This window comes from Myotis nattereri (assembly GCF_964212035.1).
Source record: "Myotis nattereri genome assembly, chromosome: 4".
NCBI classification, from domain to species: Eukaryota; Metazoa; Chordata; class Mammalia; order Chiroptera; family Vespertilionidae; genus Myotis; species Myotis nattereri.
The window spans coordinates 6910669-6971616 of NC_138079.1; the positions used below are offsets into that span (position 1 = coordinate 6910669).

At 46.4% G+C, this 60948-nt stretch overlaps 1 long non-coding RNA gene across 1 annotated transcript; it reads left to right on the plus strand.

Moving 5' to 3' along the window:
* The first annotated feature begins 39059 nt into the window (after nucleotides 1-39059).
* Nucleotides 39060-45122, plus strand: LOC308518308. The gene is made up of 3 exons (XR_013995936.1): nucleotides 39060-39081; nucleotides 43296-43413; nucleotides 44987-45122. It is a non-coding gene; the product is annotated as an uncharacterized lncRNA (long non-coding RNA).
* The last annotated feature ends 15826 nt before the right edge of the window (nucleotides 45123-60948 follow it).

The window sequence follows — 60948 nt, forward strand, 5'->3', positions numbered from 1 at the left end:
AACCACCATCAACAACAAACAAAAAATCCCACCAACTTGACTCATTCGTGCTCATTGAGAAGGCCATTGGAAATTCCAGGCTTCATTGCTTACGGCTATGCTCTGTTATTTAGAATTTGCTTTGAAATGGTTGATTGTTATACTGAGGATGAGTCCGCATTTCCCTTTAAAGGCAAGAATCATGCATGTACAGCACAATAGCATAGCTAACATTCATATCATATGTGCTACATGGCAGTGACAGCACAGACTCCCAAGGCTGGCATCATGGAGTCCTAGAATCGTAGCACCGGAAGGGACCTTAGGGATAGCTGTCTAACCCTGTGTGGCCTAGTGAAGGTAAGTCACTTGCCTAAGGTCGTGCATCTAGTGAGTGGCAGATTCAGCACGAAGACCCAACCAGTCTTCTGACCCCTGGCCTAGTGCTCTGTCCAGTAGACTTACCACCTCTATGACCATGGTGTAGGCCGAGACTTCTGTTTTCATTGACCATCCGTTTTTCCTTTGCGTTTGGTCTTGCTTGTATGTTTAGAGGTAATGAACCCCCAGCCAATTGCCTAAGGCGGTGCTGTGCCTGGAGAAACAAATGACCTGGGAAAGGTGGCCCGGGCTGCCTCCTCGCACCTTGATTAGCTCCAGCCTGCAGGGTCTGTGAGAAGCCCCGTCTCCCCAGCCCGAGACCTGCGGGTGACAGACAGGCTCTCCAGGCTGAGAAGAGTACATTGTTCGGATCAGAATGCCCATCTGGAGCATCTCCACAGCATGCTCTTAAGCGCATCCTCCCAGGAGGCACTCCTGAAGGGGAAGTTGAGGGGAAATTGTGTCATAAGACAGTATCAGTGGCTTAGTTAATCACCTGGCTTGCCTCTCATTGTTAGGCATAACCTTGAGGGATTAATTTACTATGGCGACGTTCCCGAACATTTTAAAAAAGCACAGGTACAGTCAGACCTCATAAAACACTGCCTTTGAAGAATTGATCCTTTAGAGCCAAGGTTAGTGAACTTTTTCTGTTAAGGGCCAGATAGCAAATATTTTACTTATTTGTATTTTTATTTATTGGGTCTGTATTGCAGCTACTCAGCCCTACAAAAGTAGTCATAGGCAATGTGGAAATAAATGTGCGTCACTGTGTTTCAATAAAACTTTATTTACAAAACAGGCTGACGGTCAAAGATTGCTGGAACCCAGTATTTAAATATATATACATTTTCTTTTAGTTAAGAGATAGCAGTGCAAGATTTATTTGACAATGTTTGGATGTAGGGGCAAAGCTCTCTTCCTTTTTAATATGGGCCCACTGATTGGAATTCTTGGTCATCCTTCAAGCATAAACTCAAGCAACAGGGCATTATGTGAGTACAGGAAGCAGCTAGATTTTCCAGTCTTTCAGAGTTGCAGTAATTGTTGGTTAGGGATTCCTTTATTGAGTTATTGCAAAGCAGTAAACCTAGCTTTTACAGAAACAACTTTTCTTACTCTATTTGTGTTTTATTTATTTGTAAAATGAAAGGTCATGTGGTTACAATAGCATCATGGAACAATACAACTGACTCTTGGTAAGCACAGCACTCAGCTGGGGGTGTGGGGTAGTGGTGCCCAAGGACCACCCAGAGTGGATCTCTGCCAGCCGCTAGCCTTCCCAGGGCCCTGGCCGCCTTCAGCATCCATACGCTATACAGAGGGAGCGAGGCTGGTGAGTAGTTCAGGACATAAAAAAGTCAACTTTCTTTTGCTCAGAGTACTTTGAAAAGTTTGGTTTTGATTCATTAAATAGGTCTTGCCCTCTTGCTCACACTCATATTTTGCACAGGTAATTTCTTCACAGTACACAAGCTCCTCCCAAACTTTGGTGAAATTGTCAACTAATGTTTGCCTTGGTGGTGTTCAAAACAATGAAACTCTTTTCACTGAGTAACCTTCGATTGTCCATAAAAGCTGTATCTTCTGAAATGACACATGTAAGTAAAAAACAGTGATTAATCATTTCAGAATTTTTAAAACTTAAACATTCAGACAGCTTTACATGCCAAATATTATTTCAAGTTGCTTAGAAATGATACACTTCTATTTCTCTTCACGTCCACTTGCGGTGCATCTTACCCCATCACCATGGTGTAGATAAAGACACTGAGGCAGAAAGAAGTTAAGTGGCTGTGCTGGGATTTGAACCAGGGGCTGGAGCTTTTCTTCTTGACCCTGTCTTTCTGCCTTTCTGGGCTGAGGTTGCCCACCACGAGTGGGTTAGAGACTTGACCCAAGTGAGCCCTCTGACACTGAAATCTTTTCCATCGTCTAGTTCACTCCAATAAGCACAAGCGATAGGTTCTCAGCACAGTGATCATGAGATAGCCTGGGGATGTAAGGTGAGCACAACTCCTCAAATCACCCGGCTCCTCCAGGAAGACACCTTGGTGGCCATGGTAGACATCCAGCCAGAGTGAGGTCCTGCCAGGGCATGAGAAGCCCTCAGTAAGAGCTGGCCACGCCTCTTTAATCCTCAGCCCTGTACCGGAAGCTCCAGCAGATTTATCGATATGGACATAGCATTGCCATTAGGAAGCCAGATCGCTGGGCTGACCACCCGAGGGCAGGATCTTGTGCCCCAGCACCATTTCCTGTACTTTATACAGATTATAAAACGGTGAGCAGACATCACTCCCGAATAGTGAATCTGTGCCTATGAAATGATAATCAGTGTGTGAACACGCCCAAACAGTCAAGTCTGATCTAAACAGACCAAGGAGGGGTTGCACACCATTTCAAGAGCCTACTGAAGATCTTGAAAAGTCAGGACCCTGCTGATGTGTTGAGCTGCCTTCAGACAAGAGATAGCTCGGAGGGCAGTGATAGAAATATAGGAGATTGACAGGTCATGAGGACAATAGCTCCTATTTGCGTGGTGCATCAGAGTTTGCAGAACTCTTATCTTTATCATTAGAGCTGCTACTGGTGATAGACTTGGGAGTCAGATAGCTGTTTTGCAGTCCTGCCTCCTGGATTTGTGACCTTGGCCACGTTCCTTCATCTTTCTGACCCTCAATTTTTCATCATGTGTAAAATTGGGATAAATCGTTTCCCTTTTGGAGTTTTATGAGTTAAGTCCTTCATTGCTCACGATGTGCCTGGCACAGAGCCCAGTCTGCAGTAGGTTCCATGAAGATCTTTGCACGTGCAAGCAGGCTCACTCACAGGATTGGCAAAACCAGACCCCGGGCCTCCTGACTCTTGCAGGAGTAGTCTCTGCACTTTATCATTGTCCAGAGGCGGGCACACTTCTGTTTAATGGCCTGTCAGGCAAAGGCACCGTCCAATCAGAATGGACAACCAACCCATCAGAAATAAATGGATCCGTGGTCTGAGCTGAGACACGGAAGTGAATATCACTCATGCCCTGAGTGGGAGCAGTGACAAATGAATGTGCTTTTGCTAATCACTTATTTATGATTACAGATTCATTTATTCCTTCAGCACTTGTTTAGTTAGCAAGTACCATATGCCAGGTATTGCACCAACTGCTGGGAATAAAGTGAATAAGAAATGTAATAATTTCTCTAAAACTCATTAACGCTTTGAAAAATTCCAAAGACATAATGATTCCTGTTGAAAACAGAAATTACTTAGTTTCTAATTGAACTATATTAGATTTAAATCATCTGATTACAGATTACAGCACTAATTATAATGCTGAAAGGTACACTATGAACTGTTTTTTTGGTATAGTTTTTTAAGACAGGTCTTTATTAATGTATTTTTATATAACTGAAAATTCAGTGCTCAGGTTAGATGGTCTGCAGATTTTCACAGTAACTGTTAAAAAGGGCCTACGTATATATGAGACTGTTTTATTGTATCACCCAATTTTCTTGACATCCAGCACTTTTAATATGATCAGTAAAATAGCTGTAACTTCTGGGGTTGTGAAAAAAATGTGGTCATTTTTAAAACTGGAAACTGGAATAAAAGATATTGCTGGGGAAGGAAGGAACTTCACTTTGATATTATCTATTATGCACATTATTATTCTCAGCTTCTGGTCAAATAGAAGGCCCTCATTTCACAATTGTACTTCACCAAGAAAAATTAAATAATTTCATAAAACTTTACCAAAGGGTCCATATTTAAGGTATGAGAGTGGGGTTTTGAGTTTCTGAGACTTTGATCCACAAGTTGAGAAAATATAGGGCATCTATTAGTTCTTGAAGTAAAGTGATTTTTTTTCCAGTTACATAATGAAGCTTAGGATGACCTAAATGCTAATATTTCTTCTGGTAAGGCACTCTCAGATTATAAGAAGGAGAAAGATGACAGTTATTCACTTTATTTTCCTTACAAGTTACGTAATTCACTTTTCTAGACAGTATGTAACCACATTGTTGAGTGACCCCTCCTCTGGTTGTGTAGACGAGAGGCGTTACTTCTTCAGTGCTGGGGCAATTGTGAGTGGTAGGAAGGTCGCTGGATTAGAAGGCAGAACCGAGTGCGAGCCATCCCTCCATATGTCCTACAGTTGGATCCATAACAATGGATGGTGGTCAGGGATTGTGATCCCTATGCGGGCAGAGGGATAGGAGGGCTTGTTTCGGTGGTGTGGGGTAGAACCTCTTCAAACTCATGTCTCAAAACAAACCAGCCTTTCTGAGACCCACTCTTCTTCTCAGTTGCCTTTCTCTTCTACCATCTCCCTTCCAGTTTTCAAGCTCGAATCTCTGGAGTCATGTTTGATTCCTTTTTTCTTCTCTTTTATTTGCTGATTCTTCTTCCCTGGCATTCACTCTTTCTCACTTTCACGTTCCATTTTCTAGGTCTTATTTCCAACTCTTTTTACTAGAGGCCTGCACTAGACTCCTAACCTGCCTTCAGTCTCTCTGCCTGTTTCCACCTGTATTAGTCAGGGTAGGCCAGGTTATGCTGCAGTAAGAAACAATTAGAATCTCAGTGGCTTAAGATGAAATTTACTTGTAGTTTATAATCATCATAGATTACAGGAGGCTGATAGCCGCAGCATCTTCACTCGGTGACCTACGCTCTACGATTTAGAATTTCGACGGTTCCTGATGGCAAGGGCTAGAGGGCCTGGAGGATCTGACATTGACAAATAATATTCTGTACCAGAAATGACACATTGATTTTCACTCATAGTCATTTGCCAGAACTAGTCACATGGCAGAAATGAGAAATTCTCTTGTGCGCTTGGAATAAGAGGAGAAATGGATATTGGGGAGATTAGAGGGCTTTACTATTTTATCTGACAATGAAGGTCATGATTCTACCAAGAAAATCAGAATTCTCCAAGGAAGGCCATTGGTAGTCTCTTCAAAGCACTCCTTTATTTAAAACCTTTCCATAGTACCCCACTCATAGTATCACATACCCTAGATTTCAAAGGTCTCTCACATTTATTGAATAGCCAATATTTATCAAACACTTACTATGCCAGATACCCTGCTAGGTCCTTTATATTCATTATCTTTCCTATATCTTACAACAATTATTCAAGGTAGGCATTATTATCTCCATGTGACAGATGAAGAAACTGGGGATTAAAGAATGTCCTACTTTGGGTTCCTCCAAAATCAGACCCTGTAGCAAGGACTCGGGTGCCAGGAAGAGCAGTGAGGAAAGGGGGTTGTGATAACAGTGAGAGAGGAATGTGAACAATGTGATAATGAGTGGGCTACCATTGTGGGCAGCGAGGGCTCTCATTCCGGCTGCAGACCATCTGAGAGATTGGATACAGCAGAGCTCTATACTTCAGGCCAAGGGACTGGGCTAGTTTTCTACCAGCTTCTGAATGCTTGATTGAGGGTTGCTCTTAAGACGTTAACTACCAACTGTTTTGCCCTGCCCTGCCAACAAGCCAGGCACACACTGTCAACCATAGAAGCCCCTTCGGCAAAGGGGTATAAGCCGTCAGTTTTCTAGAACAGTGCCGATCACCTGATGGGCTGTGAGCATTGGCAGTGTCTGCTACACAGAGGTGAAGTTACTTGCCCAAGGATACAGTGAATAAGATTTAAACCCAAACACTTTTAATTCCCAAACCCACTGTCTGTCCACACCGAAAGCTTACTGCTTACTAACAATGAACACACATCTGTGCTCCAGCCAGAATGCATCTCTGACCCCTCTCCGATCCATCCTTTCCTCTTCTCCTCCATCCCTTTGTGCATGCCATTCCTTCTGCCGGGAGTTTTCTTTGCTCGGTGCCTCTTATTTAACTTCTATCCAGGTTCTGTGCTCAGTTCAAATACCGCCTTCTCCATGAAGCCTTCTTTGATTATCAGAAACGCTGCCTCTTGCGACTAGACCCCACAGTGGTCAGCTACGTCGCTGTCTGGGCCCGCATGGCAAGGATGCGTGTTTGGGACTTTCTCCAGGTTAGACTGTAGGTTGCTGGAGGGCATGGGCCATTTTTTATTCAGTTTCTTCTAATGGTGGTGAAATAGACAAACATAACCGTGTAGGTGCACACATATCCATATGCATGTTTATGACACTTTCAGGCCTCGCTGGCTGACCTTGCCAAGGGCCACACTGAAGTCTGGATTTCAGGAAGAGGTGTTTTTTTCTGTTTTTATGCTGCTGTCTCCCCTTCAGCTTCTCTGCTTCCCCAACTTCTGGCATCTGTGTTGCCACTTGTACCTTCCATCCTTGAGGAGGGACAGGAGACGGGACTGACTGATGAAGGCAGGGGGCTTTCCTGCCGTGCGCAGTGGTCCCCTCCACGTGTCTGGTCTGGGAGATGTGTACCTGCCACTGTTCCCACTAGAAATGCAAGTGGAATCATGATGGTTTGCCCCATTCGGATGACATGACCAGAAGAACGCAATTAACCTTAAGGTGACACCCCAAACCATGTGCCAAGGATTGCTAAAGACCAGGAGGTGACAGGAACCTTTGATTTGTTTGTTTCCCAACAAAGTACTTCTGCCTGAGTTGCCTCCCAGTAGCTGGGAAAAGCGGCGTGGACTGAAGATGAAATTCTATGTGGCACTGCCTCGCTTTCAAATGGACAGTCATGTTCCTGAAGAATGGCTATCAGTGCACGCCGCGTCCATCCTAAGAAAACAGCAGAATGGGGGCGTTGCTTTTCGCACCCCATGAGGTTACCTAACAGGGTCCCCTGAACCCCTCCTTTAGGAATGCCGCTCAGTGTGAAAATGCTGAAGAGTGGCCACAGGTGTTCATTCATCCTAAGCAGACAGGTGACCCTTCTGGTCTGTTTCTCCCCATGAGTGTAGAAACAGGTTATATTATTAGTCAAATCCTTTCTGGAAAAAAAAAAACAAAACACCCAGACAAAACAAAACACAAAAAACAAAAACCCTATCAAATTACTTGCCTTAACAATATCCTGCACAGCAAATTCTTACGTCAGTGACGTAGTGGATGGGGAAGAAAGCATATCTTTTATCTGTTTTAAGTGAGTTGTCTTTCAATTTCATTGACTGCCCCTTAGTTCTTATATGACTAAGAGTTTATTTGAAGAATGGCAGCCATGGATGGACCTGGAGAGCATTATTATGCTAGTGAAACAAGCCGGTCAGAGAAAGACAAGTAGCATATGATCTCACTGAGATGTGGAATCTAATGAACAAAATAAACTTGACAAAATAGAAACAGACTCATGGATACAGAGAACAGACTGGCAGCTGTCAGACAGGAAGGAGGTTGGGGTGTGTGTAAAAAAGGTGAAGGATTTAAGCAAAGAACACTCATAGACACAGACAATGTCTATGTCTAAAATATGGTGATTACCAGTGGAAAAGGGGGTGGGGAGAGGTTGAAGAGGGTAAAGGGGGATAAATGGTGACGGAAGGAGACTTGACGTAGGGTGGTGAACACCATACAGTGTGCAGATGATGTACTATAGACTTGTACCCCTGACACCTATATAATTTATTAACCAGTGTCCCCCCCAATAAATGCATTAGCAATTCGCTTCTGATCCCTGGAAGAGATTTGTTCAGTTCTGATAAATTTATCTTAAAGAGGAGTTAAATCTTTTCTAAGTGTGGGTTTGTTGAGATCAGTTCTAAAATTATAAAACTTTGCTCTAAGAAACAAGTTTATCTTCTCTTTAAAAAAAAGAAAGAATAGCTTTGTGGTATTTCATGTTTGTCTCCAGTCTCTAAATAGAGAGTCTACAAGGTAAACAGTGACAAAATCAGCTGCCTGGTTGTGAGTCTCTTGCAAGTACAGGCAACCTAAAAGTTTGCTTTTGTCTTCCAGCTTCTGAAATCCATTCCATTTATCCATCACTCATGTGCCCCCATTTGCTATTCGTCACTAACCCAGTCAATGAATTCATAATTATCCTGAATAAAAACCACATAAAGATCCCAGATGTACTAAGAGGATAGTACACACATGTACACATGTAAGTATACTTTGCAAAGATACATGCGATACATGTTGTATTATGTGAGTTTTGTATATACATGTGGAAGGGATTGGCCCGGACTGGGCGGGTGGGCAGTGATTAATCAAGGAGAACTTTCTGGAGGAGTCAAATTCTGTGTCATTGTTAGGAGGAAAGATCATAATGCTATATAGTAAGTCATATAAACATTTATTATTCTTATACCTGGTGAGACAGTGATATTGCTATGGAGAACCATTAACAATTTTTTTTAAAAAAAAAAAATCAGTTCCTGCTCTCTATGCCCCTCCCTGTGGAACATGCAGCCGAGTTGCTCTCCTGCAAAGCGGCTCCGTTGTAAATCTGCTTTGCTGTTTTCTGTTTGTTTTTTGGTTGCTGCTTTTACTTTCGCCTTGAGCCTCCGATCACACATGTTTTTCATTTCCACTCAGAGGAGTTTGGACTGTTATTGACTGAGAACTTCTAGTCTAATAAGGCCTTTTATTTTTAACCTTTTAATTGGCCCCAGGTTTCAAACTCTGAAGGCCTTTGGCTTTCCAATCTGGCCTGTAGGCCACTGTCCTCATGTGTGCTGTGGTGGGAAGAACAGGGGCTTTGAATATGAAGACCTTGGTGTGAGTCAGCTGCGTGACCCTAAGCAAGACCTTCAACCTCTCTGAACTTCTGTTTCCTTGCTTGCAAAATAAATAAGGATAGCAATGCTTACTTCCCACAGAATTACAGTAAGGATTAAATTCAGTCATATGCATTTATGTATTGTAATTGTGTTGTTTTTTTGGTGATCAACGTTATAATTATACTGACGCTGTATGGAGACTTGGCTGCCAAGAATTTCTCCTTTAAGGTCTTCCTCAATTCCTGAAACACTTCCATTGGGAACCGTTAGCCACACAGAAAACATATTTGTCCTTAGCAGTGGCTCTTTACCACTCCCCCCAGGTGAATTCATATGCAGCTCCTCAAAATAGAAACGGTAGCGTTGTAGGCTTTACAGGGTTATTTCCTAAGGTCAGTGCCATATGTCAACATTGCACAAGGAGGGAACATTATTGTTGAAGACTTTATTATTGTTATTACTAGAGGCCCGGTGAACGAATTCGTGCACAGGTGGGGTCCCTTGGCCTGGCCAGCCATCAGGGCTGATGGAGGAGCGGGGCAGGCCAGCCGGGGGAGGGACCATGGGAGGTTGGCCGACTGCAGGAGGTTGGCTGGCACAGGAGGTTGGCTGTGAGAGTGCACTGACCACCAGGGGTCAGCTCCTGCATTGAGCGTCTGCCCCCTGGTGGTCAGTGCATGTCACAGCAACTGGTCGACCAGTTGTTTGGTTGCTTAGGCTTTTATATATATACTAGGGGCCTGGTGCATGAAATTCGTGCACTGGGTGTGTGTGGGGGGGTGCCCGTCAGCCCAGCCTGTCCCCTCTCACATACTGGGAGCCCTCAGGCGTTGACCCCCATCACCCTCCAATCGCAGGATCGGCCCCTTGCCCAGGCCTGACGCCTCCGCCAGAGGTGTCAGGCTTGGACAGGGGACCCCCATCTCCTCCCGATCACTGGCTCTGGCCCCCGCCCAGGCCTGAGGCATCTGGCCCAGGAATCATGCCTGGGCAGGGGACCCCCATCTCCCTCTGATCGCTTGCTCCACCCCCCGCTCAAGCCTGACGCCGCTGACCCAGGCTTCAGGCCTGGGCAAGGGGACCATCATATCCCCCCAATCCCCGGCTCCGCCCCCCACCCAGGCCTGATGCCTCGGCCAGAGGAGTTGACCCTCATCACCCTCCGATCACCAATCACCGGATCGGCCGCTTGACCAGGCCTGAGGCCTCCGGCAGAGGTGTCAGGCCTGGGCAGGGGACCCCCAGCTCCCCGCGGTTGCAGGCTCCGCCCCTGCCCAGGCCTAACGCCTCTGGCCTAGGCGTCTGGCCCGGGCAGCGGGGACCCGCAGCGGCAGCAGCCCAGCGATTGTGGGCTTCGCTTTAGGCCCAGGCAAGGGACCCCTAGCTCCTGGGACTGCCAGCTTCGACCATGCCCAGCTCCCATCGCTGGCTCCACCCCTACTTCCTGCTATCACTGGCCAGGGCGGAAAAGGCGCCTGATTCTCCGATCATGGCTGGGGGGCAGGGCAAAGGTGGCCCCAGGGCTGCCTTTGCCCTGCCCCCCAGCTCTTAGCTCCCCCCTGGGTTTCCGATCACTGTCAGTGGCAGGGGGCTTCTTCCTGCTTTCCCTTTCGCCTCCCTGCATTGTGCCTACATATGCAAATTAGCCGCCATCTTGTTGGCAGTTAACTGCCAATCTTAGTTGGCAGTTAATTTGCATATAGCCCTGATTAGCCAATGAAAAGGGTAGCGTCGTACGCCAATTACCATTTTTCTCTTTTATTAGTGTAGACTAGAGGCCCGGTGCACAAAAATTTGTGCACTCGGGGGGGAGTGGGGGGGTCCCTCAGCCCGGCCTGTGCCCTCTCGCAGTCTAGGACCCCTCGGGAGATAACAACCTGCTGGCTTAGGCCTGCTCCCGTGTGGCAGAGGGCAGGCCCAATCCCTAGGTGCAGCCCCTGGTCGGGCTCAGAGCAGGGCCGATTGGGGGGCTGAGGCACCGCCCCCTGTCACACTCAAGGCAGGGTCGATGGGGAGGTTGTGGTGCCACCCCCGTCATGCACAGAGCAGGGCCAATCAGGGGGTTGGGGCGCTGCCCCCTGTCACTCACAGAGCAGGGCCCATCAGGGGGGTTGGGGCTCCATACCCTGTCACGCACAGAGCAGGGCCAATCAGGGGGTTGGGGAGCTCCCCCCTGTCACTCACAGAGTAGGGCCGATAGGGGAGTTGGGGCACCGCCCCCTGTCACACACAGAGCAGAGCGGATCGGGGGTTGGGGCGCCACATCCTGTCACACTCAGGGCAGGGCCGATGAGGAGGTTATGGCTCTACCCCGTCACACACAGAGCAGGGCCCGTGGGGGGAGGGGGGTTCGGGCGCTGCCCTCTATCACCCACAGAGCAGGGCCGATCAGGGGGTTGGGGCGCCACACCCTGTCACACACAGAGCCACAGGGTGATCAGGGGGTTGGGGAGATCCCCCCTATCAGGCACAGAGCAGGGTTGATCTGGGAGTTGGGGCACCTTCCCTGTCACAAACAGAGCAGGGCGGATAGGGAGGTTGTGGCCCCACCCCCTGTCACACACAGAGCCGCAGGGTGATCAGGGGGTTTGGGCGCTGCCCCCTGTCATTCTGATCCCGGTGCGGGGAGGCCTCTTGGCTCTGCTGATCCCGGTGCTGGGAGGCATATTACCCTTTTACTATATAGGATAGAGGCCTGGTGCACGGGTGGGGGCAGGCTGGTTTGCCTTGAAGGGTGTTCTGGATCAGGGTGAGGGTCCCGCTTGGGTGCCTGGCCAGCCTGGGTGAGGGGCTGATGGCTGTTTGCAGCTGGTCACATCCCCTTCAGGGTGGGGGCCCCACTGGGGTGCCTGGCCAGTCTGGGTGAGGGGCTGAGGGCTGTTTTTAGGCTGGCGGGTGACTGAGGCTCCCAACTGCTCCTTTTTTTCTTTTCTTTTTTTTATTCTGGGCCAGCTTTAGCTCTGAGGTCTCCACTGCTGAAAGCAGGTATCTGGTTTGTTTGGGTTCTATAATCGAAACACTGTTTCAACTCCAGCTCTGAGATCCCGGCGGGCTGAAAGCAGGTTTCTGGGGTTTTGTTTAGCTTCTATATTTGTAACAATGTTTCAAACTGCAAGCTCAGAGGCCGGCAGCGGCAGGTGGGGAAAGTTGGAGTCCTCCGTCACTGAAGTAAGCAAGCCTCATGTTCGCTTCAAGCTGCCTGGCTGCCGGCCGCCATCTTGGCTGGCAGTTAGTTTGCATATCCTGCTGATTAGCCAATGGGAAGGGTAGCAGAGGTACGGCTAATTACCATGTTTCTCTTTTATTAGATAGGATATATTAGGCATAGAGCATAGTGTAAATAGTGTGTATGCTTTGATGTCTACACATGTGACTCATCAGGGAGCTATTTGTAGGAAAAGGATTTCTGTTTAAATACTGAAATCACACTCTGTGGGGTTGACAGTCACCCTGGGCATTGAGAGCTATTAGGAAGAAGTAGATTCAACACTCCCACATCACACTCACTCTAGGTGCTCAATCATTAAGCACCCTTTATGTTGACGTTTCTTTCTCTTTTCCTTCTTACTCTTGTTGGCAAACCACTGTCACACTCAGTGGCTTGTAAGAGCTCTCATTTATTCTCACTCATGTTTCTGCCAGTTGGCTGGGTCAGATTATCCAGGATGGACTCAGCTGGGCAGTGCTGTTCAAGGTGCAGGTTCTTCTGGGCTTGACTCTTTGTTATGGGTCAAGTTCAGGTCTGCTCCATATATGTCTTTCCTGGGACCCAGGCTGCAGGGGCTGTCATGGAAATGACACAGGAGACAAGGCCAGGTGCACAAGAACATGTTACGCTCCTTATTGTTTCATCTCTGCTAACAGCTAACATCTCATTGGTCAATGCCAGTATTATTGCTAAGCTTAAAGACGAGATGAGGAAGGATAGCTATATCTATATCTACATTGACACCTACATCTACCTCTACATCTTTATCTTTATCGTCATCTTTTTTTTTTTAATCCTCACTCAAGGATATTTTTTCCATTGATTTTTAGAGAGTGGAAGGGAGGGGGAGAGAGAGAGAAACATTGATGTGAGGAGAGAGAACTATTGGTTGGTTGCCTCCCGCATGAGCCCAGACAAGGGCCAGGTACATGTCCTTGACCAGGAATCAAACCCATGACCCTACTGTCCAAAGGCTGATGCTCTAACCACTGAGCAAAATCATCCAGGGCATATCTTTATCTTTTATCTTTGTCTTTATCTTTTTTTGTCTTTATCATCTATCATCTCTTTCCCTGCTCACCATGAAACCAAATCATATGGCCAAGCCCAATGTCAAAGGGGCTGAGAAGCATACTCCTTCCATATGGGGTGGGGAGGTTAAGTATTTTTGTTCAATGATCTAATCGACCCCTAATACATAAATTGAGTTCCTATGAGTGAAATACCTATGTGTGGCGCAACTCCCCCCCATAAGCATAGACGCAGTGCCCCTCGCCACAGGCCACCCGGAAGTGACACAGAGAGGACGATGGTCACAGGATGATGCTTCCATCCAGAATCGTTCCCACTATTAAAAAAGATGAGAGGCTGTAGGTGATACCGGCTTGCCTTGTATCTAGCTATAATCAGACCATTGCTCTCCCTTTCCAGAAAGTATATCTATCATGGTTTGTTTTAAAAAACAAACAGGTCTTCAGCTCGGAACTTCAGGGATGCTTAGTAATGAGTTGCTGTGATAAAGCGCACGCTGGTGGCAGCATGCCGTGACCGAGAACCACAGCTGATTCCAGGAACCACTGACCAGTGTGTCTGCTCAGCTGACTACAAAGTGAAGTTCATGGAGCATTGTAGTGACCTGGGTGTTTTGGTTTTTTTATTGACATTTCATCAGTTTGGGCTCAGAAAGGAAAGAATGTTTGTAGCAGTAATCAAGACAGAGAGAGGCTCATGTCAGATCTTTGAATAAATGGGTGTTTTAATACAATACATTGAAAATGTTAAAGTCTGACTGATGAAAGAGGTGAAGATGGAAAACTGCCTAAAGGAGGCTGCCCAAATAAGCTATCTCTTCTCTTTTTCTAGGTGAATGTTAGAAGAGCCCCAGTTTTTCACCAAATGGAAAAGTTTAGAAAATAATCAATTACAAATAGAAATTCTGCTAATTTTTTTTTTTAATTTAGGCTGGAACTGAGAGGGGAATCCTTTGAACTTTACAACTGAGATGTACCTTCATCCAGACCCCAAACAATAAGTAAGATTATGGCGATGGTTATCAGGCAAGTAGGAAAGCCACCTTCCCTGTTTCTAAGAGAAAAATGCTCAGGGAAAGCGGTATCTATTCCACTGCTAAGCAAACTGCCCTTTTCTACTGATGGTGTGTTAAAAGGCCATGACTCTATATTATCTACTTTGCAAAGGCAAGTATCCCAGGGCAGGTAGTACAAGTAGCAGTCCTGAAATGTAGAGGAATGCTTGCTATAGATTCAGGGCTAGAGCTATTTAGACTGCAATATGCAATCCCAAGCAAGCCCCATGACACTTTGAAGGGGTTTAACAGTTGACTTTTGGTTACACCCAGCACTACTGGCCATGCAGTGCTTTTCAAATGATGTGTCGGTAAGAAATAGTGTCCATGAGTATTGGGAGGGTAGGATAGAAAGAAGAGTTGCTTCTATCCAGTCTCTATGGGAGAAGCCCAGGCAGAAAGATGAAAAGACACTCCCGTAGCTCTTAGTGTCTTAAACCGAGCTAAAGAATTGTTGTACAGGAGGCAAGTGTCAATTTTTGATGATGATAATGATGATGATGATGATGTTGATGATGATGAAAGAGCTGACTTACTGAATATGTGCCCTGGTAAGCTGAATACTCTGGATAAACATAAGTCGGTTTAACGCTGACGCCCATTCCCTTTCATCTGGACTCAGCAGCCTCCCAGTGCCCTCAGCTGCCTCTAACTGAAGGAGAATGGCCTCTTCCGTACAGAAGAATTACAATGAATAAATGTCAAAGGGTTAAAGGAAATAGAAAATCACCATTAGTCAAATGCTGCGATAATAACTAATACAGGCAAGATCCATCAATGGATGCTAAAATTAGTGGGTGAAAGTTTAAGGAGAAGCAGGATAATTCATAGTAACATGTTATGTTCTCACCGAAGGATATTTGTTAATGACAAAGCAGAAAATTTTAACTTTACAGTAGAAAAAGTTGGCAGACACTACCTCATCCACGTGACCAAGGTTAACCTCACCAGTAATAAGACATATTGACATTCTGTATCCCTTAGAGAGACGCATCACTTCTGTGCTATTCTTGTCCAAAATGTGTAATCTCGATCTAATCATGAAAACAGCCAAATGGAGGGATATTCTATAAAACAACTGACCAGTACTTTTCAAAAGTGTTAAAGTCATGAGAGAGAAGGAAAGATTTAGGAATTGTTGTAGATTGGAGGATATTAAGAAGACATAACAGTTTAATGCAATATGGGATCCTGAATTGGATTCTAAAATAGAATAAGGATATTTGTGGGAAAATTGGATATTTGTGGCAAAATTGGAATAAGGACTATAGTTTACTTAATAGTATTGAAGAATGTTATTTGCGTAGATTTTATCATTGTGCTAGGGTTATGCAAGGTGTTGATATTGGGGAAAGTTTGGGAAAGGGTATACAGGAACTCTACTATTTTGCAAATTTCCTGTAAGTATGAAATTATTTGAAAATAAAAAGTTTAGCAAAATAAAGGTATAGTTTAAATTCCAATAGTCTAGGGATTTTGTTCTATCATTAGGGTCACCATTTTATCAAATAAAGACCGTGATCATCTATTCTTTACCTACCGAGAAATATAGAAAGCCCTAGAATTTTAAAAATTTCTAATCTCGTGCCAATGAATTTCAAATTATACAATTCTGTTTAGCATTAAACTGTCAGTTGGATATATTCTTTGTTCTGATGCTGCCCCTGGATTATGGACTTTTTCTATAGACTAGGCCAGTGGTCGGCAAACTGCGGTCCCTTGAGAATGGCTCTTCCACAAAATACCATGTGCAGGCGCGCACGTACAGTGTGATTGAAACTTCGTGGCCACACTCAAGGGGCCAGAGAGCCGCATGTGGCTCGAGAGCTGCAGTTTGCCAACCACTGGACTAGGCTAATGAACAAGAAATCAAATCAGAAATGGAATTTCAGAACAATTCTGTCCTAACCAAGTTTGCTGGCCTCCCTGAGCCTGTCCTGACTCTGTAGTAATGACCTGGTCTCTAAAGTCACCTTCTCAGGAGAAAAGGCAGCAGGAGCCTTTCATTAGTAAGTGTGATTAGCACCAAAGGATGGAGCGTGTTGTTCCTGGGCTCACTATCCAAATAGCAGCAGGAGGTGCTTCCATTATTTCTGGGCTCTGAAAACCTCCCAGCAAAGATTCAGAGCTATTTCTGGGTCCTCCCAGCTGCTCCCCATCGGGGTCCAAGGACAATGTTTTCCCAGTGCCTTTCAGCCAGGATCCAGCGCCATTCAGCCCAAATCCACATCATCCACATGGAGTGTAGACAGCAGCCTGGGGAGAGTGGAGTCTAGAAAACTGAAATCCTTGAGGGCTAAGGAAGACTCGGGCAGAAAACATGTCCACCCTTGACAAGACAGGTAACAAGGAGCTGTGAGGGAAGGACACAGGGCCAGGGATGGAACTTGCAACCCAGGTATGATGCAACCTTTGACTAGGAATCGAACCTAAAGCTCTAATCACTGAGCAGCACCAGCCTGGGCTTGAATATTCTTTTATAGTAACACTGTGGCTGCTGTGTTGAGACTGGACTATTGGAAGTTAAAAATAGAAACGGGAAACCAATGGGGAGGTCATTTCTGTAATCCAGGGGAGAGAGAAGGCCGTGACTCAGTCCAGGGTGTAGCAGTGGGAAGGGCTTGAGTTGGGGCTACATTTCAAAGATAAGGCCAATGGGATTTCCTGGTACATGGATGTGGGGTGTGAGTCAAAGGGAGGAGGCAAGGATAATGCCACGATTGTAGCCTGGGCAGCTAGAAGGAAGGACTTCCTGTCAGTTCAGATGCAGGAGACTGGGCTGAAGCAGGTTTGATGGCTGTGGGAGGAGCAGAGTGTGCGATGTGTTACATTTGAGATGGTTGCTAGACACCCAGGTGTCAGGAAAGCAATTGAATACGAGTCTGGAGCCCAGAAGAGAGGCCGTGGGCAAAATGCTGGTATTTACTAGTAAAGCCAAAGGTGGATGAGACCGGCAGGGGAGGGAGTGTAAGTACTAAAACCTTAAGAAGTCAAAGCAAAGGAGGAACAAATGGAAGGTTCTGAGAGGGAGTGAGGTAAACCCAGGAAGACCCCAAGAGAGCATGGTGTGCTGGAAGCAAAGCGAAGACAGGGTGGCAGGAGGACAGAGGGCAACTGGCGAATGCTACTGATAGATCAAGTGAGGTGGGGGCAGAGAACCGGCCGCTGGATTTCGCAGAGAGCATTGGTGACTTAGAGAAAGACATTTCAGTGACAGGGTGAGGCTGAAAACCTGCCCCAGATGGGTAAGGGGAAATGCGGGGAGAGGTGACAGAGAATTTTGATGGCTCTTTGGGGGAGTGTTGCTGCAGAGGGGAGAAAAGAAACAGGTGGTATTTTCCAGGAAAAGGAGAAGCAGGAGAACTTTTTCTAAGATGGGAAAATAGCAGGAGGTTGAAATGATGAATAGCTCAGGTCCTTTTAGGAGTGTTATGACATCTTCCTGTGCGAGGGGTCACATAGAAAACCCAATAAAATGCTGCTGCTGGTGTCAGGTGGGGGTTGGAAGAGGTAGAGTGGAACAAGATAAAAATGACATGGGAAGGAAAAGAGAGATATTTGAGGCTCGACACATCTTAAGTTCTGTGAATCTGGGGAGAACTGGTTATCAGCCAGGCCAAGATCAACCCAGCGCCTTGTACCAGGTAAGTTGTCCAGCGCCTGCTCTACAGTGGGCATCAATCTTCCTCTTTTCTGACAGCCCAAGGGCCCAGTTTAATCCTGTGATAGAGAGTCCAGCCTCAACTAGACATGTGGACCTCATAAAATAGACGGGGGGTCTTTAGATGTTAGTGATGGACTTGGCATAGACCTGAGAGTCAGGCTAGTTGACGTTCACATTTCAGTGTCTTGGGCAATGCTGTGCGAACTTGGGCAAGTCTCGGAGCCTCCATTTCCTTATCGACATCATGGGAACTGTAATAATGACTACCTTAGAGGGTTGTTATAAAAAATGCAATGAAAGAAGAGATATAAATGTTGATATACCTAAAAAAAGAAGCCAGTAAACTAGTTCCCTGCACCCTTCTAAAAATATAAAATAATTTTATTTGCATCTTAGGTTCGTTTTCCCCCAACAATTTAGAGGCACTTCTTCAAACTCTTCACATTTCAGACTCTATTTCTTTAAGAAACTTGTTTTTAAGTGTCTGAGAATAAAAAAAAGGACCTGGAAAGCAAGCCTTTTATCTCCATGTTCAAATAACTGTCACATTGGACAACATAGATTTTTCTAAAGCTTCCCTAAAACCTGGTAAGAGACAAGACTTAGTTATCTTAGCTCCGGGGTAATTTTCTGAACAGGTTGTACGTGCTTGAAATGAGGAGTTCATGAGCAATCTCTACTCTTGCTACTCCCTAGCTGTCCTCATGCCCCAAGAGCACCAGTTTCAACTGTGAGCTCATTCTAGACTCTTGGACTCCCAGGGCTTAGCAGGTGTCATCCAACTTGGTGTGTACAGCTGCTCGTAAAGAGAGATCAGGCAGGTTTGTCATTCCCATTTTACAGAGGAGGTAAGAAAAGCACTTGCAGGTTGTGGAATTGCAGAAAACACACCCCTTGTCCCTGGGATTTATCCAGAACATTTCTAGATCTTTAAAGGATTTCTCAAAGAAAAAAAACATTTCCCTAGTCAACTGTGGCATTCTCATTAGTCCTCCATCAGTGAGGAATGAAGGGGGAAGGCAGCTGAGCAGTCGCCTAAGGAGTACTAAGATATCCCAGGGAAGTAAAAGATATCCCACTGGAAATACAAGATGAAGGCAATTGTAGTTACCAGAATGCTTCTCAGAGAGAGTTCTTTATGATTAGAAGACATGTTTTGGTAAAGATACTTTGGGACGGGGTGGATGAGATAAAACCATTAAGGGGAATTCTTGTTAACAAAAGAGCCCCTAAAATTCCCTAGGGAGATGGATCCAGGTATCTTCAGGTCTTCTAAGTTTTGCTGAGTGAGCTATGCAAACCTGGGCCAGAGCTGAATTGCTGGGCAATACAGCTAAAGCTGAAGCCTATGTATTGATCATCCTTCTTCATGGTTCCCCGGGCAGTGCGCAGCGGTATGAGAACCACACTGAAAGATGTGTACAAAGGATGCTGAGACCTCCAGTCTTCCTTCCTCATCTCCCATATTGTTGGCAGACAGACTCCCCCTTTCAGGTCAGATATTGGAGGATCCCTCTCTGGGATTTGACCAGCCCAAGAGGAATGGCTTAACAATATCGGCATTAAAAACTCTTCCAACAGCGACAGTAAAGTTCACAGTCAGGGAGTCCCACTAACACCCACAAGTTTACAATGAGCTTTTTATTCCTCAGTATCTAAATGGGAGCAGATAATCACAGCTCCTCAGGCATCTAAAGAATGTCTAACATGAAAGATTGAAACCAAAATTATACAACAGAAAGGCACACTTGGAAGAAATAGGGACTATGAGAAGGAAAACTATGTAAAAGAAACACATCAAAAAAGTACTCACTCAGATTCTTAGAGATAAGATATTGCCTCCATTGCAGGATTGTATATAAAAGGAAATACTAACTGGGGGGAGGGGGGGAGATAAAAAATAGAGCTCTGAGATTGTGCTAATATGATGCCAGAAATTAAAAATTCATTATAAAGATTAAAAAGAAAGTTGGAGAAATCATTGGGAAAGTAGAGCAAAGAGAAGGCAAAAAGGAAAGGAAAGATGAGAAAATTAATGCCCAGTCCAGGACACTCAATGTCCAAATAACAAGCATTCTACACAGGAAGAACAGGGAGGGGGGACCCCAGCAGAGGCAGCATTCACTCAACAGATACTGGGTGGGTGGCCGTCCTGGTGTCAGGAGACTGAGCAGTAATCGGAACAGTCGGACTTGCAGAGAGCTTTGGTGTTGGCTAGCTCATCGCGGCATCATCCCTAGAACGGAAGTAGAAATAAACCTACGAAATTATTATTTGGTTTGTAAAAGTCGAGCCTAGTGAACAGAAATCTTTTTTGAATCACCACAATTTTTATAAAAAGACAGCATCACTTTGAAGGGCCACCACATTATTAGTCAATCCACAAATCTAAGTTCAACATAAAGTCTGTTGGGAATATCTTTACCGAGACAATGGACCCAGCAGAACCCATTTGAGGCCTGATGGCTACCTAGTTTAGGCTGAAGTCCTGATTGTTGGTGGCCTGGCCGCTAGGCTCACAGGGAAGCTATGGCCAGTCCCCAATGCTGGCTTTTAAAGCTCCATATTCAGGGCCGTCTCATGGAATTGCATTGCTGCTGTTGTCGCTATTCTATAATTTATATTCATTTTTGCTCTTGCATAACTCTATTTATTCTGCTTACATATGCACTGAAGCTACACTGCTGAGTTTACAGTATTTCTCAGACCCGTAAGGAAAGTCACCTTGGGCTGGTCTGTTCCCGGGAGCCCTGCCGCCCTGTGGGTGTTCACGCTCAGTGTTGGCACCAGAGTGCACAAGCCAAGGGTGCAGCTGATGGTGTGGGAAGGCTTCTCTCTCAGCCTTGACCCCTGGTTGCACTTGCCTCATCCCTCTCACTCCTCTGATACAACAGGAAAAGGGGACAGACACACTGTCCACTATCAGAGAGTAAATTCAGTTCTTTGCAGGGGCAGGTCAAGTCCAATCTGCCTTTCCCTTTAATGAATGATATCCCGACACTACACAGTAACACCAGTGCCTCTGCACCCCACAACACAACCCCCAGTGCACTGTCAGCCTGACAGGGAGTGGCTCAGGGAGCCACAACGAGGAATTCGCAGGAGCCAATACTGTGAGAGCCTCGAGGGTGCCACAGGCGTGAGGACCACAGGCACGGACACCAGCTGGGACATCTTCCCTGGAACAAGAGCTCATTCCAGGTGTTTTAGCAGATCTGGGAGACCTGGCCATGTGCTTCTCCAGCTCTTACTCCTCCAAGTCTCTGAGCTACAAGTGTAATCTCACCGTTTAGCTAAGTCCGCTTGGCTCGGAGGTTGCTCTCTGCCGAGTAGCAGAGTGGCCAAGAGCTGTGGCTTCTGGGGCCAGACAGTGGAGCCCAGCTCCCGCTGTCACTTACAAGCTGCACAGTTTGTGCCACAGTTTCCTCATCTGTGAAATGGGAATGATAATAGCATCTCCTCCATGTGCGTATCGGGAGGATTAAATGAGTTACACGCATTATGTACCGAGTTAAATCGCCCAGACCCGAGTGAAACGTAAGGGCTCAAAACGTCTGTTATAATTATTCTTTATTTCCATGTGAGGATGCTGCACACCCCCCACCTCCTTCTTCATACTTTCTCCCCTTCTCTAGGAATTTCTTTGTTGCAGTGTTATAAATTAACCACTAAAAAGAGGAAAACAATTTTTTCCTAACGTCTTACATAAAATGTCAAATGTTTCCTAATGTGTTACATAAACTTAAGGCCATCACCATCTACCCTTCTGGCCTGAATTTGCAGACACTGTTCAAACAAAGCGCAAGGTTGCAAATGTAGTGACGTTGACTTAAGATTTCAATCTCAGAGGCATTTTGTCTGACGTGCCCCCATTTAAACCCAGTTTGGCCAATAAACTCTTTCCTTCTCACCAAGAACTGTTGACACGTGAGACCTACTGCAGAATGATCACCTCAGGTGTCATTCTGTGCCAGAAAGCTGTGATGGGAGGCTCCTTCCAGAGGTGGCCAGATGTGGGTCCGCTCACTTTCCCACTGCCCCCACCCCACCTGGCCCCTTGCCTTTCTCTCTCCTACTTGGAACTAGGGATTTGTCACTAATGTCATTTTGTATGCAGCATCCATCTGTATTTTGTTTTTTTAAATTTTTTTCTGTTTTAATAGAAGCAAGAATGGAAATAAAGACATCTACAAAACATCGCAATGCATTTACACCCTCCTCTCACTAAGCTCCTTATCAAATCATGACCTTGGAGCAAAGTTAGCAAGCCTGGAATTGCAGATGCTGAGGAAGGAAAGCCAAAAAGGAGGAGGAATAGAAGGAAGGGATGACTTGGATGTTCAACGCATACTTTCTTAACTGAGATAAGGGGGCCGCAGAGGGAAAAGGAGGAAAGTATGGGAACTGTATGTACTAGTTAACCTGGCAGTTTGCCCAGTGGTGAGGAAGGGGTGGGGGGCAGAGTCGGCATGCCTGAGTTCACAGACAAGCTCCTTTCTTGCTAGTCCTGTAACTATAGTCACTTAACATTCTCAAAGCCTCACTGTTCTCATCAGTCAAATGGTCTCCCTGGGTTGTTGCAAGAGTTAAATGTCATAATCACTGTAGACTTACAACACTGGCTTCGGAGCCTGTCTGTCTTGGTTCAAATCTTGGCTCCATCACAGACTCACCGGCTGTGTGATTTTGGAAAAGTCGCTCTATCTCTGTGCCTCAGATTCTTATCTGTAAAATAGAGATGATAGTAACACCTAACGACAGGATGATACTAGGCATATGGGATCAGTCAGAGCGTCCCTAGCATCTAGATTTGTTAGATGTTATTCCGCCTTTAGCTGTAGGTGCTTCTGCCTGGATTTTGTAAAGTACCCAGGCTGACACCTGACTCCGTCAATCCTCGGTTATTATTATCAATTACTAAGATGCTCACTTATCTCTCATAAAAGTATATGCTCTTTATAGAAGATTTAAACATCTGGGAAAGTAGAAAGGAAAAGTAATCATTTTGAGCCAACTTCAATAAACTTTTGCTGATTTTGGGGGGGGGTTTGCTTGGTATAACTTTGTATTGTATGTACATGCATTCTGTAGACTGCCTTGTTTCCATAACACCCTAACAGAAGCCTCTCCCCATATTATAAACATCATTTTAAAAATTTCAATGATAAGCCATCGGTTACATATACATTATACACTATACACTATAATTTACTTAAACATTCTTGCCTGAATTCATGTTTGTTGTTTTTAAATATTTTATTGATTTTTTTTAGAGAGAGAGAGAGACATTGATATGAGAGAATGCTGCATACAAAATGATGTATATCCTCCTCCTCACCCCACACCAGGGATCGAACCCACAACTTGGGCATGGGATGATGCTCCAACCAACTGAGCCACACCGGCCAGGGCTCATGTTGTTTTTAATTTTAGGGTATATTGAGATGAACATGCTTGTGCATAAGACTTTTTCTCCCATATCTGAGATTATTTCCTTTGAATACATTGTGAGAAGTACAAGTATCAGGTCATAGTAGTACACACTGAGTGGCCAGATTATTATGACCACCCCATCAGTACTTCGTTGGGCCACCTTTTGCCTTCAATACTGCAGCGATTCTTCTTGGCAATGACTCCATGAGATGTTGAAAGGTGATGCGAGGAATCTGACACCATGCCTGATGAATAGCACTGTCCAGTTCTGTGAGATTTGACGGTTGTGGAACCAGCTGCCTGATGGCTCTTTCAGCTTTGTCCCACAAATGCTCAATTGGCTTGAGATCTGGTGATTGTGGGGGCCACGTAAGCAAGGTGAAGCCTCCCTCATGTTCTTGAAACCACTCCTGCACAATACGAGCACCGTGGCATGGCGCATTGTCTTGTTGGAAGAAGCCATCTCCATTGGGATACGCCATCGACATGATAGGATGAACTTGATCAGCAATGATACTTAGGTATGTTGTGCTATTCAGGCGTTTATAATGGTCTGGCCCTCTAGCAACTTCAGCGTGGAATTATAGCTGATTTGCCTACAAACGTCAGGTGGACATAATAATCTGGCCACTCAGTGTATATTTAAGAGCCTTCATACATTACCCAATTACTTTCCAAAAGCATTCATCAAGTAAAACTACAATCAAAATATATAAAAACACATCCTTTGTAGAACTGGGTTTTGATATTTTTAAAACCTTATTTCAACTTATAGATAAGCAATGACCCTGAGGGTTACAGTAAGTTGTACTTTAATATTCATGTGTTTTGAGTATTTTTCTGTATGTGGGTTTTTAAACTATCTTTTCTAGTCTGTCCATGCCCTTTGTCCATTTTTCTCTATAAACTGTAAAATGTTCCTGTTGAATTTTGTATGAGTTCTTTATATATTAAATGATTCCATTTTTTTCCTGTCTATAAATATTTGTCCCCTGCTATCTTTTATCTTCTGTTGTTGTTTTGACAGGAAGAAATGTTTTGTTTTTAATTTGTTAGGTAACCTGTTTATTTTGCATGTGATTTGTTCTATTAACAAAAACTTAAAAGTAAACATGCTGGGGTGATGGGAGTGAAAGGGGGAGAGTATTCTCGTTTTATGGTTCATAAATGTAAATTTCTCTAATTCTGTAATCCACCCAGAGTTAAGTTATGTTGGTGTGTGGTATGAACTAAGGCTTGAAATTGATTTTCTCTTCTAATTTGCTAACCAACTGTTCTGTCATCTGTGGAATAATTCTTCCATTCCCCATTGATCCCAGATACCTCTCTAATCATAAATTAAGTTTTTTTTATACATTCTAGGGCTATCTGTTCTTTCCTATTGATCTGCCTGTTCATTCCTATGCCAATACCATGGTGTTTTAATTATAGTTAAAGGATATTTTAAGTCCGCTATTTCAAGAGAGAGGCCCAGCAGAGCCAGAAAAATTATGTGAATGTGAGGATATGGGCAATAAGATACTTACAAATGCCTAATAGTCTTCTTTTCCTTGCCCATCCTTGGGCCCTGAACTGGTCACAGCGTGATTGGCATTTGTGGAAAGGAGATACTCGGTGATGTAGACATGCCCCTAAGAGGCCTCCCAGGCGTTAGCTCCCCTGGACAGAGCTTAGGTGGGTACCACTGTCTTTTGCCTGTGCCTCTGCTTTCTCTGTGTTCCACACGAATCCCCACTCCCCCACCAAGGAATCGCATCTTTCCGCACACCTTGACGGGTTGGTGATGTTCATCTATGATGTTGGCATCTTGAGCTCAGGTGGGGCCATGTGATTAGCTCTGCTCAATGAAGGTGCGTGGTAGTGACATGTGCCCCTACTGGGAAGAAGCTTGAAGAACCAGTACACGGTGCACCAGGCGCCATTAGCCTGAGCCCCGCAGTGGGGACAACATGGAGGAGAGGTGGAGCCTCAGCAATTTTGCAGAATGGATGACAAATGAATCCTTATTGTTGTAAGCCATTGTGTTTGGGGGTCCTTTATTACAGAGACATGACCTAGCCTACCCTGGCTGAGAGCAAGTGTCAGAATATGTCACTATTGATCTGACATGAGCATGGGCTGATGGACATGCACCCCGGCCAGGACACCATGGGGGTGCACCCGGCATGATTGCTAGCCTGGTACTTCAGTCAGGTCTTATCACCCCATCTCTTTAAGGTGACTTTGCATATCTCAAATCTCATTTACTGGGTGTTGATTTTCTAACTTCGATTTTATAGTCCTTAGTGATTCCAGCCCCTCTTCTGTTACCAAGGACATGCTTCGCTGTGCTGGGCAGTAGACAACTTCATATTTTATTGTTTCCACTGTGTTTATCTTCTCTCCCCATTGAGATCATAAGTCCTGGTAGTCATGGTCAATGTTGCTGCTATTTCTGTCCCTTCACAGACTATAAGGCTGCCCTGGGCCTGCCTGCCTTCATCTGAGAATATGCACTATGTACATTTTATATTTTCCAAGCCTGTGTGTGAGGTGCTCCCACTGTGCTTTGTTACTTAATCCTAAGACCTTATTGCTCCTAACTGAACAGACCTGCACAGGTGACCAGGGACAAGAAGCATCAGAGGGGCAGAAGGATTTTGGTGTCCTCCCCACCAAGAGAGGAGATGGGAAAGTCTAATGATCACAAGGCTTGGTTTCTGTAGTCCAGCCGCCCTGGATTCCTAGCTCCACTTATGAGGTATGTGATAGGGGCAACCTATTGGATCTCTCTCAGCCTCAGTGTACTCATCTGTAAAATGGGGTTCTTTGTAGAGGTTAGATGAGAAGATGTGTGTAAAGTGCTTAAGCACATAAATAATTAGTTATTCTTATTTGTCTTTATTACTAGGTTAGCCCAGATGTCTCTGGGGTTCCCTTGTTCCTAGCTGGTTGATTAAATTTGGCACGAAGTTCCCTGCATTATTCCCCAAGGCTTTGGAGTTGTCCTTAGTTCATGGTCTGCCTCCATCACATTGGAAAAGCTACTTAACTCCTCTCTTTCTCAGAGTTCTCACCCCTGAAACAGGACAATATTAGAATCTACCTTACAGAGTCGTTGTGAGGATTGGTGAATCAATACATCCAAAGCCCCTAGAACAATCCCTGACATATAATGAGAAGTCAATAAGTTTTCACTGTTGTTATCCTCCGTTTCCACATTTTGTAAGTTTGGCAATTTTTATTGAATATTAGTCATCCATTCTCTCCATCTTGCAGGCTCAATTCCATTACCTCCTGCTGCCTTTCAAAGCCCATGTTCCCAGTTCTTGCCCCTCACTAACCCCTGAGCCTCCTTGAGGCATAAGGTCCAATTCAGCGGCTCCTGCTGTTTCTCTTCTGGGGAGTAGCCTTGCCAGGTCAGTTTGCCCCAATCCTAAATCTGGGAAAATAAAATTTCCCCATTTTCTCATGTTGCCATTTAAGATGCAACTAAGGAAGGGCGGAGGGCAAGGCAAGACTTGCTGTCTTGGTCCAAGGGCAGAATAAAGGGATATGCAGTTGATAGGACTTTTGCCAGCAATTTACTGTCCCATGGAGCAAATCTGCTCCCACTCACCACAGTCCCAACCGTTCTTCCATCATATGATCCTGGAAGTAATTGAAAACATCTGTTTTGGGTGGAATTTCTACTGCTGGTCTGAAACCCTGGCTATTCCATTTTCTATCAGGTTGAACATGTTAATAACTGTTGTCCCTCAGTCTCCTCATTTAAGGGGGTATGATATCACCTACCTTGCAGATCTGTTGAAAGAATTAAAAGGAGTAACTTACAGCCCTAGCTGGTTTGGCTCAGTGGATAGAGTGCCGACCTGCAGACCAAAGGGTCCTGGGTTTGATTCCAGTCAAGGTTACATACTTTGGTTGCAGGCTCTTCCCCAGCCCGGGTCCTGGTTGGGGCACATGCAGGTGGCATCCAATCGATGTGTTTCTCTCACATCGCTGTTTCTCCCTGTCTTTCCCTCTCTTTTCCCCTCTCCCTAAAAATCGATGGAAAAATATCCTCGGGTGAGAATTAAAAAAATAAATAAAAAAGAGTAACTTACACAATGGTGGGCCAGTTGTGTGTAGCCAAGAGTTACAGATATCGGGAATGTGGGCAAGGATCACCTTGTTAATCCATGAGTGAGTAAGAAGACAATGGCCTGGGGTGGGAATTCCATCCCTTCTCCAAGCCTCCCCTGGCCTGCGGGTGTACGGGTTCCAGGAAGAGGAAGCTCTTTCCTATTTGCCCAAACAGGTCCTATGGTCTTGGGGCGGATGGAATGAACTCTGTCAAATGCTGACGACCACCAGGCTTTGAGATGATGGTCAATAAATTACAGCCATTATCACCCGTAGCCAATCCATATGCCCAGACTATGAGCCTACTGTTCTTAAAGTTCCCAGCATTGTGAGAGATGGAGGTGGTTGGTTGTTTCCATTTTTAAATGACTGCTCACCTCTGTTCCCTGAAGGGTAAGAAACCTTAAGCCTTTGGTGGTTTAAAAGAAGCTTGCGCAGCTTGTTGACCATGAAGCTTCATGTGCTACTAACTCAATGCTTTGCCAGGAAGGAGCCACAGGTAAAGGTTTGGCAAAATGCTTCTTGCTGCCATCCTGCAAATTGCAGAGCCCAGATTCTGGCCCAGCACCAGGGGGAAGCTGCTCCTAAGTCAGGTGTAGCATAGGCACTCCGCCCAGATGTGCTACCTTAGGTGCGGGGTGGGGGTGGGGGGGGCAGGTTGGCAGGAGGAAACGAGAGAAACCCAGCCCGAGAGGACAAGAAAGAGCGAGAGCTGCCCTCAGCAGCGAGTTACTGAGAGATGCCATCAGCGGGAGTGAGGGATGCAATGGGCCTTCTGGGGCTGATTTTCAGGCTGGGGACGGGTGAGTTCCAGCCAGGAGACAGCCTTGCCCTGTCAGAGGAACCCTGCCCTAGAGAACAAGGCTCTCCTGCTGGGATTATGATGAAAAGATTACATTTTTCTTCAGTGGTTTTATTGGGAGATTCATTTCAGATTTATAGAAGAATTGTCGCAATCGCATAGTTTCCGGTAACTCAGCTTCCCCTCATGTTAGCACCCTACATTGCCATGGTACACTTGTCCAAACCACGGCATTAATATTGGTACATGCCATTAACTAAAGGACAGTCCTTCCTCAAATTTTATCAGTCTCTCCACGAATGTCTTTTTTTCTATTTCAGTATCTAATCCAGGGAAGCACATTGCAATTTTTTGGTCCTACCTCCTTAGTCTCGGCCTGAGGCAGATTCTGTCTTTGTCTTTCATGTCCTTGGCACTTTTGAAGAATATTGGTCAGTTATTTTGTAGAGTGTCATTCAATTTGAGTTTGTCTAATATTTTCTAACTAGGGGCCTAATGCACGAAAATTCATGCAACAGTAGGCCTTCCTTCCCCCAACTGCTGGCACCGGCTTCCCTCCGGCACCCAGGACCCGGCTGGCTTCCCTCCGGCTCTGGCTTCGTCAGGAAGGATGTCCAGAATGATGTCCAAAAGACATCAGGTCTAATTAGCATATTACCCTTTTATTAGTATAGATCAGTGGTCGGCAAACTGCGGCTCGGCAAACTGCGGCTCGCGAGCCACATGCAGCTCTTTGGCCCCTTGAGTGTGGCTCTTCCACAAAATACCGACTTCTGGGCATGGGCCACGAAGTTTCAATTGCACTGTATGTGCGCGCCCGCACGTGGTATTTTGTGGAAGAGCCACACTGAAGGGGCCAAGGAGCCGCATGTGGCTCGCGAGCCGCAGTTTGCCTGCCGACCACTAAGATAGATGATTAGACTGCGGCTGTGTATTTAGGCAGGAACACCGGACGGGTGAAGTGTCCTTCCCGTCTCATCAAATCAGGGGATGAACAACATCAACATGGCTCCCCATTGGTGATGTCAACCTTGCTCATTGGTTAAAGCGGTGGATGGCAGGCTTCTCCACTAACGCTACCATTTCTCCCTTTCATGCTTGATTATTAGAAGTGAGTCACTAAATCCAGCCCACACTCAAGTGAGGGAACTTAAGTGCCATCTCCTAGGGCAGCGATTTTCAACCTTTTTCATTTCATGGCTCACATAATTACTAAAATTCTGCGGCACACCAACAAATGGTATATTTCTTGCCACTCTGACAAAAAAAATAGGTATAATTTTGATTCATTCACACTGGACAGCTATTGTTGTGTTGACTGTTGTCATTTTTTATTTGACAATCTAAGGGAAAAGAGGTCAGTGTTCCTGACAAAATAGTCAGGTATTGCATGTTTTAAAAATTCTTGCAGCACACGGGTTGAAAATCGCTGTTCTAAAGAAAGAAAATAAAATAATTTGTGGACATGAAAATCATCACAATAATTAGTAAATATTTTTGATGAAATACTTTGAGGCTATGCAGACATTCTCTGTATTAAAGCTTCCCCCACTGGAGCTTTTATTGACCCATGGATTTTGTCTGCGACAACGATCACGATCACTGTGGTGTTCTCATAGTGATTCTCTCTGCACACAAGGACCCTCACTGTGGTCACATCTGTGGGCTATTGGACAGCATGGAGAGCTGCATTAGGACAGAAGAGAGAGGGGGGAATTAAAGATGTTTCCAGGTTTGGGACCACGGGGAATATGGGAGAGGAGGGGATTTGGAGACCGAGGCTGATGGTTTCCATCTGGAACGTTTGGAGTTTGAAGTGTGTGAGCCATCAAGGCTGAGAGGAACAGTTAGATATCTGTGTAGAACTTACGTGAAAAGGTACATTTTGTTGGTGCCTGGGGATGCTCAGAAAGGGGTATGTGGGGAGTTCAAAAGGACATCCACACAATCACTTGTGTAGAAACTCTCAATTGATCCAATAAGCTAACGAACTATGAGATGCGATGTTTTCTCTCCTTCTATCCTGACAAATGTATTTTCATCATTATCTGGAAGACCACGTTCAAATTTGGATTTCTTGGACTCCTTGAAGTTCCACTTAAAAAGAGGCAACATGAAGGCAATTGGCCCCTGAGCCCTGGCTTGGTGCATCCCTTGGTCTGCCCTTCGCTGAAGGGTGCTCCTAGGTGTGGATGTGGACACCTCAGCCGCATGCTCTGCCTGTCACCATCCTGGCAAACTGCAATCCATTGGCCACCCCTGCCCCTGAGGTGGCACGCTCCAGCAGCATGGTCACACTCAGAAGGACAGACCCAGGGAAGTCCAGGAAATGGGCTCAGGACTCTCTGGGTAGGGAATCTGGAGCCTCGGGTATTCAGGGAATGGTCTGCAGGTATTGGGGAGGGGAGGTCCCAGATTCTCAGCAGGCATGTCCTCTTGGTCTGGGATACCACACTCTGGCCATGGGGAGTGGTTAGCCTGAAGTGGTGGGTTACATTCTGCAGTTATACTTTGGAGTGTTGGTGGATTACTCTGGAATGGTGGACCACTCTCTGGAATTACATAGGGGAGTGGTGGATTTCAAAGGGAAGCACAATTGTGATGCGAATGTACCCCCTGCTCCCCAAAAATGCAGCTGGCAGGGCTCTGGAAAACACTTCGTGCTGCTCCTCAGTGTCTGAGAATTTCTGGAATCCCGGGGTACTTGGAACAAACACTGGCCTGTGTCTTAAAGTCACATTTTTTACTCCCGCCTTGAAGGTATCACCTTGGAATTGGCCCTAGTGGCAGATCTGTGGTTACATATTCATAGCGCTACTTTAGTAATAATGGTTGGAGCGAACTTCAAAAAGATGGAAATAAGGTTTTTTTTCCTATTCAGAATTTCCTGACTATTTTTAGTTAGTCTGGGCACTTTCCAGTGCATCAGTGAATATAACTTGGTTCATTCCGTGAAAATCAAATAACTAAAAAGCTAGCAATGTATTTCTGTCACAGATGATATTTTTACTTGCATTTTGAAGTGCTTTTATGAATTGGATCACAAAACTAATTGAATCAGAGATGAATTTTGCTCAGGAAGTTGAAGTATTTTATGAAATAAAATTACCATAAGAAATTGGCCTAATTATTCAGAGTTTACTGGTGTAAAAACCTAATACAGTTTTGAAAGCCCTCCAAAGAAGAGAGCCCAGGAATACAGCTCCCTCCTGGCAAAGAAACTTTCTCTATCTCTTAAGAAGTATAGCTTTAGCGTACAAGAACACAGCTTCGGGATATATTGTATAAATGCATCATACTGGTTTTAAAGGCTACAACTCTTTAAAACTAGCTTTCCATTGTATAATATACTGCTCTGTCCTTGCAACCATTGTTGGTTAAATACGAGTGCTGTTCTGCATCTAACTGCTTAAACCGTGTTCAGTTCACATGCCAGTGGTCTACTACTTTGATTTTTTGAATACCGAGGAAGCACTGGTATCCCAGAAGACCTCAATGCTAGAACCATTATCAGAACTTATTTATTTATTTATTTTTTGCTTCATTCAGACTTTTTGGAAAATGCAACTGGGGCTTGGCTTGTCCAAAGATTAGACTTTTCTCCTGGAGGCTCAGAAATTGTAGCGATGTGAGAAGAGTTAGTTTCACACTCATCATTCACTTGGGTAGCTGGAAAAGATTTGAGGAAATACTTTGGCTCACCCCATTATGACCACAAAGATGTCTTCTAAGCTGACATCAGCCATGTTGGCAAGACTTGCCTGCTGGTGTTTTCTGGCCTTCTGGTCCTCTCTCCTTCCCTGCCTGGACTCTGTCTTGGGTGTGTGTGTGTGGGGGGGGGGGAGGGGGGGAGTAAGGGGGGTGTTGGGCGGGAGGCACCTGCTGGCTTACTCTTGCCTTTAGCCTACCCTGTTCTATACATAGGCCAATAATTGTACCATCTGTGTGTAAGCAGCGTACTTGGTCTGCAAATACAGCTTCAGAGCGCCCCCAGCTGGAGACGTGCCCTGCCCTCAAGGACATTGCAAACCAATACACCCGGAGAAAAATGCAGTGCTCCCTAAGCAAATGTGCCTTCAGAGTAGGCCTATGTGCTTCCTCCCAACCAGAGGGCCATTCACGCACCCCTCCTACTCACAAGTGTGAAAACCACCCGTCCTCGCGCCGCAACAACCTTAGTGTTGCATTCAACTGCTCTGCAGGAAAAAAGGTTTCATTTGGTTTACTAACACATATTCCCCAGAGGGTGTGCAGGCTGGAGAGGCCGCGGGAAGGAAACTATCTCTTAGGATCCAGAAAGGTCAGAGAAACCAGCAGGGAAGTCTTGACCAATGGGCAACAGGTTCCACTGTGCATACAGCTCTGAACCTTGGTCGTGTTGCTCTAGGCACGGGTTGAAGAGGATTCTGAGTGAATAGGAGAGGATGGGTACCATGTGATGTTTCATGTTGAGGGTGAGAGGTTTCTGGAAGCCATGGTGGAGGGTGATGTTGTTTATCAGGACGCCGATTACCGGAGAGGCTCAGGTTGAAGAGAAAGATGATGAATTCAGTTTTGACGTGTTGACTTGGAGGGCCCAGGTGACATCTGGGTCCACTTGGCAGTTGGGTACCTAGGCCTGCCACTCTGAAAGAGAAGGCTGGGCTGCAGAAATAGATTGGGGAGCCACCAGCATGCATGTGGTAGCGACTGGCAGGGATGAGAGCACCCAAGGAGAGGGCATAGTGGGAACTGAGGAGAGGAGGTTGGGCAGAACCACCCAGAACACCAGCCTTAATGAGTGGGGAGAAGAAGAGCATCTCTATCTTGTTTCTCACTGTCTCTGCCTTTTGTCCCGTGGATACGATCTTGCATCACTGCACAAGGGTTATCTGTTCTCTACATCCTTGTCACAGTTATCTCCTGTCTTTTTTTTATAATAACCATTCCAACAGGTGTGAGGTGTTGTGGCTTTTGATTTGCATTTCCCTGATGATTAGTGATGTTGAGCACCTTTTCATATGCCTGTTGGCTATTTGTATGTTTTCTTTGGAAAAATGTCTATTCAGATCCTTTGCCCATTTTTAAATTGGATGATTAGTACTTTGCTGTTGAGTTGTCTGAGTCCCTTTTACATTTTGGGTAATAATCCCTTATCAGGTATATGGTTTGCAAATATTTCTCCAATTTTTATTGCTTTTAAACTGATCTGGAAATCAAAATAATAATAAATATAGCATCATATATATGTTAGTTATTTTGGGAAAAAATAAAGTCTTCCAGTTGGTATGTGGGGACATAGGAGTAAGTCTATGTGAAGGCAGCATCTCAGAGCACTGGGCTTCCCCACCAGCTCTAGTTTATAATCTTCATGAAGACATGAAGCCAGGATCCTGGTCATATGCCCCTCATTCCTGCCCTGGATGTTGTGAGACCTGGCTGAGCCATTCACTTCATGTCTTATTGGCCCTGTGGCCATGATTCTCTAGCTCCCACTATGAAGAATCCAAGGGGACAAAGTTGTGTGACATTTAGAATCAGGCTGTCCTAAGGAGCAAGGATTTAAAACTGAAAATATATCCTATATTATAAAAGGCTAATATGCAAATCGACCAAACAGTGAAACGACTGTTTGCTAAGATGTGCACTGACCACCAGGGGGCAGATGCTCAACACAGGAGCTGCCCCTGATTGTCAGTGCGCTCCCACAGGGGGAACACCACTCAGCCAGAAGCCGGGCTCAAGGCTGGCAAGCGCAGTGACAGTGGCAGGAGCCTCTCCCGCCTCCACGGCAGCGCTAAGGATGTCTGACTGATGGCTTAGGCCCGCTCCCCCTGGGGAGCAGAGCGGGCCTAAGCCATCAGTCAGACATCCCCTGAGGGCTCCTGAACTGCGAGAGGGTGCCAGCTGGGCTGAGGGACCCCCCCACCCCCACCCCCCGAGTGCACAAATCTCGTGCATCAGGCCTCTAGTATTATACATTTAGTGTGCATAATAAATCCAGTAATAAATAGGATAAAAATAACAATATGCATACATAAGTATTTTAAAAATTGCATGTGACTAAAAGGAAGTATACTCTACTCAATTATTAATGAATGGTGAAATTATTATTTCTGTATTTTCTAAATTTTGGCAATCTGCATATATTGTTTTTATGGACATCCCACATATTATGTGTAAGCATAAAATTATTTAAGGTAAATGTATAGTAAAACACTTGATATTTTCTAACCCCCATTTTGCACTTAACCATATTTTGAAACTTTCTGCAATGGGAATATACTGGCTACATAAAGACATGTCTATATACCACATGTATAAAACATCTGTATGCTACTGAGTTAAAAAAATTTTATTATCTTGCTTAAATACATTTCAAGCTCCTAGAGCATCAGTTCTCAGCCTGTGGGTCGCAACCCCTATGGGGGTCGAATGACCTTTTCACAGGGGTCGCCTAAGACCATCGGAAAACACATATATAATTACCTATTGTTTTGTGATTAATCACTATGCTTTAATTATGTTCAATTTGTAACAATGAACATGCATCCTGCATATCAGATATTTTACATTACGATTAATAACTGTGGCAAAATTACAGTTATGAAGTAGCAACGAAAATAATTTTATGGCTGGGGGTCACCACAACATGAGGAACTGTATGAAAGGGTCGCGGCATTAGGAAGGTTGAGAACCACTGTCCTAGAGTCAAGTGAGAGCATTTGAATGTCCTGCTGCTGGTCCCTAGGGAATGAGCAGTTACAGCAGGGACTGAGGGCAAGAGCCGGGCTGACTTCCTTCCCTTTCAGTGCCAGGTTGGCAGGGGACAGCAGTGAAGTCAGACCAGAGACACGGCTGCATTGCCCGCTGTCCACCCATAGGTGGCCTCTCTTCCATCCTGTGCAAGTACCCAAGGTGCATGGACCTCTAACGCAGTCTCTTTTGTTTTGGCAAAAACAGGCAAGGTGGGGCCTCCTCTGCACGTCGTGCTGGACGCATTGAACTGCACGGCTTTCAGCATCCAGTGGAAGATGCCAAGGCATCCCAGGCACCCCATCGTAGGGTACACCGTGAGTATCTGGGCACGGGCTTCTGCAGAGGGTGCTTGGGATGACCGGGTGCTCCTTCTCATCTTTGCTCCTCCATGGTATGACCTCCCATCAGCCCCGCGTATCAATCACTGCCCCCTGCTCCCTCCTGAAGCCAGAGGAACTGTTTCCTGATCAAGGCCATTTGTCAGTGCCCTGAAGGTCATTAGGATCTAGCCTGCTCTTCCTCTGCTCAGGGACTGGAAAATTTAAACTAAGTAAAAGACATGGTTCCTGTAGCCAGCTGCCTGCAGTCAAGTAGCAGGAACATGGGCAATGCTAGGGAGTCACTGTGGTATGTTGTCCATACGTACAAAGTAACGTAACATCTGAACCAGGGGAGAGGGGTGAGCCAGCCAAGTGGAGGAAGCAAGAGAGAATGCGTCCCGCCTTCCACAGGCTGCAAATCGGACTGGCTGGAGTCCCCAAGACGTTTTCTTTGAACAGTGTTTATTAAAATGAGTCACCTTTTAGAAGTCAGAAGATTTCAGAGAAATATCTGCAGTTCTCAGCTCTCTGGGGCAATCGGAGAGCTGGCTGCACTGGGCCCGCATTCCCATTTCAACAAGGGAGGGTAGCCATTCATCAATGCCCCTGTCCTGTTGTCTTCTTAGAGTAGAGAAACGTGTTTCCCGACTCGGGTGGCATCCAGGGTGGGAAAATGCAAGGTTACCTGAGAGCGTGGTTGTGAGGAACAGGAGCTGGATCCAGCCAGTCCTCCCCACCTCACTGACGAGAGCCTGCCTCTGGCCTCTGCAGGCTTCCGAGGTGACCTGGCCCCGCGTGTGATGTCAGTTGTCCTGTAGTGTGTGTGAGGTGAGGCAGGGCACCCGAGAGCCCACTGCAATGTGAGCGCCCCCAGAACCCGGACCCAGATCCGGTGGGGAAGGCCTGCGCTGCCCTCACCCGCGTCTGCACCTTCCCAGGTCTCTTACTCTGCGGTGGGCACTGATGAACCCCTGCGGGAGCGGAACCGCAGCGTGCAGCTGGGCCAGGACTCCGCCACCGTGAGTACTCCATCCGGGGGGCCCTCCTGGCACGCCGGGGTTGGCATTTCCGAGATACCCAGGAGGGTTTCTGATTGGAGGGGGGCATGTTGCTGTATGTGTAGTGACCGTAACAATGTCGTGTGGTCCTCTCGAATGTGTGGGTGCCTTTCGTGTACACGTGTGTCTGCACCCCGAAAGGCAGCCACACGAAGAGAGAGTTCGGACGTCAGCACTCGCATCCTGGACTCAACCCACCCCGTTTATCACACGAGAAGACGTCTGCCTTACAGCTGTTTCCCCTTCTTTTCTTCAAAAAGTTCAACTCTGATTTTTGTGAAAGCTCAATAAAGCTTTATCAGTAAATATGACACAGCTGTGTCTTCCCCGCTGCCTGGCGACACAGTGCAGAAGAAAATGATGTCATTTGCAGTGTACGCTCAGCGGGTCCATTCTGCTTGTTTTTCTTCTCCAGCCTGTCCTTCCACTAGCCAGTTGTTGGCTCTTTATCTGTTTCTTTTCTGTTTCCTGTCACCGTCTGTCTGGGGGCATGTTTCTGCCTTAGGCCTGCTCTGTTCGCTTCTCCTTCACGGTCCTCCTCCTTCCCCATCTGCAATTGTCCTGCCGGCTAGAGCCTTCCCCGTCCCTGCAAGGAGTTGGCGGGAGAGCCCAGAATACTGTGGCCCTGTCGGTCACGCCACGGGCCCCCTGCCTGCGGGCGCGCACGGAAACCTATTTGTCCCGGGTGATCAGTAGCTCTCCCTTGCTGCGCATCTGTTACCCGCCAGGCCCCATCCCTCCTGCTCTCCATTTGCGCTTCCATTTCATCTTCGCCACTATCCCATGACCTCATTTCACTGCTGGATGCCGAGACTCAGAGAGGAATGACTTTCCCCAAGTCAGACCTGCCAAGCAACACAGCAGAGGGTAGACCCCGCACTTCAGGACCCTGCTCTGCCTACTGTCACCAAAGCCCTCGAGGCTCCGAAGGAAGTCCTGCGCAGTTTCAGCTCGAGTGTCCTTTGCCTGATGTGCTTTTAATCTCAGACTTTTGCTCAGACTGTTCCTCATTCGCTTCAGCGGCCCTCAGCCCCAGGCTCTGTGGTTCCCTCCACCCTAACAGGGGAGGAGGGGTTGGCCTCGCCTAGGAAACCATTACCTGAGGTTCAGTCTCCCCTTGGCACTAGCGCTGGAACTTCCAACAAGCCTGTGGCCCATCGAGGGCGGCAGTGTGCTGGGCAGTGTCCCAGCCCCGCATCCTGGCCTGCAGTGGGTGGGGCTAGCACTGTCTGGGCAGGGAGGGTGACAGGTGTTTCAGAGTCTGGATAGCACCTCTGAAAGCAAGATCCTGCCCCATCTGTGAACCTGGGCTGGACACTCGGACCCCTTGACTGTGCTCTTCACATTGCACGGTGTGTCTGGGCCGGCCACCGCGGTGCACACATAGAACAGAGGCCAGGAGGGACAGCACCCCAGGGTGGAAGCCTCCTTCCTATCCTTACAGTTGGGAAACTTTGGCCAAAGTCATTTATCCTGTCTAAATCTCTCCTTTCTCCCGTAAAAATGGTATAATAATTGCACTGTTGTGAGTGCCAAGTAAGATTGTGTCTCTAAGTCTTTGGTCAGGTGTAAAAGCAGCCATGTCAGCTATCATGTCTGGTGGCCATTGCCTATATGGTAAATACATCCTCTTGGTTAGAGTGTGTTATCAGGTTATAGCATTTGACGACCTGCGGATTTCAGTAACTTTCAGAGTCGCTGCTGGACGCCCAGCGGAGATAACAGAGCCCTGTTCTTGGGCAGCTCTCAGTCTTATTGGGGAAACCCCAGTCAGCTGACTACACAATAGAGAGCAGCAGGAGGCCAGATGCCATTAACAGGCCACTCAGCAGACAGACTGAGGTTCTGAAGAGGGAGGGATCCCTGTAGGAACAAGAGGTCAAATTGGGGGGCTGAGAATTAAGATCTGCTCGCCAGTTTCTGGAAAGGCAGGAGGGAGGGGCATTCAGGATGGTTTGAGCCAGGGGATTGCGCATGCGTGGAAATATGGATTAGCCGTGAGGGCTGACCTGACGGAGGAGGGTCGAGTGGGCTCTGGATCCAGAGGACTCACGTTCAGATCCTGTATTACACCCAACCAGTGGGTCCCTGACCTGTCTCCGTTCCCTCACCGACACACAGGGTTTCCCATAGCATCCATCCATAGGTAGTGTGTCTCTGACAGCAGGCTGCGTGCCAGGGTGCTTTGGGGGCTCTGCAGCCAACCCCCAGGGGGCTGCGGCTTATCTGAACTTTTCAATGGAAACAGCTCCATCGGTGTGAGCTAGTACTGCCAAGTCGTTTGGGCATAACCTGACTGACCTCCTGAAGAAATGGAACTGCTCGGCACAGCTTTGGGGTAGAGGTGCTGTCTGAGATGCTCCAGGTGACGTGAACAGCGGGAGTTTGGGAACCTCTGCCCTGTACCCTGTCATAGGGATGCCGTGAGCACTGGACAAGGTCCTGATCAGAGAGCCCTCAGCGGCATACCTGCCCGAGGAGGCACGGAGTGAGCGTCCGCAGAGTTCGTGCTGTGAGGGTGTGGGCCGCTGCCCGAGGTTGGGCTGGGGGGGTGGAGGGGGGCCGTGGCTCTGCGGGTTTATTTCACCCCACAGGCCTTCCTTTCCTTCTCATGTGCTTCTGTTTTCTCTCCTTCACAGGGGCAGCCCGAGCCTCCGGTGATTTTTGTAAGTCTGCTTGAGAAAAGCTAAACCCCGCCCCTCCCCCCACCCCGGGGATCCAGGGGGCCCTTTTGTTCAGAATGTTGCTTTTCCCGCATCTGCCTCTCACTGACCAGGGCCCAGAGAAGATGCTTAGCTCCCTAGGAGCAGGACCGCCCAGCATCCCCGGCGAATTCCATCCTCCACGTGCTGCTTCCTCTCACCTGCACAGGAGGGTTGAGGGGAGCATCGTTAAAGGTTGAAGCCATTTAAGCTCCGTTCCAAAACTAGGTGAAGAAGATTAAAAAGGAAAGGAAATGTTTAAACGAGTGAGAGAGCCTTTGTGGTGGCGGTTCCCCCCCCACCCCTTTCCCTTCTCCCTTTCTTACTTCCTCTAACCATCTGAGACCTCAATGAGACAGGACCGGTCACCTAAAACGGGGTGGTTGATTTTCTTTGGATTGAATGACAAACAAAAGACTGGGTTGGCAAGTGGTGAAATGACCAACATTACCTGGCTGATAGATAATGTGGAATTCCCATGCCTTCTTTGATAATCTGCCGATGTGGAGACTTCTGATTTGGTTAGCACTAGACACTTACCTTTTTTGTAGGAAAGCAACCTACAGTTTCATCCAGCAAAAATAAAGACTAAAGCAAATCAGGGCAATCTGGCCGTTTCTTAGAGTTAGAAATAGAAAAGGACGTTTAAACTGGCAGTCTCCACACTTTTTATCATGCATACCATCAGTAAAGAAATATTTGAACATGTACCAATATACGTATATTTATGTACTTATTAATTATACATGTGCTACTCTACTGATATATTATGCGCATTGTAAAATCCCACAGAATTTTAAAGGAGGACAGTAATTCTATTTGGTTGCTACCCAAGGTTAGAGAGAGAAAACTTAACCAGGAGACTTGCATCTAGTCCCAGCTCTGTCACCACAGCAAGGGTGACTTTGGGCAAGGCCATTGGGTCCCTCTGAATGTTCCTTTCACTATAAAATGAAGGGATTGGTGGGTAATGGTCCCCAACTTAGGCTTCCTTTGTCCTCTGTAGGGCATTTGGAGATCTGTGTGAGCATTTTAGTGGACAAGCTTCAGGGATGCTAGCTCTCTTGTAATACATAGGACAGGCCCATATGAGAAAGATTGGTCCTGACCCAAAGCCAATGGTGCCCTTCCTTTCAGACCCTGGACGACACTCTCTAACTCTCTGTCACCACCGGGAATGGGAACGCCCCCCCCCCCCGCCCCTCCCTCCACCCCTCCCTCCACCCTGGCCTGCACAGCCTTGGTCTGGACCATTGGAAGAAGGAGGTCAGGAAGAGAGTACTTTTCTGTTTTTCTGGTGCCTTCCATCTAATGATGCTAGATATTCCCAACTTGCACCAGGGCAACTGAGACCCAGCCCTGACTTCAGAGCTACCAATGAAGGTTATTTAAGGAGAATCCTAGAGTTTTGGTGTTGGAACTTCGGCCCAGAGAAGTTAAGTGGCACAGCTGCCTGGCTCAGAACCTGGGTCTCCTGGCTTCTTGTCCGGGGCTCTCACTTCATGCCTCCTCCCAGCCATGTGAACTGGCTGCCCTCATAGTACAGTAACTCCATGTCTGGGCGAGTGAACAAAACAGCATCTAGCATCATTTCTGGAAACAAATGGCCTGGGTTTCCAGCAGTAGGAGGAAGGGAGAGGGGGAAAAGTGAGGTCTGAAATCAGGGTCCAATCTTTGAGTTCTGATTTTCAGTGATAACTTTGAAATTTCTAGTACAGAAACTTCTACATGTATAGACCCAATAATAACCATCTGGTCGTCAGTGTTTATGCTAAGTATGGTTTGTAGATTTAAATATTATCTAATATTTTTCATCCACATATTATAGAATTAGAGCGTGGGTCATGGAGTCAAACAAAGCCGGCTTCAAATGCCCGCCTCACCATTCATGTCCTTGAGCCAATCGCTAGCTTTTCAGGGGTTCCCTTTTATCATCCACAAATGAAAATCAGAGTGGTACCTACCTCACAGGCCGGGAGAAGGATCAAGCCAGGCTGCCCGTGTTCCTGGGGCAGAGAAACAACACTCCATGGGAGCTGGATTTGTGTTGGTTCATAGCTAATGTCTCTAGTAACCTGTGAAACCGCATTACGCCCCTACACTTCACACAACACAATCAGTTCACAGGGAAAGGGATCCTGCAGCAAAAGCCTGTGAGAGCATCAAGTGGGCTTGGAAATGCCTCTCTGCCTCCATGGGAAAGGCCTGGGTGCGGTACTTGGGAGAGAATGAGAACTGAGTCTGCTGTCCCCCGTCCAGTCTCTGAACCCAACTTGACATGAAACCAGGGGGCAGATGGTGGAATTAGGTGCCCAGATGCAGGGAACTGGAACAGGAGGGGCTGTGGAAGCAGGTCCGTATGTTCAGCAAAGACCCCTTGTGCAGCTGCGTGTAGAATAGAGTGGGTCCGGGGTGTGGGGAGGGGCGGGGGAGAGGGAGTGGAGGTAGACACTTTCCAGGTGGCTGTTAAATGGTCCAGGTCAGGATTCAGAGGAAGTGGAAGAAGGGGGCATCTGAGAGGCATGTGCAGGTGGCTGGAGGGAGTGGGTCAGAGGGAGTCAGCCCTGTGTCTGGAGTTCCTCACTAGATCCAGGGGCTGGAGCACAGGCATTGATGCTGGGAATCCAGGTGGAGGGGGCAGCCTCTCTTTGAGCTCATCGGATTACCTTGGACATCTGGGTTTCATTTGTTTTTCTCATTCGCTAGTTAATGCATTTGTTCATCAAAAAGCATTTCGTAGGCACTTGGTACATGTCCGATAACACTGTGCTAAGCTCTGGGATGCCAGAGGAATAAGAACTTGCTCCCTGCCCTCAGGTGGGTGCAGAGAAGGTGACAAATCAACAGACAGTTACAATGTAAGGGGAGTGGTGTTAAGACTGAGGTGCACCAAGGACGCCAGGAAGCATAGAGGCATAGAGGAAGGGTTGCCCAACCAGACCGGAGGCTGGGGCTCAGAAATGAGGTAATGTCTCGGCTGAACTGAGTCATGAGGGATGAGTGGAGCTGAGCCGGGCAAGACTGGGGAGAAGGGCATTTCATGGAGAGGGAGCAGCAGGTTCAAAGGCCCAGAGGCAAGCGGTTGACTGGCATAAATCTGAGCCCTGCCAAGTCCTTAAGTCTGACAGGAATGCAGAATGCAGGGAAGGGTGGTGGCCTGAGACGATGCTGGAGGGATGAACAGGGGACACGAATACGCTCTCCTAAGGCGTTTTAAATTGGGAAGTGACATGGTATTAGGGGTTCAGGAGGATAACTCTAACAGCGTGGAGTCTGCATTGGAGGTGCAGGCAGTATTGGTGGCCTCGTAATTGCCAAAATTGCGAGGACTTGGACTGAAGCGCCTGTGACAAAATGACATTACCAGAATCAAGTGATCTGAAAGAGTACTGGTACCTGTAGAGGTAACCTAGTGAATGGCGGTTAGGGAGGACGAGCAAACAGGGAGAAACGTGTCAAGAATTTCTGGTCTGGACAATGAGAGGGAGCACAAGAGGTAAAATAAGGTTGTTGTTTTTTGTTTTCTTTTGGGTGGAAGGAGGAGAAAGGATTAGTTGAGCTTTGGTTATGTTGAATTTGAGTTGCTTCGTAGTTGTTGGGTGGAGATGTTCAGGAGGCAGTCACAGGCCCGCGCTGGACTCTAGAGGCAGGTCTGAGCTGGAGGTGCCCATTGGGGAAGGCGGGTGCTGGAAGCTAAGGGAGCAGGAGGTGAGCTTACCCAAGCAAGACGATGGCAGTCCTCCCTTATCCCAGGTTTTGCTTTCTGCAGTTTCATTACCTATGGTCAATTGAGGTCTGAAAATATTAAATGGAAAATTCCAGAAATAAATAATAACTGTTTTAAGTTGCATGCGTTCTGAGTAGCGTGATGAAATCTCTCGCCATCCAGCTCCCATCTAGCCCAGGTCATGAATCATCCCTTTGTCCAGAGTCTCCACACTATACACACTCCCCACCCTTAGTCACTTATTGTATAGATTCCAATAAAGGGTGATGCTCTAGTCTCAGGAAATACATCATGGTGTTTTCCTCTTTACAAATTTGAAAACTTGGCCAGTCTCAAAGAAAGCAAAACAACCTTTGTCCCAAGCAAAATTTCACAGGGGTCTCAAGAGGCAGCCTTCATGGAAATTGTCTGGTTTGCCCCATTGACACCTCTCCTGTTTGGTCATTGACAGGAGGAAGTGATTGGAGATTTGAAACCAGGCACTGAATATCAAGTGAGCGTAGCAGCTTCCAGCCTGACAGGCAAAGGGTGGCTTAGCTCTCCTCAGCATGTTACCACCTTGCCCCAAGGTAAAATGGGTTCAGTTCCTTAATAATAGGAAACTGACGGGTGCTCTTCATTCATTCCTTCATTCAGTATATATATCAACAAAGACCTCCTGTGTACCAGGCATTGTACTATGCCAGTGATGGCGAACCTATGACATCCGTGTCAGAGGTGACACGCGAACTCATTTTTTTGGTTGATTTTTCTTTCTTAAATTGCATTTAAATATATAAAATAAATATCAAAAATATAAGTCTTTGTTTTACTATGGTTGCAAATATCAAAAAATTTCTCTATGTGACACGGCACCAGAGTTAAGTTAGGGTTTTTCAAAATGCTGACACACCGAGCTCAAAAGGTTTGCCATCACTGTCCTATGTGCTGCTTTCTCTCACCTGCACAGGAGGGTTGAGGGGAGCATCGTTAAAGGTTGAAGCCATTTAAGCTCCATTCCACAACAAGGCTCTGGGAATTCAGTGGTGAACAGAACAGCTCCTGCCTTCCTGGAACATAGAGGGATGGGTCAAGACTCCATTTAATTAATGTGTAGTCACAGGTAGTGATAAATGCTACCTGCAGTGCTGTGAGAACGTACAAAGGGAGACCCGATGGAGGGGGGAGGTAAGAATTCCCTGAGATGACTTCTAAGTGGAGATCTGACAGTGAGTGGGAATTAAGAAGGTGAGGAAGAGACACAGGAAGAGAGATTTATAGACAAAGGGGACCCAACAAAGGCTCAGAGGTGGTACTGGGGGCAAAGATGCTTTGATCACATGGCATTACTCACAGGGAGCTTCTGTCGAGGGAGAAGCAAACAGTAAGCGAGCAACCCCAGTGCATCCCAGGTCTGTGCAGTGGACTAGGAGCACTCAGGAGAGAGCACGTCCTCCACCTCCAGGCGCAGGGAGGGTTTCAGGAAGAATCATGTATTTGCCCCAAATTTTGAAAACTGCCTATTTCACTGGGAAGAGAAAGCAGGAAAAATGTATCTGGCAGAAGCAGGAGTATAAAGGAAGGCTGAGCAATATGAAAGTCTGGGTATAAAAACAGTAGCAGCAGTTAGCTTTAAGCAAGAGGATCATGGGTAATGCCTATGTCTTTACACATGAGGGCATTTCCCAAATGTCCTCCCACTGGTATGTATTCTGATTATCATCGGGGGGGAACACACACACACACACACACACACACACACACACACACAGAAAGTAAGTGGCTGAGCCTTTTTTTTCCTTGTAGGTAAATATCAATTCCAACATGCAAACAGGGATGAAAGGCTGTTAGGAGATGGGAGTATGATTTGAGGTTTCAAAGGATACACTCAATTGTGTATCGCAAAGTCAATGGTCTGGATAATAGTTTAGTTAGATTCCAGCCAGCGGGGCATGGGGAAGACAGGGAGACCAGTTCTTACTGACTCCAGCCTTACATGGTGAACGCAGTTGTGTTTATTTTTGTGTTTGTTTGGTGTGGATTTCCTGCTGCTCTGAATAGAGAGGGTTAGGCAGTAAGAAGCAGACCTGTTGTTTTTTTACATATTAAACCTCTCCTGCAGCAAAGATCCTAAACCAACTAGTTGCCTGCTGTCTTGCCTAGATTCCTGCCTGCCTCCGGCAGCACCCCAGCAGCCTCACGTCACTGTGGTTTCCGAGTCCGAGGTGGCCCTATCTTGGAAACCTGGAGAGAGTGAAGGAAGCTCCCCTATTCAGTACTATTCCGTGGAATTCATCAGGTGAGTTTGTATGTCACACCCAGAAGCCAAAGGTAGTGACCTCAGGTATTCTAGGCATGCTGGAAGCCTAGAGGGAGCATCGGCTCACAGCATGTGTGTTTAACAGATGACAGAGATGTGGAAGCCTGGGCCAGCATCTATCCCCCCTCCTCTTCAGTGGTGGGCCATCTGGTAAACCTGTCCTCACTCACCTGACCTCTTTCCCATTTCCCTTCCACAATTAGAGAGAAATCTGCCTGCATTTCAGGCTCGGAACTTGCCTCCCTGCCTTTGAAACATTGTCTTTGAAATAAATACTTGATGGTGACTTTTCTGGAGGGAGAAGGAATAAGACCTTTAAAAACAATTACAGTTCATTGTATTGGTATTGCCTTGGGCAAGTTTCTTGGTGTGGTTTCAGCATTCTTTGCTCTCATCACCTCTCCAGCCCCTTTTTATTCAGCTTCTCAGAGGGTACAAAGGTGATTAGAAGCTTTTCTAAGAGTTTAAAATGTGAAACAGGGCTTCTCAATGCTCTATGTAGTTTTGAGCAAAAGAACAAAAGGAGCCGAAGGAATTTCCATCTAAGGTCCATCCTCTGGACCCCAGTTGCAGTTGGAATGTGAGTTGAAGCACCGAGCTATTGAAATGAGGTGTGTGGAGTCAGTGTACCCTGCATGAGAGGCGAGGGGCTTGTCTGGGGCTGCCTGCTGCAGGGTCATGAAGGGACTTGCTCAGTACTCGGTCCCGGGGCTCTCTGAAGCAGGGACAGAGGATTCTGCCAAGATGTGAGTAGCTCCGCTCTGGTCCTTGACTTCCAGCTTATTCCTTGGTCGTGGGAAACACTTATTTGTTTGTCCAGAGAAGTTCTGCACCGAGTCTCTTCAATGCTTGAATGCAGAGCTTGTTTGTGGCTGGTTTGTGGAATTCCAAGTGGCAGGAGCTTGAAGGAAGATGAGGCAGTGATGTCTGGACTCCTGGGACTGTAAAGTCCAGTGGCAAGGCTAAATTCAGGGAGGACCAGATCATGTGACCTTGACAGTCTGTCTCCATCCATTTCTGTGCCACGCCTTCCCTTTCTTCCCATTCGCTGGCCTCATTTTCAGGAAGGCTCTTCCTATAGGTGGCAAGGTGGCCACCAGGCACTGAAGATGTGCAGTTGGCTTGTGCACCTCCCTGCTGGAAAAGGACCCATCAAAGTCTCCATGTTCACTCTAATTGGCCAGGCTTGGCTTCCTGTTTGTCCTCTGAGCCAATCAATGTAGCCAGGGAGGAGACCACACTAATTGGTCAGCCCATGTCATATTCTGAGCTCTGGAAGTGAGGAATGGCGGGTTGTTCAGACCTAGAGTACATGACTGAGAGCTCAAGATGGTGGAAATTGTGGTGCAACTAATGGAAAAGGGAAGAACATTAAACAAACAAAAGTTGCCTCTTATTAAAGCTCCAGGCCAATGCTCTTCCTTAAGGGAAATCTACAATCCTGCTGTTGAATAGATTTGGTAGACAAAGGGAGTAGAAAAGATTCTAATTCTGTTTTCAATAATAGTTAAAAGTATAACATAGGAAAGTCCTAAAACTTTAGCTTTCTTATGTACAAAAACTTAACATTTCTAATTTACCAGCAAAGCAAAATGTAATACTTCAAAATTTTGGGGAAAAAAATCAAAGTTTTTTTAAAGGTAGATGATATGTGTAACCCCTGGCAAAACTGATATGTGTAACCCCTGGCAAAAATGATGGTTATAGTATTCATTTTGCATTGAAGCATGCATTTTTTAACTTGTTTTAAGTCTGGCATTTTGATAGAAGGTAGAAATGACAGCTTGTAGCCTTGTATGTACAACTGAAAGGAGAGATATGAAAAATTCATTGGATTTTTTCATAAGAATTGGGGCAGCCGGCCCTGTGCCTGTCACTTCCCCTGCTGAGGCCTCCATGCCTCTCATAGTTTGGGGTCTCCCCAAAGCAAAGCCAAGACAGGGACTTGGGTGCAAACCATTTATTTTGTTTAGAAGCAGGGATGAGACACGAGGAAAGTGAGAGAAGGAAGGAGGACACGTCACCGTGTGTGACTCTAGCGCCTTCCATGGGCGCTTGATGCTGCTGAGATCCCTCTGAAGTGTGCAGAGTTCTTCCTCCGAAATGTCCCTATCAAAACGACAGGAGCCTGCTTCCTCCTCTGCTGATCAGGGTTTCTCCAGGGGTATACTTCTCACCTTCTAGGCCCTGCTGGCTGTGGGTCAAGGATGGCTCCTGGCAGGGAAGGAGCTGTGATAGGAGCGCAGCAGGTGCTTGAGGTTGGATGCGGGCCATGCCAGGAGGAGAGTCTGAGCTCACAGGAAGCTCTCTGTGCCACAGCTGCCGCCGAAATCAGAAGTGGGGGGACCTGGGAGCTGACATGCCCCCAGGCGTTGACGACAGTATCCTTAGCTGCAAAACATGGTACAATGTGGTTAGGAGAAACCAAGGAAATCACATATGAGGAAGAATTTGTCAACATTAAGAACCTAGAAAAGTGCCAGGTATATGTGGCTGTCCTGTACCTACATTTAATAATTATCATTTCTCTCCAGCAAAAATGCATTTGAACATTCTGAATTGTCTCTAACATTTGAGGGGTTTAGGCCCCAAATTCTTATGTATATATATTTTTAAATTTTTCATCATCATAACAAATTGTTACATATCTGCTTTTTCTGTTTATCTTGAAAAATATACTTTAATAATGCCCTGGAAAGCTAGCTTCAAATGTAGTATTACTGGATATTTTGGAGTTCCAAATGGAGTATGGTAGAATGGGGAAGCCAACTCCTCTATTATCTCTTCCAGAATATGTGACTAGTCATGTGACCTTATCTCAGCCCCCTCCATTTCCTCATCTGTAATGTCAAGTTCATGTGACCCTCGTTGCAGGGCTGCTGTGCATAGATTTCACAGTGTTTATACACAGTAGACATGCAATGTGTTTGTTTCCTTCCCACCATTATTTTCCTTTTTACAAAGAAAGAAAGTGAGACTCAGTTGCTGAGTTGCTTTGCTGAGACAATGACTAGATGGGGACAGGATTAAAATGGGAACTGAAGTTCCCTGACATCCAGCCCCGTGCTCTTTTTACACAACCCACATCTCTTCACGTCTGACCCACCTTCTGAGAGGGAAGGAAGTGTGAACGCAGCCCACCCGTAGTCCTGCTGGCCGAGGGCATGGGGAGCCTCAGCTCAGCTGCCGTTTGCTGTTGGACCAGAAAGAAAGCTTTCACAGCTGCTTGTGGCATTTACTGTTTGGCTGCAAGATAAATCCCCCGCATTCATCTGTAAACATCTCCGAGTCTCTCCCATTACAGGTGGGGCCTGAGGACATGTGTTTAGGGAGAGCTTTCTTGCGCTCTAGCAGGAGTTGCAATGAGCCTCAACATCTTCGGGGTGTTCAATCATTCTGTTTTCCCCAGAGAGGTCTGTTTAATGTTCAATATTGAAGTCCTTTTGCCCGGATACGGATAACCTCCTGCGTCTAACACCTGTGACGGGTCTCGCTGGGAGCCCAAAGGTTCTTGTTATATCCAAGAGGCAGGCCAAGGCTAAGAAATTGTCTAAATCAGTTTATGGCCAGTGGTTATCCTCAGATTCCAACCGTCTTCATATGAAGCTTCCATCTAGGTTCTGTCCTTGGAATTAGGTTCCGGTCCTTTCTCTGTCTTGGTAAGTACTTAGATAGGGTGTCCCAAATTTCACGCAAGATTTGAATTTTGCGTGAGCATTAACAACAACAACAAAAAAAAAAATAAAAGCCTAATTTTACTTGGTTTATTGAATCAGATTCTAATATCTGCTGCCCTTTGATTTCAATCCCTTCAATTTGATAAGCATTACCAAGTACCAATTATGGCCCAGGAGCAGGGACAATGAAGACCAATGAAGACCACGGCTTTGCGTATGTGCCAGCAAAGCCGTGGAGGCCATTTACCCGATGTGCTACTCTGTACATAACCCTATACTGTATACTTTATGAATCAATAAAAAATTTACAATTTTTAATTATAAGCCTTGTTTTCTATCAAAATTACTTCTTGCGTGAATTTTGGGACACCCTATACATCAGTTGCTCTTCTTATTTATGAAATGAGGATAATGGTATCAAAGGCATTGCTAGGAATAGTCTTTAAAAATCTTTAAAAATACTTAACTGGCTAATAAAAGATTAACCTGAGAAATTACACTAGACCAGAGTATGGTCTGACTGCTCATTGGCTAGTTTGATGATGTTTCAGGTAGACATTATATATTTATGATGCTCTCCAGAGCCCTGGACTTACAACCAAGCACATTTTTGTTCCTCATCCAGCTTCTAGTTTCCCCTAAAGTTGGCCCGAGGTTGTTCATTATCCTCCTTGCTAACAGTAGATTTTACATTTTTAATCGGTATAGAAAAGATTTGAAGAGGCAAATTCTAAGTAAGGCTGCAGGCTGTAACCTATTTTGCAGTGTTTTCAGAAATTTTACCCACTTTCTTAAAACAGAAAAATCGTGCATTCATGATGAAAGAGAACATTTCTAAAGTGATACTGAAAATTTATTTGTGGGCAGTGATGCTTAGCGTTTGTTAAAATAAGAACCAAGCATAAATATAGCTACCTATGTTTTGAAATATTTGGGCTATAAATGTCTGAGAAACTTTCCTCTCTCTGCCTAAGAATTTCCCCAGGGTAAGTGTCTTTCTCATCAGCAAAAAATATATGTTATGGTGGCAATAAAAACCAAGTCCTGGAAAAATATTCCTCACCCCTGATGTTCCAAATGGAAAACCATGCTTCACATACTAGTATGCTATCATTAGGCTGGTTAAAGGTGAAAACTAGTTTTCATTGAACTTACCTGTAGTTTTTCTGTAGTGTGACCTGATTTGTTAACATTGCTTCAGAGCTTTGCTATGTCAATTGCTGAAAGGGTAGATTAAAGTTTTCAGTAGCTGTCTTCAATAAAAATGTCTACCCCTGACTTTGCTGGTGTGCATGTGGGAAAGTTCACAATGTTTCTGTGTATATTTTAGGGGCACAGGGTCAAGAAATGCGGATCTCTGAATCTCAGCCTGAGACAGTTACACCAATCAATGGGAAGGAAAAGGGTTTCTTTCTTTTCCCTTTCACACTTTTCTGCCTAAATAATTCCCTGATCCCTTGCAGATGCCTTCCATCATGAAACCTGGGAAATTCATCTTCACAGAGGGCTGTTTCTAAGCTGACTTTCACTTGAGAATCTCAAGATCATGCCCCTCTGGGTGGTTTTTGAAAATTATTCACAAATTGACATTTTTGTCAAAAGTTGTCTGTCTTTCCATCCTACACTCTTTGTTCATGTACAAGTAACAAATGAACTTAGTTCCTCACAGAAAGTGACCCTGCATAGGCTGTTGCTGAAATGAGGACCCAGTCGGGGACTCAGAATGGGGGCTGGACAGATTCTGGGTTTTCCTTGAGTATTTTTAAGGGATGATGTGATTTGAGTTATGGTTGAGGTCACAGCCTAAGAGAGTTAAAAGAAGTTTCTCATTCAGGATCAAAACTTACAGTCCGATTATTGGTTTCATCTCTCAGCTTTAAGTTTGTCCAAATTTGGGATCAGAAGACAAACTCTGAGCTGGCTCCAATCCTTGGGACCAGTGGCTTGATTCCAATTCTCAGCTTCCTTACATATACTATAAGGCTGGGCCATTTGACCTCTGAAACCTGGTGACCCTGATTTTCCATTCTCAGGACAAAGGCGAGGCAGTGTACACTGGTGGCTTATGTGCAGGCTCTGGACCTAGGCTCTCTGGCCCAACCCTTGCCCCCACCACTGTTAAACCATGTGCTCTTAAGCGGATTATTTGTGCCTCAGACAGATGAATGGGGGTAACCATTTGCTCACCTCATCTAGTTGTGAGATTCAGTGAGTTGATACACATGACTTGCACAGAACAGCACCCGGCACATAGTAAGTGCCTCCTCTATACAAATTCTTCCTGTTGATGGATTCTGTGATCGGTCTGGTCTGCTTTTCTATAGAGCCATGTACTTTCTTGGCTAGAAATCTTTCTGCTTGCTCTTCTCTGCCAGGATTACTCTACCACCTCTTTGTCTACCCAGCTCTCATTCATCCTTCAGGACACTTGTGTAATGATCACTTCCTCCAGGGAGCCTTCCCTGAGCTTCTGCCCCTTCTTCAGGCTAGGTTAGGTATCATTTGACCTTCAGCTTTCAGCCTTCTCTCTTTATTTAGAAATTGGTTCAACCCAACCCAATGACAAGCAGAGTTTCCTTCTCTGTGGATAGAGTGGAGAAGGAAACTCTGCTTGTCATTGGGTTGAGTTGAACCAATTTCTAAATAGAGAAGGCTGAAAGCTGAAGGTCAAATGATACCTAACCTAGCCTGAATTTAATTTAATTTAATACCTAATCAGCCAGCATTTAATTTCGACAGTCATCACACTTGCAGTGAATTACTTGTTCAGGTCCATCTTCCTCACCGTGACATGCGGGCAGACTCCCTCCCTTCTGTGGAATACAGCACCTGGCGTGGAGTTAAACATACCACATGTCAGGCAGGGGCCGGCCAACATTTGGACACAGGCGGTCATGGGATTACATCTAGAGAGTGCCCATAACTCGCTGGAACCTGCGCAAGCCCCTTAGCCTCGCTGCGCCATACTTCCCTCCGCTGTCCATGGGGATGATGACAGCAGCGACCTAGGAAGGTTGTGCCGATGGAAGGGCGTCTGCAAGGAACGAGCAGAGTAGCTCCCGGGGGATTTAGTTTGTGTTGGTTCTTTTTCTCACCCTCAACCACGTGGAAATGGAGATGTATTTCCACATGGGCCACAGGGGATTCCATGAATCCTTTAGGGCTCATCTCAGAGGCCATGACAGAAACCGACATCCTGTGTCCCCCACTGCAGAGGTCAAAGCCAGACAAAACCCCCATACTCGTCTGTGCACCCACCCCGGAGCCCCCTCCCACACAGTGTTGTTTATTGCTTTTGTTTTCTTATCACGAAAAGAATATCAGGATGTGGTGAAGCTTCAAAGAACACCTAAGTGCACCAGCCTAACAGAAAGTCCTGCTCCGGGTTTATCTCATATTGAATGTCAGCTTGCCTTCTGGAACTCTCTATAGTATATGAGTGAACTGTCAGCTGTTTTCCACAGTATTTTTACTAGCATGTGTATCAGTAATCGGGCAAATGGCTGCAATACTTACCAGTGATGTAGTCTGGTGTGTTTTCCTGCCCTTAAAACTATAGAACTTACAATTTAAATAAGTTTTTTCACCATTAGTTAATTTGGGGAAGAATGGAGGAAAATCCAATTTCTTTGTAAGAAGCTATGCTTTTTGAGCCTAAGCCTTCTTGACCACCAGGAATAGCCTTAGAAATAAGTGAGAATGGTCTTGCTCGATGTCAGCTGAGGCTTCACACACAATTCCTTTTCCTTACCTTTGGTTTCCAAGTTGAAAATCTCAGGAGCACCTTGCAGGGGAGCCCGGCCCCAGAGTTCCTGGTGTGTCAAGGTCACCCTCAGGGGCTGGGTGGGAGGGTGATTCTGAGTGCCTTGCAGAATCTCACCATCTGTCCTTCCTACACATCGACCCCTGAACGCCCCAGCCCCTCCCACCTCGAGCACCTCTGATGTCATCCCTGGTCAGCCTGTGGCTGGCGACATTCACTGAGCTCTCCGGTAGCACGCAGGGGCCCTGTGGGAGCTGTAAATGGAAGTGTGCTCTTGCTCGCCTGGGACGAAATGCCCCTGAGTTTCCTTCTCCATTCTATCCGTCTGCTTGTCATTGCGTTGGGTTGAACCAATTTGTAATAAAGAGAGAAGGCTGAAAGCTGAAGGTCAAACGATACATTTTTTAAACCTGTGACTACTTTGTGGTTCTGGACTTTCCTCTGCAATTCATTTCAGTGCCGAGCGGCTCCCGTGACAGTGACAGAACGGAGGCTCTTTAAAGCGTCAGGTTCTTCTTACCTCTGTGTCGCCCCGGGTGATCTTGGGGATCATGCCTCTTCTAGAACAGGCTGCTGGCCTGCACGCTGCAGATCCTCCGGAGGCCCATGGATAGAATTCAAGGGGTCCCTGGACTTTGGTTGGACAAAAATTACATCTGTAGTTTTACCAAATCCAGTGCACTTTTTTAAAAAAATCTGAACATAGGCAATAAGCCACAGGGTTATTGATAATTGCTGAGACTTTGTCAGCATTAGAATCCCAGATGTTTTCTTACCCCATTACATGTTGCACACATCCCCAAATACTAGTCATGCTCATCACTACTTTAAAATTATTGTAGTAATTAAATCTGTTGTGAGGTATTGTTATTTAATGTATTAATAAGGAAGTACATAGACTATTAGTATATCATAATTGTTTTATCATTGTTTTCAATATGATTGGCTTTCCTTGGTGATCCTATGTATGTCATTTTATTCATTAAAAATATTTTGAGCCTGGCCAGCGTGACTCAGTGGTTGAGCATCAGCCTGGGAACCAGGAGGTCATGGTTCGATTCCTGGTCAGGGCTTGATCCCCAGTAGGAGGTGTGCAGAAGGCAGCCAATCAGTGATTCTCTCTCATCACTGATGTTTCTATCTCTCTCTCTCCCTTTACCTTCCTATCTCTCTTCAATCAATAAAAATACATTAAAAAATATTTCGAGAGAGGGCTTAGATGCTTCCTCAGACTATCAAAGAAGCACAAACAAGTTTAAAGATTGCTGTTTCGATGCCCAGCTGGCGTGGCTCAGTGGTTGAGTGTCAACCCATGAAACAGGAGGTCTCGGTTCGATTCCCGGTCAGGGCATATGCCTGGATTGGGAGCTCCATCCCCATTGTGGGGTGTGCAGTAGGCAGCCAATTAACGGTTCGCTCTCATAATTGATGTTTTTGTCTCTCTCCGTTCCTCTCTGAAATCAATAAAAATATATTTTAAAAAATAAATAAAGATTGCTGTTTCATGCCAAGGGTTGTACAACTCTTTCTCAAGGGTCAGATAGCAAATATTTTATGCTTTGCCAGTTATCTGACCTCTGTCTCCACTATTCAGCTCTGCCATTGTAGCAGGAAAGCAGCTATCGGCAACTAAACAAACAAGCGGGGTTGTGTTCCCCTAAAGCATTACTTATACAACCTGGCAGCTGGCTGAAGTTCGCTACCCCTGGTTTAGGGCATCTTGTTATTCCTAAGCTGAAATTCTAAAGATGTTTCAGTTCAGCTCAACCACCCTTCATCTGACACCTACTATGTGCCTGCGTCCATCCAAACACATACTGGGAGTACCTGCCATGAGCACATTGTACACAGAGTTGCTGTTGCTCTGTCCTCCTCCACCCAAAGATGCTCTCTTCCTTTTCAGTTATCCAAACTCAAATACATCCCAAGCCTAACTTAAGTTCTTCCTGGTCCTCATAGACTTTCCGCAGGATTTCCATTCACAGTGACCCATTCAAATAGAGCTCTTGAAATATGTGATGCACTGGCTTCCTACTGATCCTTAGATGTATTATCTCCCAATTAGATTGTAAACTCCCTAAGAACTATGTTTGTAGCTCCTTGAGCCCCCAGAGTGTAGCTTCTGTGATGGAAGCCTCGTTGATAATCATTAATCACTTGCCAATTGACTAGACCATGGCAGCTGCCTACTGGGTTTGATGGTACCGAGAAAAACAGTTGTCCACGAAGGGTGAGGTTGGCAATGGGAGAGGTGTTTAAAATGCCAAAAGAAAAAAGGAATGAAACAGAAAAATATATCACCTACTGATTGTGCGCCTTTGGATAAATTATTTCCTTCAGTGTCCATGTGGGTCAAATGTGAGCCTCCACTAGACAAGTGACTCTTAAAGCTGCTGAGAATCTGATGAAAGCTGAGAACACTTTACTAAGAAAAATACAATGATGTTCACACATAAGAGCCCACATGCACTTTCTGAGAGCCTTCAGGCACCTGGGCGAAATGATCTCTAAGATGCTGATAACCAGGTTGGATGCTACATTGCCAGGGGTCATGCTTCTTCCCTCCCCAATGTACCAGTGAGTGAGTCTTAATTACTTGAGTCAGCTGATTGGGATTTGAGTAGCCCCTGCCAACACCTTGCTTGTGCCCCCGAACTCCTCTGCCCAGCCACCTGCAGAGGTGCCCGCTGGTCCCTGGAGATGCAGGACCTGACCCAGCCCTCGCCCACTCTTTGGAAAAGTGCGTCCAATGCCCATCTGCTGGCAGCTGCCCATCTTTACCTGGATGGCAGCACATTCTTCGTCTTCTTCTCTCCCTCTCGCCTTTTCACTGTTGGGGAATTGGCAGGGAGAGTTGCTATGGTGATTTGACTGGCAACTGTGCAGTTGAATAAAATAATTTCCTTTAATTAAAAAAGGAAGCTGTGGCTGGAGGGAGATCTAAGACAATAGTTTTGCCTAGTTGTCCCTTTCTCAACCTCCCCTTTGCACTGCTGTACCTGGAGAGACTCAGAACATTTAAATGCAAAGCCCATGAAAAGCGGAGGCCAGATGGTAAAGGTTTTGAACTGGTATTCAGGCTGCGTGAGCTGTCCTCTCACTCTATATAATGAAATGAAAGGTTAATGATTTTAATCTCTTATTTGCTGAAAACATAGCTTTCTTTCCTGCATTAAATGAACGAATACAAACTAATCGCCCTTCCCAGGGAGGGGGTGTAATTTTTACGGACGATGGTGGCAGATAGTCGGGTGAACAATGGCATCTGAGAGCAGTTACAGGTCATTTCCTCTGGAAATGCCAGAGGGAAGCTTGGCAGAGACCAACAGGAAAGAAATGTTGCATCTTTTTCTGATCTTACTTTTAGGGCATTCCTGTGGCTTTCCTCTGAAGTGGTTTTATTAATTTTAGTTTGTAAATGTGTTTCCTTCCTCTCTTTTCCTCTTGTGTGACAGCGTTAGTTTACATGAGAAGTCCGTCTTTAGGGAGAGGGTACCAAGGAAGAGAAACCGGCCCTGCTGCCTCCAGTGGGCTCGCTGCTCCCCTGCGTGGATTCCTGTGAGAAGGACCCGCGTCCCGCGTGGTTCAGGGTTCGGGATCTGGAGAAGGGGCCACACGCAAATGAAAGAGACGAGACAAGAAATAATAATTTGGAAATATTGGGGGCCAGGCGGGCAAGCCCAATGCAAGAGAAAGGACTTCCACTGGTGCCCAGGTCTTGCCAGCCTTTTATTCAACTTTGGATACACATCCAGCCCTTAGGCAGGCAGGTAACTGCGGTAACAGACAGACGATCTTAAAGGTCAGTAAATATTAGAAGGATTTACTCTGAGACTATTTGGTCAGGAAATAGCTTGAGCCCCCATTGTCTGGACTAAACAATCGGTGCATAGCTCTGGCCCTTGCCAAGGGCTCAAGGTTCACCAGCGTTCCGGCTCCTTGTTTATACTTCTCTGCTAGTGAAGACAACGGCTGGCTTCCCACAACAAACCACTCTGCACAGTGAGCCTGAGGAGGCTTCTTTTCCTGGGCCTAAGGGCTCCATTTCACCTTGTTAGAGAAATCTATGTATCATCTGAGCATTTCTTTCAGCAAAATGAGTCTCTATTTCCATGCCCAATAAGTTCATAACGGACAAACATCAGTCTATTTTGCTTCCTGCCTTCTTCTAAACACCTGTGAGCAGAGGTGTTTAACAATAGAGCACCGGAGAGGTGACCAGGCAGCAAGCTAAAGGGTGGAGACTAGCCCCCAGCCACTGTCCCCCCAGGTTTTCATCCAATACCAAGGGTCTTCTTAGTCTAACTTTCCCCCATCAACCCAAGTTGGCCTCACCATTCATCCGCTGTGACCTCTGGCAAGTGACGTACCTGTTAATGCCTTAGTTTCCCCTGTAAAATGGGGGAGGGTGTTTAATGTTATTACCTGCTGCATAGGGTAGTTTGAGGAAATAAATGAATTAAGTTGGAACCATGTTTCGTCCGGTAGTGTCCCCTTACTCATGGTTTTCCTCTCTGCGGTTTCTGTTACCTGTGGTCAACCAGGACCCAAGAATATTACACTGAAGATTTCAGAACTAGACATTTCATACATTTAAAATTGTACAGTGTTCTGAGTAGCGTGATGAAGTCTCCCACTGTCCCATTCCGTTCCGTTGGGGATGCTATTCACCCCTTTGTCCAGTGTCTGCACGCTCCCTATGCTACCTGCCGGCTAGTCATTTAGGAGCCGTCTTGGTTATCAGATCAACTGTTGAGACGGGTGAGAAGGGCAGTGCTTGTCGTTAAGTCAGCCTTATTTTACTTACGAATGTCTCCAACGAGCAAAAGCAGTGATGCTGGCAGTTGGGATATGCCAGAGCGAAGCCATACAGTGTTTCCTTTAAATAAGAAGGTGAGTACAAGACATTTGAGAGAGAGAAACCACATTTACATAAGTTTTATTGCACGTATATTGTTATAATCGTTCTATTTTATTATTCGTTATTCTTGTTCAAATGTGCCTAATTTATAAAGTAAGCTTTATCAGAGGTATGTACGTAGAGGAGAAAACAGTATATCCAGGGTTCAGTACTATCTATGGTTTCAGGTACCCACTGGGGGAATACTGTACTTCCTAAGAACTTGATAAATGGTGACTATTATTAGCTATTAACACAGAACCTCCACTCCAGGTAGGCCACCCTCACTGTCCTCCTGTCACCCACAGTCCTTCCCAAGTGTCATCTTGCAGCTCTTATTACCCAGCATGCTCTGTTCTCCCACCAGCTGGGACGTCCGCACAGAGCAGCACAGTCTGGTAGAAATGCAATGTGAGTGGTATGGAAGTTGAAGTTTTCTAATAGTGGCATTATAAAGGTAATAAGAAATACGTGAAGCTAATTTTAATAACATATATTAAACCAGTACATCCAAAATATCATTTCAGTATGTAATCAATGAGATACTGTACATTCTTTTCTTCCTTTAAAAATCCAGTGTACATTTTACCCTCACAATACGTTCTAGCCCTATTTCAAGTGCTGACCAGCCAGATGCTGGTCGACCCCAGTGATGTGTGCAAGTCCCTTAGATAATGGCTAACACGTGCTGAGAGTTAACAATGGGACCAGGCACCCTGCTGAGGATACAGATTTTATTTCATCTTGACCACAGCCCTCTTAGAGAAGCACTCCTAGTGCCCCATTTTACAGATGAGGAAAGAGAGGCTTAAAGACGTGAAAGGCAGCTGGCAGGATTTGAGCTGCTCCGTGCAGCTCTGCTTGTACTGTCACCCTCTGGGTGCTGCCTCCCCAGTGGGTGCTGCCTCCCCAGTGGGTGCTGCCTCCCCAGTGGGTGCTGCCTCCCCAGTGGCCGCTCTGAGTGAGGGTCTGCGTGCTGGGAACAGTTCTGCAGTTTGACTCAGAGTAGGAAGACTGGGCATGAACAGAATCTGCCTGGTTTTCCCGTGGCGATTCCTACAAGTTAGTCACCCCATAAAACGTTTATTTGTTTATTTTGTGAACAGACTGTGAGCCCGCGGAATCTGAGCTCCCCTGACCTCCGGGAATGTGGCTGTCAGGGGAAGCTGGTCTAGGAAACATCTGCAGGACAGAGCCTGGAGACGATCCCCGCGGGGGATGTTTGCGCATGGCCAAGGCCTGCGAGGGAAGGCGGCTGCTCCGTACAGGCTGCTCCTTACATGGCGTTTAAACACCAGCCCTGTAAAGGACCTGCCTGCTTTTATTGTCAGGGACTTAAAAACGACGGCCTATGATTGAAAACCAAGATGGGTCTCAGATAGGGACCGTCCCCTCTCGTTTGCACAAGCGTTGCTTGCAGAGTTGCTTGCAGAGCGCCTTTCCTCCACCGGGGGAGGTGGGGTGGGGGGTGGAGGGTGTGTCAGGGGGGCTGACCATGCTTCTTGCTCATCTTGTTCTTTCCTCCATCAAGGCCAGATTTCGACAGCAGTTGGTCCTTCATCCAAGAGCGGATCCAGATGGACTCCATGGTTATCAAGGGCCTCGATCCGGACACGCTCTACCAGTTTGCGGTGAGAGCCATGAATCCCCACGGCCGCAGCCCGCGCAGCCCGCCCAGCCACACCGTCCGGACCTCCCGTGAGTACCCGGCCCTGGGAAGGACACGCAGCCACAGGGCTAAGGTCGCCTCCTGAGGACCTACTAAGTGCCCTGCGGAAGGGCAGCCAGGGCTGGGCCTCCCTCGGCCTTTCCTGCGACCGTTTCCCAGCCCCTTGGAAGCCCTTTCAGCAGGGATTCGGGCTGTTGCTATGGACACGGGGTCAGCGGAGGGTTTATTTTTGCACCGTCCTTGGGGAGTGTGAGGTCAGCTTTCTTTCACGACCGCAGGAACAGAGCGCATGCCACGGCCTCCCCACACTTTTTATCCTTTGAGATAATGGGTTCGTTTTAAAATCACAGGGTTTAAAATAACGCTCCCAGACTCTTCGGGGCCAGTGTTCGCTTGCAAATCAAGGCCGCCAGGTAAGCCAGGCCCTCGGAGGACGGTCAGGGAGAACCAGAGGAGTCGCTGGTGTGCTGACACCTACGGGCACAGATGGCAGACGATCCTGTGGGTCCCAGCGCCTCTCCGGGCTGGGGGCGATGGGCGATGGGCAGATCTGCTGGGCGGGGCTTGGTATCTAGCAGATCTGCTGGGTGTTTTTTCAAAATGTCAGATTAAACTCTTATTACACAGTCTATAGTTTAAGGAGCTCCCCCATGATGGATTCAGAAGCCACTTCAATGACTTAGCCCTCCTTGCCAATCCCTGCTTAGAAATCTTTGTCTTTTGAAAGTGGGGGCACATGTACCTACAGCTGGGACCCTGTGTAGCGGGGAGGTCTCAGAACTGAAACTTTGAAGACTGTCATCTTTTCAGTTTTGCCAGTAAATTCCTTCAAGTTTCTGTCTGAAGAGCCCTGCTGTCCCCTGAGTCCCCTGTCCCCAGGAAGGCAGCCTGCCCCACACTGCCCGTTGGCTTTCCATTGGCCGGTGCAGAGCCCTAGTTCTATTGGTTAGTGCATCTGAATAACCTCCTCCCCTCTCCTCACAGGACACCCACACAGCTGACTCCCAAGGTCACGGCTCTTATCAGAGGTGGAGAGTCACCAAGTCCTAGGGATGTGGGCTCTTCTGAGAACAGCCCTTAGCCTAACCTTGGGTGTCAGGCTTCTTCCTTCAAAATGAACTGTTGGGGGATTTGGAGATGTGATGAGGACACACACCCCTACATACACAATAACGATGATCACCCAATAACTGCTAGACTCCTCTTCCTCTTGAGAGTTTAGGAGCTAAAACTCCCCAGGCGTATGGCCAGGAATGAAGCACCTTCTTCCTAGAAATGTCAACGATTCTATCTCCAACCCAAGGAGGGCCTCCTTCCACTCCTGCTGGCTGACATCTGTGCTATACTCTTTGGTTAAACTTTGTGCTGCCTGGCCCAAAATTGGGGTAACAGGGGCCTGACAAGCCTCAGCCTTAGATCTATCTGACTGTACTTTGAACGTGTAGTTTGTCTTTGTGTAGTTTGTCTTTACGACAAGCTAGGCAGTCACACTGTGTGCTCACCCCACTCTGCTCCCATGCTGTGAGCTGACCCACACTCACCTTCTTCCTTCTGTCCCTAGTGTCTCCTTCTCCACAGAGACAGACACGAGAAGGATGAGATGGCCCTGGATGTGGGTGTGGACATCAGAGTCGGGGGAGGGGATGTGGGTTAGGGCATCCCTCAATCTTTCTCTTATTAAACTGAAGCATGGTTCTGGTCTTGGAGTTCCTGATAATCATTGCCCCCTTGGTGGATCCTGATTTGTGGATTAAGTAGGATAAGGTATATGAAAGAACTTTACAGATGTGTAGTGG